General features: G+C 40.5%; 1 protein-coding gene across 2 annotated transcripts; it reads right to left on the minus strand.

Moving 5' to 3' along the window:
- Positions 1 to 3516: 3516 nt before the first annotated feature.
- Positions 3517 to 60296, minus strand: MBOAT1 (membrane bound O-acyltransferase domain containing 1). 2 transcript variants are annotated; one of them, XM_032707369.1, is made up of 14 exons: positions 60177 to 60271; positions 37402 to 37547; positions 36784 to 36861; positions 33001 to 33096; positions 29858 to 29869; positions 22669 to 22724; positions 20586 to 20640; positions 17825 to 18008; positions 15884 to 16076; positions 12675 to 12778; positions 9876 to 9940; positions 8402 to 8534; positions 7101 to 7252; positions 3517 to 5371 (listed from the first exon to the last, which is right to left on the minus strand). In XM_032707369.1, the coding sequence occupies exons 1-14, from the start codon at positions 60264 to 60266 to the stop codon at positions 5239 to 5241; spliced, it is 1497 nt and encodes a 498-aa protein (XP_032563260.1). In that variant the 5' UTR covers positions 60267 to 60271; the 3' UTR covers positions 3517 to 5238. The 2 variants fall into 2 exon arrangements, with proteins under 2 accessions (XP_032563260.1, XP_032563269.1); XM_032707378.1 differs by lacking the exon at positions 29858 to 29869 and having other exon boundaries at positions 60177 to 60296.
- Between the last annotated feature and the right edge of the window lie 11793 nt (positions 60297 to 72089).

Genomic DNA, 72089 nt, shown 5'->3' on the forward strand with positions numbered 1-72089 from the left:
CATAGCACCATCTTTCTCAAACACAAGTAAAACAATTAAACAGCAAAACTACGGTGCACTAATACAGAAGCCCTAAAGGCAAGAATAAGTATGAATAAAGAGAAATCCAAGTGTCTCAGAGCAGTGACAATGTCACCATCTGAAGATTTTTCTGATGAAAAGGGGTACCAGTTTCCATCCCTGGACAAGGCAAGCGTTGCATAGCATGTCTGGGCTGTGGCAGCATTTCTCTTCATCCTGTCCCACTGTGACTGGTTCAGCCTTGATATGCTCCACACTTTTTCCAGTACTGCTGGGCACAGTATTTACCTGTACAGCATCTGGCAGAGGGATCAGAAAAACTCACTGTGAGCATGGCATGCTCCTGGATCAGCTGCCTGCCGTTCATGCCAGAGATTCAGAGGCCAGCTGCACAGCCTCTCATTCGGGTGCACAGAGAGCCACATTGCATTAGAACAGCCTCCAGGCAAACTTGGGGTCTCACTTTCCGAGCTGCTTTATGGATGGACAATAAATCAGGTCCCAAGGGGCACTTCTCAGAACTGATTTTCCCCCACCTTGTGGTTCCCTTACAAAGACCATATTCGAGCCAGGTGAACGAAAGTGTAGCCCAACTTCTTAAGGCATATAAACACCATCTTTTCTACCAGCCAACAGCATTTCCTCCTATAATAATACTTTTTTTTCCCAGTCTGTCTAGGCGTTTTAATTTCTCCCGTTCTCCTCCCCCAAAGCAGAACACCTTTGTTATCACAAATGTGAAACCCAAGGCTGCCCAGCAATTAGGGCGGCTTTGCTGCGCAAAACCCTTTGCCTTTGCAGCATCCCTGACTCAGCACACAAGAATCTTCTTTCGTTCACCCACAGAGGGCACCACTCGTAAATGTATCCGAGCAAACGCGCTGCCGCTTCCTGTCTCACCAGGACAAACCCAAACCCTTGATGCATATTACTGCTGTCATCTCTAGGAAGAAAGGAAGCAGCAGGCTGACGGCACACAAAAGAATATGTTTTTAAAGCGCACACCGTGCATTCATGCTCATGCTGAGATGTCAGGCAAGGCTTCCCACTTTGTATTGCTGTGGAACGTCTCTAGGCCCCGAGAGCTGAACTACATCAGTTCAATGACATAAGGAAAGAGAATGGTACTCAAAGGATATTCGATATTTCCATATATGCAACCAAGCATGTCATTTCATCCTGGGCAAGGATGAGGACACATATGCTCCTCCTCTGTCCACAGTAGGTGGACTATAGGGATTCCACTCTTAAATGCTAAGGACAAGTTTTTATTTACTACCGCAGCCAGTAGATCATTTTTCTAAAGTCTTCAGTTCAGGGATAAGGAGATAAAGGCTTTAAATATCAGTCACTAACCTCAGTGACAGGAATTTTACCCTTAGACTTCCTTGGGTGTTGGGATTTCAACCTGTATTTCAATGAAAGGACCCAGATCTAGTTTGCCAAGCCTGCTTTTACATGTGCAGAGAGGTAAGTGCAGGTTTATGCAAACACTTACGAATGGAGTAAAAATCTGCAGCCTTCTCACACACCTATCTCATTTTAAGTGATACGAAAATCCCAGCTATGTGCAATGTATGGACATAGAACAGAGCAGCCAAACAGGGAGGAAAAATATCTGCCCACCTTATATCCCACTTCAGTGCTGCCCCCATTGCTTGGCAAGCTTCAAGAGGACATGCAGGAATGTACTTAAGGATGGGACAGCTTATAGGACAGTAAAAATGCACATTGTGCATTCAGTTCACTAAGGAAATTGCTGAGCTGTTGCTTCTTTAAATATCAGACCCATAGTTGAGTTGAAATGAAGTTTTACTCTTCATTCATTGCTCTCTTCCAAGTTCATCTCAACTTCTAGATTAGAAAAATCAAAATATGCTGAAAAATAGCAGCTAGAATTTGCCTTCAATCCAAGGGTGTAATGGTGTCGGTGTCTTTATTGTGTTCGCATATTTAAAATCAACCTTTGCCCATTAAGTACAATCCACCTTTCTTATTTCTGTCTAATAGTCCTGTATTTCTCCCTTACAGACCATCAAGATTGTTTTTGTCTTCAGAATCTCTCTAGAAGCTTCAGCTCTTGAGCTTTTTGCAGCACAAAGAACCCAGAAAGGGACTAGAAACATGTTGGTAATCACCATCGTCTATTTTAATCACTGAAGCGCACTCTCAAATTACACTAGAATTAGAATTACCAGAATTCAAGTTCCTGACATCCCCATTTTATAAGAGTATAACCTGAATTTCTACTTTGGCTCTTTGAGTTATATTCTCCTGTGCAAAGTAGATGCACATTACTAGCACAAGTGTCCTTTCAATAGTAGTGGCTATTTGCAGTCTTTCTATAAAACCAAAGTTTCTTCCCTGAGAAGAACAAAAGGAGAGAAAGACTCAGTACACTGGGTTGATCAGGTTAGCCCCATAGCTAACAGCCTCTTTTCAAAGTAATGTTTTACAGCTATTAAAATCCACTCTGTATTAGCTTTGCAGGGCCACCACATTTGGCTAGGTAAGATGCCTAGTCCACAGTAACATGGTAGAGCAAAGATTTTAGATAATTTCCCCTTCAGCTTTAAGACTAATTCAACCAGCAAGCTTCCCTGCAAATACAAGGTTTCAAAAAGGCAGTTTCAATTTTAATTCATTAACATATCCTATTAAATCCACATGACCAGTTCTCATTGTCACCCAGGGTGCTCGGTTTTAGGGAGAGGTTCAGGCTGAGGAGACAATGTGACAGGAGAATATGAGTTTGCTCATCAGCCTTGACTAATTCATCACATTGTAGGAGCTGAAACTACAACAGAAGTTGATGGTAAGTTCCACTTAGGTGAAACTGTAGAAAAGAAACCCCACTGATAATATCTGGCCTCTTGAACATACAGCTCAGGAAGGGTCGCAGACCAGAGCACGGGCTGTGCAGACAGATCTCAGGGCACAGAGCAGCAGGCACAGACCTGCAACCACCTTCGAGTTAAGCATTTATTTTCCAAAGCAGGTGCTGAAGCCAACCTGCTGGGAACATCAGTCTTCTGCAGCCTTGCTGTGCATTATGCTGGCTCTGCCAGAGCTCACAGCAATTCATTCCAGTCTGTGGGAGGTAAATGCAGGCTCAGCACCCAGGATTCCACAGCCAGCAGCATCCAAGTCCCCATCCCTTCCTGGGGAGGCACTCTGGTTCCCTCCCACGAGAAACAGGGATGGCACAGCTAGACCTCAAGGGAAACATTAGATGCTCAAGGTGCAACTGAGGCCGGTGTCACAAGGAGAATACACACACGAGGACCAAAAAAAGACTTGCCAAGTTAAGGACAAAGCTGCCACAAAAACGAACGGCGGTCATCTTTTCTCCATTTCAGCGGGACCTGGATGGAACACTCAGCTGCTCTGCAAAATCCAGCAGACCTGAACATCCCCCTTCACAGGTGTGAGGGATCTCATCCACCCACTCACCCATTTTCACATTAGATGTTTGTGATTAATAACGCCAGGCGGTGACACAAAGCAAATGGTTTATTCAGATCAATCTTTTAATCCCATCTCACCCTTTAAAATAAATTACCAAATAAACTCTTCCATGAACTATGCTCTAAATTGTGAGGTGGTCATAGGACAAGAACTTCCCACAGAGGAAAAAAAAATCACTTATTTTGGAACTTGTTTTGGTTTCCCTGATTTTTTTCTTCTCAAAACATTAGGATTCTGTAAAATTTTAATCTGACACAAAAATCAGAATGCAGTAAATAGCAGATTCTCTGCTCAATCACACATTGATTAAATGTTCATAAAGCAATACCAATACTTTAGCAAGGGAACTGCTTCTACAAAATCCTGATAAAAGCATTCCTGGAAAACATTTAAAAACATGGTTTAGTTGATTCTGATGTGCAGTACCAGCCTATTTTATTGGGGTAAGTGGATTTAAGAAAAAAAAAAAAAAAACAAAAACAAAAAACTGACACAAGTATTTTGCAGTAGGTTATCTCAATGCACAACAAGCTCTGAGAAATTAAGCCTCAAAACATCCCTATAAGTCAAAGGACCTTACAAGCAGGGAAACTTGCATCAACAGTTAAGTCAGATGTCAAGATCATACAAGGACTCAGTCTTGACACTTGTGGTCATCCTATCATATCACATCACAATATTTTTCAGAGAATGATTTATTATGACTATGATAATTACTGCTCAGGTTTCTTATTAGTGTTATCTGCTGGAATGTAACCACACCATAAGATGGGATGTTTTTCAGTAGAACAGTCTGATCCACTGCAAAGCTTCTTCAGATTTAACCCACAACTGCAAGCTTTAAAATACTAACCCTGCATGGTTCCTCACTTATTTTGATATCAAAAAGGAAGTGCTGCATCACTCTAAAACTGCAAATTAAGGCTGATGTAGCAATGAGCTCCAGCTGCATCATTAGAGAAGCACAACTCTGCACACCATAGGGTGTATGTCCCTTCTTTTACTCTAGCTTGAGTTCCCCCTTCTGCCTTTGTTTTTCCTTTACTTGGCTTTAGATTCTGGCTTAGCCAGTTATCAGTGCTCCCAGACATCTATTCCCAAGGGACTTGTCTTGCCCTCATTACCAGCACGTGTCACATTGAAGGATGTGAAGTACCCTTGCTGCCGAGCTCAGGCTGCAGTCCCTGCTCTGGGGATTGCTGGGGAAAGCCCCATTCCCCCCTCCCCCTGCTGGGGCAGAAGTCAGTGCCAGCACCTTGAGCAACCCCATGTCTGTAGTCTTCTACTTGCACCATCTCTCTCCATTACCAAGAGATGAAAAGTTTCCCCTCCCAGCTGCCCACAGCACCAGGCTATCAGGCAGCTGGCCTAACTCTTTACTAGTTGCTTTCTGTCCCTCTCCCTAATCACAGGATTATTTGTTGATTAATAATTATGTATTTCTGTAAAAGAGAAAAAAATGCCTCTCTGTGAAAAAGTTTAAATATATAAAAACATTTCATAAAAATATTTATTATAAAAATCAAAATGCCCCATGAGCCTGTAAACGTTGCCTGTAAAATCTCCACTAACTGGAATAAATTGAAATACAGTCATTCAGGCTCTTCTCTGCCCTCTCCAGTAAGATTTTAAGATAGCCAACAGAAATCCACTTGTCTTCCACTTCAACTCTCATGCCACCCATTTTTCGTCTTCGGTTGTTTACAATACGACAGTTCGGTTACACAATGGTAATTTTCTTTGGAGGCATCATTTGTCTTTGCTTTTAACAGAGTTCATCATGGCCTGATTCTCAGCCCTTCTTACGGAGTGGGTTTGAGGTCTGATTGGTAACAGGAGCAACACCAGGATGCTTAGAATGTGCATGTGAAAATACACAGACCTGGGAACAAAAGCAGAAGAAGAATATTATATTTTTGTTGGCAATAACATGAATTGTGCAATATCAGTAAGCAGAATTAAGTGCTAAGGGATGAATGCAGAATGTACGAAACCTAGAAAGCACAAAAATGCACCCTTGAATTTCACACAGTCACACATTTCACACAGATCCACATTTGATATCTGCTGGCATGGATGAAAACGTTGCTGTGAATGTTAACGAGGCAAGGAAACAATCAGCAAACTTTGGAATCCAAAGTCTGACAGCTCAGATAAACCCATCTAATTCAACCCCAGACTTATTCAGCCCATCTCTCTTTTAATGTTACAGTATACAAGGCCATGTTTTGAAGAAATATTCTTCATGCTTAAAAAAAATTTAAAAGTGACAGACAGAAAAAAATTCATTCAAAGTTCTGACATCTGAAATAAATCAAAGCACTCAAGCTTTAACTGGGGAAGGTCAGGTAATGATGTTTACAGAAGGCTTGTGTTTTTGAAGGTAACTACTCAGAGATATCTTTATTTGGTATCTTACTAAACATCAAATATTTTTATTTCAAATAATTCAGTATACATAAGATTGAAGAGAAATAAAAAATACTTAAAGCAAATATGTGAGGCTCTGGCAGCTTGGTAAGGATGACGTTTGGGAGCAGTACAGTCCAACTCTTAACCACAGAAATGCATCTTTCCATTGTCTCATTTATGCTCCTTACCACAGTTCTTAATATCCTTGTAAGGTGCTTAAGACCAGTGCTAGGTGAGCAGTGATCAAAAAATTCATGCCCTAGTCCAAAGGTGTATAATTTCCTTGCTTAACAGTCTCTAAGTTTAAATGTTAACTATGCTCAAAATCACCAGGGAAAAAAATATTAAGAAATGAAACTAAGAAATATTTGGAGTAATTTTTATATGGTAAGCTTTCTCTGTTGAAATCAAATGTTTTAAGAAACAGGAATAGAAAATGTCGAAATTCAAACCCCTCCAAACAGACTGGCAGCAGTCTATCTTGACTACCAGTTTCGTGTCTTTTATGTTAGAGGAGGAAATTGTCTGTCTTCTGAACCAAAACCTGTTACTCTATGTTGACAGTTCACTGTAGAATGAAAGAAAAGCAAAGCAATGTACTCCAGTCCCCTTTTTCTAATTATTTTCTCAATTTCCCTATTTCAATTTGGTTTTATTAGAGTACATTTGACATACTCTGCAACAGCAGTGTTTTCTTATTTTAAGGAACCTAGGGAAGTACTCATTTCCTAAGAAAAGAAGCATACTTTAATAAAAAAAAGCATACTCATTTCAAAAAGTAATGGGCTGCCAGAACCCTCCATATCTCCCGATCGATCACATCTCTTGTACCCATTTAGCAGCTGGAAACCTGGTCTTTGCTCAACAAGTCCTTCCTACTGCCAACTCACATTATTTTTAACCTCTTCAGCCTTGGCTATGGCTAATGGTTGAGACTCAGCTGTTTTGAAAATGGGAACTGAGTGTATGAAAAGTCGCATTAGGACACAGAGAACTACAAGCAAAGTGCTCTGCCTTGGCGTTATGATTACCTCACTATGTCACCGAAGAGCAAAAATCACCCCTTATACATTATGCAGCATCCTGTTTGAACTCCTTTCAAATTTGATGAAATGCCAACTGTCTTTCAGTGCAGTTTGGGTTATTTAACGAAAGTCTATGCCGGTGTGGAGAACAACAGTCACGAGGAGAAAACTTACTTGTAAAACTTAATTGTGGGCTCAACAGCCAGCATAACAAACGGTGCAACAGTATAGCACACAGCCAGTTGAGTGACAACCCAGGTAACAATGTCGTAGGCTATCTTAAGAGGCACTGATGAGAGGAAGTAATGTCTGCAATTGTTTCTTATCTGCAGATTAGGGAAAAGTAAACAGAAAATTATATACATCCATTTCTTAGGCAAAGCCACGTGGACACATTGCAGTGCATATAACTCTCCACTTACCATCAGCATCAGTATCACAGAAAGGTTTATACACACATTAGAAAGCACTGAGTAGAACACAGAAGTGTATTGACTGGCATATCCAAGATCCCACAGTCAGTGGCAAACAGAGAAGTGTGGCCCCCAATTTCCTCTCTCATAATCACAGAAGCAGACTCTCATTATGGGTGTCTGGCACAGTATCTTTGGGGAGGGGAGCTGTTATGATGTGATCTTCCTCCCTCCTTGTTTTCATTTACTACTGGTTATCAACAGTAAAACAAAGTTACTTTAAATGGACAAATAAGTGTTTATACCTGCAAGTATGTGCTGTTCCGTAGAGATTTTGGGTTAGTTTCACATTTATGAAATCCTCATAAATGAGAGGCAAAGTACACGTTAAGAGAGCGTGTTCAGCAACCTCCTTTAGCCATAGTGGTTAATACTGATTACTAGTTTAATTCACCTTTTAAATTGATCTGACTATTTATCCATGGTCAAACTCTAAAAGACAAGAGTGGTGCTTCCTAGCCCTGCACAACTGGCTGGTTCAGCCTGAAAGATCAGCAGTGATAAATTTATCAACAGTGAGACATGAAACCTGCTCTGACCAGTTTACTGCATCAATTGAATCCACATAAATTGTTCAAGTTTGGGCTAATGCTCAGCCCATAGCAGCTTCTTGTGTAAGACTGGGCCCGGAGCCAATTACACACCAGCATATAGGCAACGTGACCCAGCAAAAGTCTGCAATCCAACATGATCTTGAATTCTGAGCTAATTTGACTGCATGGACATAGTTGGTGGCTCTACTAACTGTATATCCTCGAACAACATTTCCTCTGACAGTCAGGGACAGCAGTGCATCACATGCAGAATCAGTGCTGGTTCTAACTGCTGGGGGTACTTTGCAATTAGCATCAATACAGAACAAAGTTTCAATGAACATCAAGCCTGCAAAGACACGCAAGAGGGCTCACATCAGGGACAAGCTGCTTGACCATGTGATGGTGCAGTTGGCAACTGGATAGTATCTAGCATTGGCCTTAGAAGAGAACAATGAATGGTACATACTGCTCTGGCTGCAAGTGTGATAAGGATTCCAGTGAGAAACGTAAAATAATATCCAGGATAGATACCATGCCACAGGGCCGACAGGATAAATGTTAAAGCCGTAGGGTACCAGGGAGCTCTGTCATAGCAGACACTGCAAAAATGAAAACAAAAGAGAAGAGGCTGAATATAACTGAACAATGGACACTGCATTTCAAATACTTCTCTGTTTCTAAGGTCTTAATCTGTTTCCTTAATGGTCTTATCTTGCCTCTCTTACAGACTAGGGCATGAGGCACTCTCCCTTCATTTAAATGGAGGTTTAGATGGAATGAGGAAGCATGCTTTTTTGCACTGAATATCCAAAGAGTGCCTGTACTCATTCCTGGCACTCAAAGCATTTAAGTAAATAATGGAATAAAGGACAGGCAAGACTTCATTCACCTTTACATCACTATCTGGAATCATACACTACCCTTCAAAACTCTGATGACAGATCAAGAGCAAGTTGAAAGACAAAGAGATGTGACCCCACCCTTCAGTGGTGAACAGAGATATTTTTAGGCACAGTTATCTGGCAGATGCTGGGAACAACAGGGAGTGCCGTAAGCTATTGCAAAACAGGGGATTCCTGCTAACTTTAGCAGCCTGAAAATCTTATTCCTAAGATGCAAGTGAAGGATAACAGTTAAGAACACAACAACAGGTCTAATTGGCTATCCAAAGTTTAACTGAAACACTGTGCTCCAAAGAAACGAGTCAAGATAAATGCTTTTCTTATCAGGAACATAATTTGAATAATGAAAAATAGTAGACATTGACTTTTAAGATGTATGTATTTAACACCATTATAGTTATGATAGCTACAATAGATGCCTTCATTTCAGACACCATGCTGACTGTACACTGAGCTTTAATCATGCCACAAAGTGTAATGAATAACAAGACATAGCCCAATCTACAAAATTTGTACTTGTGCTAGTATTTATAACATGTGTCTTAACAGTCAGAGGTTAAAATCAAGTCATCTCAGTGCCATATCCTAAACAAGGGACTCCTTGGCAAGCATCTTCTGGTAACTCCAAACCAGACTACACTTGGACTTTGAAGATTTTGACTTGTCTCCACTTCTTACTGAACTGGATCCCAGTGACACAGCAAGGCTCACTTCTGCATGGGAAATGTAGCACAGTAAAGCAAAACAGTACAGGAAGAATAATGGAGGGAAACAAGAAAATGCTATTACTTCCTATTATGAGGGATTCGAACAGTTCATTTATTACTTCGCTGCTCATATATAAAATATGAACATTTTACATTTGCAGCAATAAAACTTTACAGCACCAAATACCCTTGTATACCACCAACTGTTTAAGACACCGAAACAAACAAAGAACAAGAGGCTATGCATTTATGAGATCCACCAGTCAGCATTTTTCCAGGCCATGTAGTGGTTTTGGGTCTCACATGCATGTTACTGTTTGATTACTCTTACCGTTTTAGCCAGGCAGCTGTCTGAATGTTCCAGTTTTCAATGTACATTTTAAAACTTGTTGCAGTCTAAGAAAGAAGTTCATGTGAAATGTTAGCACTGAAGCCTGTAAAATACTACTTGCATTTTAAATTCATGAGGAGGTACATGGAAAATATTAATTCTAGCTGCTAACTTTTGTGAAGACCGTGCCACAATCCATCATTACATTAATATGATTTGGGAGGGACATTAACTAGGTTGATGGCTCACTGCCAACTTGGCACTTGCTCTAAAGTCTCACTTTGTTACATAAAATTAAATACATTTGGTTATTTTTCAAATAATGGCAAATCTGAAAAGCTTTCTTGTTTTATATGGTTGGTCTTCCCTTCAGTTCATAAACAGCTTCATTTTTGGAAGAGATACCTTGCCACCCAATTATGCAGTCTGGACTTCCCTAGAGTACAATTAAAACAATGTGTTAAAAAAATCAAAAGAAATGCATTATTATTTGGAGAAGGAAGGGGGGAAGACTGAAAAACATGGATAAAAAATTTTAGGACTAAATTTAGAAGCCAGCTGTCAGTGCACTGCCAAGCTTGAGAAACCAGAGTAGACTCCAGGGTCCTGAGAGAACCACCCATACTTCCTCTGAGTTCTCCCAGCTTTAGGAGACTGCTGGACTCTGTTGTTCAGCATCAGTTCCCTAATCCTGATCAAATTCACATCTGGTGGTTCTCCATCCCTGCTCCCTGCCTTGGTTCCATACCTGCTGACAAAAACCTTCAAGGGCCCCCTCACCGAGCAGGGACATGATTCAGTGACACTGCATTATTTTGCCATATCAGCTGTAGGCAAGTGCACACTGAAAAGATGTATTAAGGGCAATGATTTCCAAAGGGAATATGCAGATATCTTTGCACTTCCACAAAGAATCCCAAGGCTAGCAATTCATCCTCTGAATTTAGAGTTAAAACGATTAGCAATTCCCAGGGCAGCACTGCCACATTTTAATTGCTTTACTGCACCAAGAGAAGCCAAGAAAAATACAGTTTCTCATCCAACTAATATTGTCACTCTCTTTTGGCCTCCTTTAATTTCCCCAGTTACATTACCAAGAGTGAAAATAGTCACTGGCTGTCAAAACAAGCATGTTGCCAAGGCTTTCATGTCCCCAACATGTGTTTAGCCCCTGTCTACATTTTAATGCTTGTACCACTCCTGCCATGTGCTTATCTTACTACAGATCAGATAGTCCCATTTAGCACTCAAGTTCCCAACTCTTAAGCAATTTTACATATGTTGAATATACAGACTACACCTGTACATACTGCACAATCACACTTCAATTTCCAGCATTGTTGTTGGCACATAAAGTGATGGTTCAACGCTTACCCGAAGTCATGGTCTCTGTAGCTCCTTTTTTTTCTCATTGCACACATGATCAGATCAGAGAGCACTCTGCTTTATGCTCTTGGAAACAATTTCTGATCTCTGTTGTCCATGCGACCAATAAAGGAAGTAAGTTTTGAGAGGCCTACAGTTCAGTGGCTAGAGAGGAGCAAAAGCTCCTGTTTCCTTAATTTGGCTCGACTAAAGAGCATTGCTTGCTCTTCACTTTCCTACTTACAAACAAAAGTTTCCTCAGCTCATCAAAGTAGGAATCATCTCCTGCCGAAGACTGAATCAGATATTTATTCAAGATCTCAGAGTGGCACCTAGGGCGCCGCTGTCATTGAGGAGCGTAAAGCATTTCTGGGCTCTGTATTCTGTACTGCTCAAGGAGAGATGTACACTGAGAATTAATTAATATTAAAAAAAAAAAGAAAGAGTGTTGAAAAAGAGGGAGTGTATCATGATACTTCCAATTTTGGCATCTTCAATGAAGAATTACAGGAGTTCTTTCATTTTTGAGCAGAGCTATTACAGCACGTTTGCTTAATCACAGATCATTCTGCAATAAAGCATTCAACTTATTTTCCTCCATGATTATGTTTAAAATCATAACTACAAAACTACAGAGGGAAGCTCCTCCTATTTCTAAAAAAGAAGCTTTTAGAAAGCAGTCTCAGACACATAAATATTTCCCTATCTTACTGGCATTCACAAAATATTTTTCAGGGCAAACAATTGGCCACCTTTTGCATTAGAGATACAAGCATAAATAGCTTACAAAAGACTAATGGATTTTAAAAGTACACTGCAGTCACAAGAAATGTGTGACAGATGTTTTGAGAAACAGTGTGGCTTGCTGGATGGTGCTCTAGACCAGTAGCCATCTAAGCTCTATGTGGCTCTGTCAGTTCCCATTCAGGTTGCTTGATTTGTACCTGTTATGCCTCCTACCCTTGCTTTTCTCCATTTACAAGAGGCACTCCAGCCCTTCCAAGTGTTTGTGCAATGACTGCTTGTGCCTCTTTCACTACCACCACTTATCTCAACTAGGCTACAAAAGTGAAAGTGTTAGAAGTAAATAAACAGACATTTCACAGATGGTGAAGAATCATAGCTGTGAGCAATTTACTGACCCACTGAGCTCAGCCACAATCTACAGCACTTGACTGCTCATTTATTAAATATCTGATGTAATTATTCATTAGCATTCAGGAAAATATTTAGAAATACAACCTGAATGAAGACCATGAGGAAGCCTGTGAGACAGATGCTTTTTATCTGCCCAACAGATAAAATACAAAACCTCTTCACGCTAAAGAGGAGCAGTCTGGTGGCATGGACTTATTTTCCTTTCAACAAAGCCTCTCCCCATTATCATGCCCATTTCTCTACAATTATGCCAATGCAGCCACTCCTTTATCTCACCTCAATGTTCCAGATATTCAAATTGGACAACAGGTCCCAGCGGAAAGTGCCTCTCTCATCAACTCCACTGAATCCATAACCAGCTGCATTGTTGACTGCATCTGCTGCAATGTCAAAGCAAAACAGGTCAAAATCAGACTGCTGGAAAAGCCATATTTTCTTACAAGTCAGTATGACACTAAACACACATTCAAACCAGCTTCATAGCAATTAGCAATCTCTCTTTCCAAGAAAAGCTTTTTCTTTGCAAAGGGGCACTACAATTAGGCTACATAAGAGTCATTTCCTGAAGAGGAAAGACTAGCTATCCCTTAGGCAAAAGAAATAACAATGAACAGAAATCACTTTTCCTATTATTTTGCCTTTATTATTCAGCTGAGATAGATATACAAGTGTGGCCGTAAAATGAATATTTTCTTCAAAAGGGCAACTGGATGTCACAGTATTTTCCAGAATTCTGAAAAGCTGTAATGTCTCAAAGACATGCTTACCATTTCTATTAAGAGTTCCAAAATGATTGTTCTAATTAAGACTGGCATTCAGACTTCCACAGACAAAGCCTTTTGCTAATCCTGCTGCTCAGTGCCTCACTAAAGTGTCTCACCATCTCTACAAATCAAATATTGAGTAACTTCAATTACAGACTTAGCTACTTTAAGCACAAGTAAAAGCCTGGATAACAGTAGGCATTACACATTGCTACATTCTTGCTCTTGCCCAGGGTGCTGGTCAACTATCTCCCCCCTCAGACTTGCCTGGAAGTCACCTCATCACTGGATCTCGAGATTCTGCTTTCAGTGTGCCCCTGCTAGAAATACCTTCTTGCAGGACTAAGAAAACAGAAGGGAGGATTCATTATCACTTCTGAATCACTAGTTGCAGCCAAAACTGAGGATCATTGGAAGAAAAAGTGAAGTGCAAATACAGGTAAGGCTTTTCCTTCTAGATCCTTTACAAAATAAAAGCCTGGTTATGCTTTAAAAAGGTCAGTATTTCTTTTCCAATAAAGAAAATTGATTTTGCTTTGTAAATGCTATGAGTACAGGCACAAGCTCACGGAGAAGCCCTAATGCACAAAACTAGGGAGAGAATCTAACTAAAAGCAACATGACTAACAACAAATAAATAAACAAGCAGCCCTGTCTAACCTGAAACTTTCCATTTTATTTTCCACTTTACTAAATGAGCCAGATTTTATTGATGGAAAGAAAGGCTTCCATGTTTTTAATTATCTCCCTGTTCAAAAAAACCCAAATGAACGACAAACAACAACCCTGCATGAAGTTGGCCCATAGGATCCTGCCCAAACTCAGAGGCTGGAGCTACATGTAACAGTCACCCCAGAGCAGGGGAACTCCTGCATTTGCTCCTTCTTGCCCTAAGGGTTCCAGGGACCAATCATTTAGTGTTTATTTGCCAAAAACAAGAAATCAGAAACCATAGGATCAGCAGTTATAATAGCAGACCCCTCAGCCTCTTGCTTCCCAAGCTGCTGTCTGCAGAGCGAGGTGTGAAGCACAGAAAGATGACAATTGTCCACACTCAAATTGCTCACAAAACCCCAATCTCCACAAAGCTCAGCAGAGGTTTGTCTCCCTGCTGACTTGAACAGCTCTGGTGTATGGCTTTCACCACTCCTTGGGTGCAGGCACTCAGATCTGAAGTGGTTTGACAGCTCAGAGTTAGATTTGCAGCCACGTTCCCATGATTATCGCTAATGCAGCAAGAAGCTGAATTTTCTTTCCGTGGATCTGGAGGAATTCAGCAGCGCAGCTCTCACACAATAGTGTGCCTGTCCTTTTCTGAGGACAGGAAGCGTTTATCAGCCCATTTCAGCAGGCACTTTTGTAATGCCCTGGGCCACACCACCAGGAGCAAAACTGCAAAAGGATAAAGTGTCTGCTGTTCTGCTGCCTGGATTTGCAGTATGAATAACAGAGGCCTCACCCTCCAGTATGCAATGCATGCTTTCCACCCGCCCCCCCCTCATTTGTAAGATATTTCTACAGCCTCTATGGCTTAGTCATGCCACAAATCCAAGTTCAATAATGGACTTTCAGTTAACTATAATGCTGGAAAAAATGGAGGCAACAATTTGACATTGGATCCCACAAAAATAAGTTTGTGAGCAAGCCATTCTTAATCTTAAAGCCTTTCCCATCCCACACATGCCAGTCCTGGCTGCCTTCCCTCAATCTGACAGTTTTATTCCCAGCAGTTTAATCACAGTCTCGCAATGAATCTCCCTGACTATTTCCATCCCATCTCAGTGACATCCTTCTCAGCTTCAGGTATATGCATTGCTGGCTAGGCTTTTAAGATCTCCCCTACACACAGTGTCTTGTAATACCAGCAAAAAAATTCAGTAGATTTTCAGGCTGGCCTAAAGGATCTGACTCCTCACACACAGATGTGAAACGTGACTTCTAAAAGAAAGAAGGCAGAATGCAAAAAGATTATTTTGACCACCAGTCTAGCTGGTTCCTAAAAAAAATTTGCTTCTCTTTCTAATGAGCTGTCTTACTTCTCCTTTTCCTTGCAGAGATTTTTGGGTCCTTCCCAACACCTCTCCTTTGTTCCCCGTGGTTCTCCAGTCCTTTCTCTGGACTGCTCAAAGCCAAGGTGCATACAGGACCCCACAGTGCCCTAGAGGCACAGCCTAACTTCAGCCCCACAACATGCACCACAGCTTTCTAATGAGAGACATGTGCTAAAGAGGGCCCTAAAGAAAGAGAGGGGTCTGTTTGCACTGTAACATGCAAAGCCTGAGCCAGCATGACAAATTTTAACCTCTCAACCCCTCAACCTCTCAATCAATCGATATAAGTGAAAAGCTATGAGTAAAGCATAAAAATCAATGTTAAGAGGAGGATTTCCCGTAATAATTAATTTAATATATTAACAAAGTTTTAAGTGAGAGGAAATCATTACATTGACTCTACTGTAAAGAAGCTGAAAAATAGATTTGGCTCCAGACACAGGGAATCTTCACAGACAAGCTGGAATAGATTCTATGCATGTTTTTTTCAAAACTTTTGACAGCTCCCCACTTCACCAGGGTTCACTGCCTAAGGAACACAAGTACATCTCTCAAGTGAACTACAGGCCTAGGGACCATTTTATTCTGTCCCCATCCGCAGTGTTTCACCTCTCTCCCATTTATGAACTTATTTGTTACACACAAAAATACATGATGTAGCCACACTTACCCAACGTCCATGCAAAATAATACTTTGGTTTTGCTGCCTGTGTTACAACATACAGGTAACCAAGTCTTGACAAGAAGGGTGTTTTATCAAGAAATTCGTTATCAATAATATATGCCATAGGAAAGTTCTTGGTAAGTGTCAGGAATAAAATGAGAGATACTAGTGTGATACAAAGCTTGTACATCACTGCTCCCTAAAAAGACAAAACAATGAAACATTCATTAGAAACATTTGATTAAGGGGAAAACAAGGCAGTGTTCATGACATACAAAAACAGTGTGCTTCAAGAACCAATAAAGTTAGAAATCACAAAGTTGATACTGACTAATTCAGAAGAGGTGATGGAGAAAAGGCCAGAGTCAAAGCTTTAGTTTCATTTGGTTTACTGAACTATCTATAGATATGTACAAAGGACAATCAGTCACAAGTCAGTTGTGATTGGTGATGAACTTCATGAAAGACTCCTACACTAGTTAGTGGAGGTCCTAAAATGAGAAAGAAACCAAACAAAACCCTACAATGGAAAGCAGAAATCCTCTCTATATGTACTATCATCACCTGGAACTGAAGACTGGGTTCCTCCTCAAAGCCAAAAGCATTGATATTCAGTATAGGAGTAGGTCTTACTGCCCAGCTACCACCCAGAGCTCTTGCTAAAAATCACTTGTCCAAAAAGTGTACGTGTTGTACAGCACACTTGTACCCATGGCACAGGGTATCTGCTCTGCCACAGTGTTTTCTATTACAACTACCTACCTTCCTATATGCTACTACTGACAATCATGTCAGTAGTTTGAAGCTTGTTTTCACAGAATCACAGAATATTCTGAGCTGGAAGGGAGTCACAGGGATCACTGAGTCCAGCTCTCAAGTGAATGGCCCATACCGGGATCAAACCCACAACCTTGGTGTTATTAGCACCAGGCTGCTAATCTCAGGGCCAAACACACATAATAAGTAAACCCTTCTAGATACAGTCATAATTCAAAAGTAAATCTGACACTTGGGTACCACATAAAAATTGACTCATGTTCTGAAAAGACTAATAAAAATGCAATATACTATTGAAACAACAATGTGGTTTTTGATCCAAATTACTCTTTTTATGTATTGTCCACATTCTGGAATAAATTATTGTGAAATTATTTTTTAATGTAGATTATAATATTCTCTGCTGATTTACATTTTATGCAATACAGGCCTTATTCTGACCTCAGTCAGACTAATGTAAATCAGAAGTGACACCTCTAGAGCCAGTAGAAAGACAACTGTGTGCAACAGGAATCAGCAATGTATAAGCTCATACTCAACCTCAGAGGAAACATTCTGCGCACACTCACAAAGCTACACGTTCAGTGTCACCTTAAGATAAGAGAGAGAAATCTGGTTTTCCTGTGTTATCCTGCTGCACCAGAAGGCCATTTTATAAGAAGGTCTTAAGTAATATTATAAAAATATAAAATAAAATTAATGCTAATAGTATGTGAAAAACTTACCTCTGAGTCATATTAAAGTGTGAGATTCTCTTGCAAAGCACCTGGACAGGCTACAGGTTCTGATAAGCCATGAATCATATATTTCTAACATCTCCTGCACTACAGGGGAAATTTTACTTTTTTCCTGATGTTTCCTCTTCTGTCTGGAGCTTAACTGCAACTTGTCATTGTCAGAACCTTCAGACCATTCCCACTGCTTCACAAAGGAGTGCACATTAACTAGTGACTCGTTCGGCAAGCCAAACCCATTTGGGGAATTCACTAGTCCCTTCACCCCTGACCTTGTGATAAAAACAGCAGCCACACATAGAAAAAAAACAGTGTAACATTTACTGGCAAGATAACCCAAAACTGTTTCTTATTCTTAGTTTTTAATTATGAGAATCATGTACAAAGCTGTACTCTCCTACCCTCTGCAATAAATCTTTGTCATTTTAAAACTCACAGTTGGAGAAGGATCAGGAAGCCTGTCGTAACCCTTCTGCTTCCAGTTCACTTCTAACAGTTTCATGTGCACATGCCTCCCTTCAATGAAGGCGATATAATCCTTGTAATTGCTGCAAGGCCCAGCTATGATGCTCATAAAATTGAGGAGATAACTTAAATACTCCAGTAAAGAAGGTCTTGACCTGTGAAAAATCAGCCACACACAACACAACAAAACAAAACAAAAAAACCAAGGTAAAACACAGCAAAGGCTTTCACCAATTTTTGTTTGCATGGTCTGCCTCATTTCCCCACCTCTCTCCTATCATCCTCACCCCAGCTGAAAGCTTACTAGATCTGTTTGGGGAAAGATGAAACACAGTCTGCCTTATATTCTGGTGATGTCTGGCAGATGGCAGTCAGGACAAAAGTAACATGGAAGTGCTTAAGCTACAGGTGAACTAACGCTAAGGATTTGAGAAGTTGCAATCTTACAAAGATTTTAGTTTAAAACAGTAATAAATTTAAATATCCACTTTCAAACAAACTGGCTTGTGCATTTTGACCAGGTCACCAGTACCAGGAGTGAGAAGTTGGTAATTAATTTTGGACATCTGTCCAGTACGTCAGGGACCATAGTGCCTTGTTATACAAATCACAGGGCAGGGAGCTTTTAAGACCAGGGCTCTCAATCCTGAGAGAGGCTCTCACTGACCCTTCAGTCAAGCCTTTTGAAAACTGGGAAGTGTCATGTAAGACACAAGAGGAAGAGAATGAAGAGACTCTCTCCTACTGTGCAAATAAAGGAAGTAATTGCCTATATTGCATCATGAACAGGAAAAGGAACTAAGGGAAAAAAACCCACATAAATTAAAAGACAGTTGAAGATGAAAGTCAAAGAAAGTCCATCATGTTCATTTTTTTCATTTTGCGTGTGCATATCCCACCAGTTCCTTCTGGAATTTTACATTTTATGTAAAATAAGAAGATTCACTGTCCTTGCTACAGGAAAAATAAGATGCACAGGGGCTCAGTTTTTTAATGCGGAAAAAAAATGCCAACATCAATAAAGTGCACTGAGTGTTCTCCACAAATGTGATAATAGTCGCCATTCAAGTCAACATGCAGCCCTGAGATGAGAGCACAAACTTGAGCACAGTGTTTCAGGGCTCTCCTGTTCAAGGCACAGATGGACAAGCATAAACCAAAACCCACTTAAAATTCTTTCAGACTAAAACAAATTTCTAGCAGAAAAACTAAGCAACAGTTAAACATTTTCTGTTGCCTACTTCTATTCTGAAGTGGAATTAGTTTGAATAAACAGTTAGATTAGCCAGGATTTTCTGCATTCACCCTACTGGTTATTGTAGATGTTAGTGCCTGAACAGTACGTTCTCTGGTGAAAGCATTCCACAGAAAGATGCAGCAAACAATTTGGGGTAAGTCTCATCTTTCTGTTCTACAAAACCAGGTCCATGATTTGAGCTTCTGAGGTCTACAGTAAAATTAAAAATAAAGTCATTAGTTTCAACTTAGATATTGCACATGGTTGGGTGGGGAGACATGAGCAATGCATGAAGGAATGTACAGAGGATGAGTGAGAAACAAAAACAGACCAAGAACAAGAGGGAAGACAAAAGGCTGTATTACCAAAGGGGATTTAAAACTCTTCAGTTATGAGCTCATCTACTGTAAAAGAAAAAAAAAAAAAGCCTGTTTGGTAAGAATTTGACTAGAATTAATCATATGGTCACAAGGGCCCAGTGCATTAAACATTATGCTGTGAGCCTTAAAAATAGACACAAAGCTATACAAGACTACCTACAGGATTTTTGCTTTTCAAGAAATTATCCTCCTACTTTTTGAAGCTCATAGGCAGATTTTCTGATGGCTGAATCTTCTGCCTTGGAAATGAAGGAAATAATTTCCTTGGCCTTAAACAAACACTTCATGGTGAAAAATAGTTACGGTTGTAAGACCAATTCTGTAACACAGATTCTTAAAAAAAAAAACAACAAACTGACTTGCATCCTGCACTTGTACTGAGAGACAAACTAGAAAAAAAGGCATTCAAAAGAGATGATCAGCATGCTCTCTGAAAAATGAGAAGACTGGTCACATAACGTGAAGAACCGGGAGTATTAACATTATGGAGGGAGACAGAAAAAATAAAATTCCAGCACTCAAAAATGATGGCAAAGGAAAGCAATACTTGAAGTTTCAGAGTCAAACCAAAATGAATTTTTACTATGCAGTGGTTTGCTGACAGGGTAGGAGTATTCTACTTAGAAAAATAACATATCATAGATCAGATTAAGATAACAGCCAAAAAGTCCATATAGTACAGTCTTAGCCTGAATTTAAAAGAGTTAATTCAGCAAAGACTAGTTTTGTTGCATGTGGAGTATGTATTTAAGTCAATAAGACATTGCCAAGTATTTCAGTGCTTTACTGATCAGCACAGGGATTGGATTGAAGCCCTGGATTGAAGAAATAAGGAATATAGGAGAGAAGTTATGTTTGTGTAAGGTGGGCAATAACAGCAGCATTACAAAAACACATACTCAAGCAAATAGAAAAAGCACATAGGACTTTTGGCATATCACGGACTGGATAGAAGCAGGGAACATTTTCATGGCCAAGACACGAAGTTGTTCCTAACACTGCAATGGAAAATAAAAAAACAATAAAAACGAAAAGACAACCCAAACTCTAATTTGGGTTGTTTAATTTCTTTGGGAGAAATTAAACACAAATCACTAAGGGAATTACATCCTTACTTTACAGCAAGCCGATTTTGCTCAGCAGTGAGTTCCTCGGCTTGTCGCCCTATTCCTAGAAAAAAAAAGTCACATTAGATCTTTCCAAAAGACAAACAGTGAAAGCTATTCCCAAAGTCTAATGTTTGCACCCCACATGTAACTTTCTAAAACCACAAACTTCAAAATTTCTTTGTCACAGGCAGTTGTAATACATCTCAATTCCTAACTTTTAGATCAAGTATATTCATGTTCTACCCTATCTCTTTACCCAGTTTCTTACCTCATTCCCCCTTTCTCACCCTACACTGTAAGGAAGAGCAGCCACAGCATTCCCACACACACAATGGAACTGGCAATGCCATCAACTGGCAGTGACCCCCAGCAGCCTCTACAAACAGTCCTGGGCTTGAAAAACCTCAGTTGCCAGAAGCCGCTGGCTCATTTAAGCACAAGCCTCCCACTGGCTCCTTGGTGAGAAATGGAGCATTTCACAGCAGGAGGAGTGGGCAGTGGAAGGGAAGCAGGCTCTCAGGGAACAGAAGCTCCACTGGTGTGAAAGAGCAGCCCAGCTGCCTGCTGCTGGAGCAAGCCTAAACATACACATCAGTAATAATCTGGAATTGTACGAGGTCCAGACTGGAAGGGTGACCTCCTGTTGAGTGCACAAGACCTTTGGGGCCAGAGGTAGAGCACAGCCTCAACATCCCAGGAAAACTAAGGAAAAATCTTGTGTGATGCCCAGTGGTAAACCGATGTTGCTTATAGCAAATAGCTCCAGATCTTCACTCTGAAGCTTTAACTGCTCATACTGTGAGGAATCCCACTGGCTTCAGCAGAACTCACCAGGGGATGATTCACAGCACTGATCCAAGCATGCATGTGGATGAGGGGCTTGGCATCAACTTACACTACTGTTTTAAACCTACTGGCCATAATTACCAATACACACACAGAGGACCCATTTCCTAAAACGACTGCTGATAAGCTGCTCATTTCCATTCTCTCTCTACTGTTTCAGTTTGTAAATATTAAGAGAGCCTGAGTTTCAGAGAAACAATTAAGCACTTAATTACTTAAAGGGCTGGGTATTTTGTTTGTCTGTTTCCATTTATGGACAGCTGCATTAAACTTTTACAAACAGAAATTTGTCACCGATGCTTGAACTGCAAGCTGCCTCCGTTTGATCAACTGCTCCATATATGGGTGTTTACAATATAATGAGCCTTTTCCACTGTCATTAATCTGTAGGATTTCTGATCTGTTTAAAACACTCCCGCCTCTGCTGTTAGCTTTTTCCTTTCTGTCTGTTTATTTACCTTCCATATTCTAGGTGTGTACCTGCAGTCTGTGATGTGGCCATCACCTAAATCCTAGATCATAACAACTCTATAGCAGGTTACTTATTTAGTTGCCCACATCTTATAATGCAATGGGCCTCAGACCATCAGAAATTCACACTGCAACATCAGTAGGTGTAAGCAATAGTGCTACTGATGACAACTGACATTTGTAGCCTTTGCACTGTACACTGTACTACACGCAGGCGTTTTACTGGGAAATAATAGTGTTCTTTGTCACAGCACAGCACAAGACTGAAGACAATGCTATTTTGCTTGCAACTGTGCTTCTCTCTGCACTGGGAAAAAGCTATTGAATTCTATCTCTCACAACTCATGGAGTATATTACCACTGAATATATCAGCGCTAGCATATTTTTTGCTAAATTAATGTTAATGACTGAAACCATGCACCAAACACAACTCTTGACTTCTGAGAACCAATAATAGCTTCAGAGAGCTTCATGGAGATGCACTGTAGCATCTAAACAGGAGATACCAGTACTAGCTAAAATCCAAATTGGGCCCAAAGGAACTAGAGTACCCAAAGGGAAAAATACAGTTGTCTTTGATACTGCAAAGACAATTTGATCCTAGAGAACCAATCACAATTTGAAGTTTCTCATTTTCCTCCACAAAGCACTTTTCTTCTTCATTTGAAACAACTCATTGAACTACATTCATTCACTCCATATCTCAGCCATAGAATGCACTGGAATAAAAAGGTCGTCATCAGGACGCAGGAAGAGATTCCTTTTTCTTACCATCATGTAACTGGCATGCAAGTGTTGTGATCTTCTGTGTAATTATCATCAGCGGACTATAACAAAGACAGAAACAACAGTTACATGTCTTGTAGTACAAATTATTCCCAACTTCCTTACTGAATGTCTTTATTCCTTTAAAAGGCATAACTGTATTAGCAACAAGTGGAAAACATCCAATTAAAACTGAAGGAGGCACTCAGGCATAAGACAATTGCCTGGGTTCAAAACAACCCCACAGTAACTTGCACTGGAATTTTTAATTGCTAAGTACACACAAAGCCTTATTTTATGTCTCCCTATCGTGCAGCAGTGCAAATTGTAGTTCAGAAGAAATCACACCACTAGGAAATACCAGCTTCTGCAGTCCACTGAGCTTCCTTTCAGGCAAAAATCAAATTCAATGCAACACTAGAATACAGCAACGCTTCTGTAACATAACTCTGGCTCTTCTTACTGTTACTCTCCTATTGTCTGTCTCCTCAGTGCCCTAAAAAAATGTTGATTCTGCAGATACAGATGCTTATTTCCCCACATGAATAGCTCTATCAATTAGGACTGTGTGCAAATACCAGAATAGCTGTCAGCACAGCAGTTTCCCACTTGCTTCTTGGCCATGCAACTGCCTTGTGAACAGCCTGTGCAAGATACACTGTCCAACTGGGAGTGTACAGGCATGTGGGATCTGGAACCTCTGAAAACATGAGCTAGCTGTACCTGAGCCAGGCTTACAACCACCCAGAAGCTTTGGTGCCAACTAAACATGCAGCATAGAAATAACCAGTATACCCAATAAAGCCACTTATAGTTCCCATTTCCAACTTGACAGAGCTTCTTGGCACTGAAGGCAAATGTGAGCTGCTGCAGCTAAGGACTAGGAAAAAAGACAAAACTCAGCATGGGGGCATCAGGAGCTGCTTCCTATGAGGGTAAAGGACACAGCCAAGAGCATTTAGAGGTAGGTTAGAAGAAAGATGGGGGGAACACCATGGGGACAACTGACCACTTCCTCACTGGCAGAGGCTCCAGGGGTAACTGTAGTCCATATACAGCTTCTAAGGGCTCTGGAGCTCTGAACACAAAACCTGGCACTGAACAACTGCAATCTGGAGGGACCCATGGCTGGCAAAGCAAGGGATGAGCACCTGCTCACACTGCTTTTCCCCACCTCTCTGCCCCCGGGGACACCAGCACAGGGTGCCCAGATCTCACACTACCTATGAGACCTTCACAACCACAATAGCCAAGAGGTGGAAATGGGTGATGAGGATTCACCATTATTTTTAAAGCATTAATTGTGATGACTGCATGTAAAACCAGTTCCACATGAGAGACCTGTCTTCACTGAGGATTTATAAAATGGATTGTTTCTCAATTTGAGGATAAATTAACATTAACCATATAGAAGTTTCTGTTTGAACACAACTGATGTCTTCAACCTGGAAATTAAAACTCGAGTTTGTATACATGCTATTTACACAGTTTGACCAGTATATGGAACCTTTTTAAGAGATGTAGATGATTAATCCAAATATTACAGCTACTCATTTTAACTATTGCAATATATTTTCTGGAACGCAATTAAAGAAAAAAAAGTTGAAGGCTTTTTTTAGTTCAAGAACTGTATTTTCCCCAGAAAATTCTCAAGGTAAAGAAAGAAGAAAAGTGCAAAAGTTACATTCAATGATGTCTCTATCTAAAATAACATTAAAATACTCATGTTCTGCAGAGATTTTCAAGAGATTTTGGATCATCCTTGGCTAAACTGACCTACTAGTTACAATCCCAGTGGCTAAGATAAAGTGTTTGCAACCAGGCTATCCCCCTAAGATAAATCAAACTGATTTTCAAGATAATTCATATGCGGACCATGGTAAATGCACGAATTCTGGCAAAAGACTGATCTTTTTCCAGAGTCCACAAGTAATTCTGTGTGGGCAATTTGCATTTTCTACCCAAAACCAGAACTCACAATATCAACCAACTTCATAATCAGAAATTATTTCTATTGTTTCAGCAGTCCCTGCTTGAAATGTAAGCAAAAAAAGTTTGCACATAAAATTCAGAATAGACTTAAATATGCACAGAACTTGAATACAAATGTAACACAAGGGCTTGTACATCAGCTCTCTTTGGGTCACCTAAACCAGCTAAGGAATGGACAAATTCAACAATGACTTTTCACCTTCCAGACAACTTCAATATTGTAAAATAGTCATTCTAAATTTTATTCCAATTAATCTTTCAAGAAAAATTATTTATAAGCTGTTTTCACCATTATCTTCAACATCCTGTTTCTCAAAGTAGATTTTCCCAGACAAAATTTAGTTTTGCTTTCAAAGATACATAAATCCTAATCCTCTAAGCATATGAAAAGGCAGATTTTTTTAATCCTTAAGAGAGACAGAGGCTGTCAGCGAACCAGCAGTTCTACTGCAATAAACAGAGATTTTTATTTTGTCAGTGCTTGATCTTTTAGCTTTATGGAGGAACATTAACACTTGATTCAAATTGGTTCAATTTGTTGCACATGTTCCTTATGGCAAGCGCTTCATGCCAATAAGTGAAATGAGTAACTTTAAAACTCAGGGTCTGAGCCATAACCGTATGACTTTAAGTGCCTAAATTTAGACACTTGACTTAGAAAATTGGGCCCCCATGGTAAGCCAGAGAGAACCAAAATGCAAACAATCCTGACGTGTTGATTAACTGAGGGAAGCCAGAGTACAGCCTGCACTGAAGTCATACAACATATAAACACAGAGGAGAGATGTTCTCTTCATCTATATTAGGAATTCATTGCCTCATTGATGGCACATTGCAACCCAGCAGAAAAAGTCAGCCTTTCCTGCACTTTAATCAGAAAAGACAGACAGTCTGTCTCCCTCAAATCCCACCTCCAAAGGAGACAAGCAAGCACAAAAGTGATGCTTCTGACATCGTGGGTGGGAAGGAGAGCTATAAAGTACATTAGATACCTTCCATTCTCCCTCCTGACATCATCGTATTACATGTCATACATATTTTCCAGAGTGGTTGGAAAGCAGCCCAGCGGAAAAGGACCTGGGGGTGTTGGCCAGCAGCCAGTTGAACATGAGCCATCAGTGTGCCCAGGCAGCCAAGAAGGCCAGTGGCATCCTGGCCTATATCAGGAATAGTGTGACCAGCAGGGTTAGGGTAGTGACTGTCCCCATGTACTCAGCACTGCTGAGGCCACACCTCAAGTATTGTGTTCAGTTCTGGGTCCCTCACTTAAGGAAGGACATTGAGGTGCTGGATTGAGTCCAAAGAAGGGCAACAAAGCTGGGGAAGGGTCTGGAGTGCAAGTCCTATGAGGAGCTGCTGAGGGAATCGGAGAAGAGGAGGCTCAAAGGTGACATTATCACTCTCTACAGCTAGGAAAGGAGGTTGCATCCAGGTGCTCCCAGGCAACCAGTGACAGGACAAGTGGAAATGGCCTCAAGCTGCACCAGGAGAGATTTAGGTCAGACATTAAAAACAAATTCTTCACAGAAAGAGTGATTAGATATTGGAACAGGCTGCCCAGGGAGGTGGTGGTGGAGTCACCAATCCCTGGATGTGTTTAAGGAAAGACTGGACATGGCACTTAGTGCCATGGTCTAGTTGACATGGTGGTGTTAGGTCATAGGTTGGACTCAGTGATCCCAGAGGTCTTTTCCAACTTAATCAATTCTGTGATCTCTTCTATACCCTACTTGGGAAGGTGAAAACCTGCTGTACAGTGGCACTGGGATGACACACACTAAATCTTTCACAAGAGCAGTGTCAGATAACACTTCACAGCAAGGGTAAGCAAGGTTTCAGGTGAACAAGGAGCATCTTCCTCCTCTCTCACCCATCTACCATTCTTGATCTCATGGGATAACCATGCCTTCACTGCAGGAATAGGCAGAGAACAACAAAATAATGACACTACTGGAGCTCTCCCTTAATTTTAGGGGGGGGAAACAGTATCGTAAATTCCTAAGCATGTGAATTTTGAGTATTAAAACTTTGCAATACCAGAGTATTGAATTGTCATTTCTATTCAGCCTTTCAGGCAAGCTCTAGTTTTAAAGAGCAATAAAACATTGAGTAAGTTAATACATAAAATACAGCACCGTATCATATGTAGTCAACTGTTTCCAACATGGTAATATTTTAATGCTTAGATTCTACTGGAAAAGTCAGTAGTGCTAAAAACAAGAAGGGGAGTTAACAAAATTATAAAACTTCCAATTACCTTTCTTACTCCCGAATTTTGAGACACAGAGGTTATTGGAGAGGGGCAAATTATTAGGTTGAATTTAAAATCTACCTACCACATGTGCATTTACAGATGAAGCATATTTATCTCTAGTAAGGAAGCATTTGAAATAAAACAAATTTAGAAGCCTAAACAACTTGAAATCCATTGTATTTGAACACCTACAAATCGCTTTGCAGCCACGTGCTGAGTGGGGATTCCACACCCTCTCCTCTTCACCTGTCCTATTAAGCACTGTGGTTACAAACTAGCACAGAAACACAGAATTTGATTTACAGGAGGTATGACTTCCCTATATATATTGGGAATATATATTGGCTATGAATTTAATCTCAGGTTGTAACTGCATTGTACCTGCTATACATAAACCATAGCAGGCAACTTTTAATTTAAAAAAAAAAAATCAAGAAATTGTCCCAGGGACAATTTAATTTTTCAAGGCATCTAACATAGGATAAAGATAGCTTTGGGGTTTTGTTTGCCTCACATTAGATGCCCTGAAAAATAACACAAGACTAAAATGCAACAGTTTACAGAATGCTCAGTAGAGGGGTTTACCCCCTAATTAAACCTTCCAAATGAAAACATACCAGTTAATGTAATTTTTAAACACAGTTTTCCCCAGTGCAATAAATTTGCCAGGCCAGTGGAACTAAAGATGTCAGCATTGTTAGTAGACTGTTATGGGGATCTTCCCCACATTACAGGTTGCCTTTTGCACTGAGCAAGCTTCGATGCTTACAAGAGAAAAGACATTTACCAAGCACAGTCTGCTTGACCTGAGGTAATCCCGTGGAGAAGTCTGGCACATGCTTGCTAGAAATAGTTTCCACTGACCTGATTTCACTAAGAGAGGAGGTGGAGTCAAAAGGCTCATAGCAGAAAAGACTCCAAAACAGCAATCGTTTATTTCAGGGTTACCTTTTTAGCCCTGAAGCCACGCTGAGAAGCTCACACAGTCACATTCTACTATGACGTTAACCATGCTGATGAGGGGATGGCCAAGCCAGAGACATCACAACAGCTTCACTGGCAGTGGGCTCTTACTTTTACTTTCGACAGTAAAATGAAGTACTGAAGCACACAGAGGAAAAACACTTCACTAAACACACTTGCACTTACAAAGCAACTTCCAATTTGCTTCATGCTGATGTGCTGACATTTTTTTTCCTCTTTTTTTTTTTTCTGTGAGAGCTCCCAAACAGTGCTTCTTAAGCCTTCACTATAGAAGCATTTCACTTAAAAGAGTGTTTACTTCTGGAGAAGTGTTCTGGTGCCCTGGGATGCACAATCTGCGTGGAGCTCTCTAGTAGTGACTGCCTGCTTGAATTTTGCCTAGTTCCCACACTGCAGTTCTTGCAGGGATCCTGTGTACCCAATGGTAAATGATCTCAGTGCAGTTGCAAGTGGACAAACCCCCATCTGAGCAGTAAAGCAGCAAACGGGCACAGAAACAGACTGATCCCCCCTTACTCACTCTGCACCTGCACTGCTGTACTGCCACAACTGCAGACCAAAGTTACCCAGAGCTGCTGGGACGGACAGTGCAACAACTCACTGCATGTCATAGATTTAGAAGACAAGAAAATAAAAATAACCAGCTGAATTCGCAGGATCAGTTAGCATCTCTGCACTGTGTTTTAACATGGTAACAGAGCACAGCTATCTTTGCTCTCATCAGCAAATGTATTTCCTTTGTGAAAAACAGCCGTTGTACCTTTATTCCTTCCTTTTGTGGTTGATACTAAGCCACCGAGAGGGAAAAAAACAGCAACAAAGCACTAACAACCCAGCAAAAATTCACTGCCTGAAGTGACACTTGTTACTAAAGTATCTGCTTATATGGCTTTTCGAGAGGGCTCTTTCAACCATCATCCCTTTCTAAGCAGTTTGCTGAGAATGCTGCTGCTGCTGTTCTGCATTTGGGATAGGGCGAACACAAAGATGTCCATGACATCTGAGGAGTGATGTCCACCAAAACACTCATGTAAGAGGTACAGATTTGACATGTGTGGGGAGGAAAACTGCTCGAGTCTCCCTGATAATTCAGCTATGGTCTCTCTAAGACCAACAGAAGATTGAAAGCAGTGTCAGTGTGTGTGGTGATTTTCACAAAGTGAGTATCTCTGCCGTAAAGAATGGCAGCAAGAATCTTAGAATAATTAAGGTTGGAAAAGACCTTTAAGATCATCAAGTCCAACTGCTAACCCAGGACTATCATCTTCACCACTAAACCATGTTCCCAAGCATCATGTCACCACTTCCCTTGGCAGCCTGTTCCAGTGCTTGAAAACACTTTTCATGAAGAAATTTTTCCTATATCCAAACTAAACCTCCCCTGACACAACCTGAGGCCATTTCCTCTTCTCCTGTCACTTGTTACCTGGGAGAAGTGACTGACCCCCACCTTGCTTCGACCTCCTTTCAAGTAGTTGTAAAGTGCTACAAGGTCCCTCCTTTTTTCCAGGCTAAACAACCCCAGCTCTCTCAGCCGCTCCTCATATGTGAAAGAAACATCTGCACAATCACTCTGACATTTCACTGAATGACCTGCAATATTAGGAAATTTTGGTCAGACACTGCAAGAATTCAAAGAGGAAACTAAAAAGCTCTATGAGCTTAATCAAGCAAAGGATTAAAAAGACACAAGTTCCATATGGATGCAGACATCCTCTGAATTCCATCCAGATGATCATATGTATATGGCATTTGTTCATGTAGCTTGCTAGATTGAAACCATATCTATTACTAGTTTCCAAAAATCACAATCAAGATTCCTTACTTTAAACTAATTTTTCCTTAAAGCCATAATATTACTATACTCAATCTGAGCCTGTGATACAAATGGAAAAAACACAAAGTGTATGATATTGCTACTGGTTATATAGAGTTATAAAGTTATATAGAAAGCAGGCAACTTACCAGCATAATCCTCTTAGCATAAAGAAGAAATAAGAGAGAGAAAGAGTTAGGATTTAGTTTTTCCAGGTATTATGTATAAATGTCAAGCAAAATAAAACATGCATGTTTCTCTCAAAGATTGATTTGAATTAAGGGTGAAGTACAGTATTCAGTTATTGTTTAAATAGTGTTAAAAAATGAATAGTTTTTTTCAAGAAAGTAGTAAACAAAGTTCCTACATTATGTCACCACTCATTTGAGAAATCATATAAATGAAAGAGATTTGATAGAATATATATATTTGATAGAATATATATATTTTTAAAAAAGAAATTAAAATTCAAGTGCAGCAAGCTGGAACTGGTTTTCCTTAAAACCTGGTAGTAGTTTAAAAAAAAATTAGTTTTTCCTTAAGTACTATGCAATACATGAAAAACTGTTAAATCAAGAAATTGTTGCAAACAGCTTGAGTACAGTTCTGACTGTGGGACTCAGTGACTAAACCTACTGTTTGCATGAGTTAGAAAAATTAAGTAGTAACCAGTAGGGAACAAGTCGCTTATTTCATATTTTTTAACCCTGAAGCGATGCACTGAAGTTTGATCTTCCATTTTCCAATTTTCTTATGATATAACTCAAAAGTTATTTTGTTCTCTCCATCTCTACCTGCATTTTAGGAGCTGTGTTCACAAAATATGGGGGCTCCAAACAAATAGCACAACCAATTATCACTAAAAAAAAAAAAAAAATGTATTTGCAAGCACACATCAAAAGGGTTATGCATGCAAGTTGTTAGGTGCACAAAGCAGGTCAAGACAGAAAATGAAGGATGCTGGCTTTCAGCACTGATGCTGGGAAACACTCATTTAACATCTGGCTTGTCGTTTTGGGGAACTGATATTAGAAAGGGGATGGCACTAGATCTGGTTAAGTGCCTATTTGATGCAGATTAAAACTCCTCCTTGCAACCAGATATCACCAGAGACTTACAGGATATTGAGACCTCAAACACAAGTCTGAGGTTGATGGGCTTTTTTTTCCAACATAAAGATTTCCCTAAATTTAGTGTCTTGCCTTCTCCATGTATATCCCCAACCACATTCACCTAAAAGGGTGGGAGGCTGGAGAGAGACGGGCACAGCTCCACAGATTCTGTCTCGGTTGTTTATGAAGTCCTAAGTGAGAAATTTAAGACCATCCTTCCAGCTAGGAACCTGCCCGAATGCTTCCCTATTATCAGTTATCAACTATCTATTATGCAATAGATGAGGAACCATCAAATATGGCAGGACAAGCAAGAGGAGGTTCAGTTGCTGCTTATACATGATAAAACTGTGGCCAGAGTTGTCTCTCTGGGTCATCGCATCTGTTCAGGTATGTGCATAAAGCCTCAGTGGGCACATATTATTTACAGCTGTTTTAAGGCAGATTTATGAGGCAGACCTGAGTTTCACCACTTTGGACTGCAAGTTTTTATTGATACCACTACAGTATTTTTATTTATGTTAGCTTTTAAAATATACCATGAAGATGCAGTTCATATCCATACTATATTTTCCATTTGTTTACTATTTGGCAGTTTTATGTTTGACTCAAGTTTATAAATTAGTGTGTATCTTGAAGCACCAGGACAAAATCAAATAACACAGTAAGTTCGGGTATTATTCGTTCACTGCTGTTATTATTCTTGAACTCATCATTAAATAAGAGTAGTTCTTTTTTCATCAAGAGAGAAGAAAATGTTACCTGGTTTATAAAATAAATCCCCAGTCTCAGCTGGATCTTTATTAAAATATCTTCAGAGAGAGAGCACTAATATGCCTCACAGTGCATTTCTGAATGCACTATTCACAAAAGTATGATCTCTTGCATTTCTCTCTCTGCCTCTGTCTCATACACACACAGAGCTATAGCATTCTAATCTCATTTACAGGCTTCTTGGTATACCACATTCTTTCAAGACATGCTTTTTTGTATTAAAAGAACCACAGAAAAATTATAGAACTAAATTTCTCTAAATGCGTGAGTTCCCATTTCTGCACCCTTCTCTAATAAAAAAAACCAGAATTCACAGAGCAACTTCCCCTCCACCCCCTAAAATTTAATTAAATGCTTAAACCCACTGCCTCAGAGAGAAACACGTGCACACAGACAGCAAAAACCTTCAATCTCCTACTCTATGCCTGTAAGATGACAGAATAAGAAGAGTCATGTCACAACTTACTGTGCCAGTTTACAGAATTTTTTCATAGTATGTTACTAATTAGTTTGTATTCAGACATTCGATTAAACAAGTGGAATGCAGATGAGTACACTGTTTTTAAAGCATGCAAAAGCATACCTTCCTTTCATAAAACATGTAGGGTTAGCTGTCTCTATTTTTGCAAAGCATCCTCTGCTTCAGTAAAATCAGAGACTACAGCATATATGAAAAACACTGTTTCATGGAAATGCATGGCATATAAAAACTTGTGCTAATTAAACAGCAGCCACAACCTGCCCCCATGAGAGAACCCATAAAACTGGTGCCAACAACCAAAGCTGATCTCTTATGTCTGTTTGGTTTACTCAGCCAGCTTCCAGCTCCCCTAGCAACTCACCCCCTGCCCAAGCCCTCCCCTCATGCCCGCTGAAGTGCCTGGGATGGGTGAAAAACACCTTCCTAACTGGGGTGGGAAATACCTTCCCAGTTGGAGCTTCAAGACAAATCAGAATGGGGGAAAGGATGACACAGAGCCAACAGGTGTGCCTAGGAAGCTGGAAGGAGAGCAGCCCACCTCACCTCTCAGGGCAGACCACCAGGGACCAGAGCACCAGCCGTGCCACTCACCAGGGCCATAGTAGTCCTCCAGCTCCAGTAAGAGGTTGTACAGACTTACCCTCCCAGGCTGCTCTAGGTGGAAGCCTAGTTAACCAAGCTCTAGTTTCCTAACTAGACAGTGCCTCACAAAAAAAACAGTAGAAACAATGAGTCAGTGCAAAAATCATACAGTGTTTGTTCCTTCCTTAAAAAAAGCTAAAAAAACCCCACAACAAAACTCTTGGGAAAAGCTTAAGGGAAAAAAATTGCAGGTGCTCCAAAGGTAACATACAAATTATTCTTAAAACGTACCAAAATTAACTAATAGTAATTGAAACAGGAACCAGCTTGCAGACTCACTCACCCGGAAAAATCTGTAGTGAGAATACCATAATGAAATATGTATATTCGGCTTATGTGGCACAGTGTGAGGTATCCCATAGCTACGACAAAGGAGTACCTAAAAACACAACATACAGAACACATAGTTACCAACACAAGTACCAGCGAGAACTAGATTGGCTTTGGGCTACTTTTGATTTTTGCAAATTAGATTGTTAACAAGTCTGAAGCTATGCTACAAGACCTGGAAGAAATTTTCAAAGAGGACTGATAGTTTTGTGTACCCAGCTGAAACATTATGGAGATGTCTCTTCACTCTGGGGGTGAGGAAAAAACAAAAGAAGAAATAGGATCAATTCAAGTTGCATATTTCAATTTCAGAGTGCCCACCTTCACATATTATTTTGAAATTTCTGCCCAACTAAAGTATTTGAAACCAGATGATACTGTATGTGCATCACTGAAGTTATTCACTGACTTTTTTATCTGTAAATGCTCTTTATTTACAACTTTCCCTCAGATCTAGCAGAGACTAAAATATTTCAAGGTTCAGGTATTTTCTCTCCTCTGATTTTCTATAAAGGCATATAATGACATATAGCCTATTCTTTTCAGCTCTGCATGCTGAAACATGCCATCTTCCAGAAGAATCATAGAATCATTTAGTCTGGAAGGACCTTTAAGATCACTGTGTCCAACCAAAGAAGCATTCCTTAAGTAGAGTGTGACAAATTCATTCTCTGTTTTTCAAGATGATAGCAAACTTATGTTAGGCAGGGCAGTAGCATGACTCTTTCTATCTTAAGAGCTGAACAGTCTGAAGACTGCAAGTGTTGCAGTGCCTGCGTGGGCAGATGCAGCCTTTCATATAAGTAACTTCTCCCTGTATCTATGAGAGCAAGAAAGAGGATACTGGGGAGGTAAGAAGCAGATGGATGTTTGGAAACAGATTGACACATGAAGCAATCTACACAGTGCAATGGAGAGCTGGGGCACCAGAATGAAAGGCTTGTATCACATGTACGTGACAGGACCAGGTCTACTGCTGTCCTCTGTAGCAGAAGTTATCCATGTGGAGGAGAAGGTGCAAAGACCAACAGACTACAGAATAAGATGGTACATCCGCTATGCCAGGAAGAGCCGAGCCATAGGAGGCTGGTAAGCACATATTGCCAAGCAGGATTCCCCCCCAGACTCATAAGAGGATCAATCACAGGGGAGAACTAAAGGTGAAATCAGACAATAGGATCACTCAGCACACAACTGAAAAAGAGCCAGACCTTTGTAAAATTATGGCTGGTTTTAAAAGACATGAGTTTTTCCTCCCTGGGGTCTAATAAACTGCGGTGTGAACAACAGTGATGGATTGCAAGTCATCCTGCAGGTCACATGGCCCATAGCAAACAGCTGGATGAAAGGCAGACTGAGGGGACACGACAGATTCTTCAGGAGATTCAGCGTAGAATTTATCTTATTTTATCTGGGTCAGGCATCCCAGGTATCATGCCTCAGCAAGGTCTTTGGACTCCTCTCTCATCTAGGGAGAGCAGCAAACATCCCTCTAAAGGCAAGTCACCCATCTCAGACACGAAACAGTAAGAGACAGACTGAAGGATCTAAAATAAGCCTCAACACTTAAGTGTAAAGCACTTAGATTGAAATGGGGGCAAGCAGGGAGAGATATGCTGAACTGCTCCTGCAGCTGGGAGCACTTCTGTTGCTGGATTAAATTGTCCATTTATAGGTCTTGAAGGCTCGCAACCTCACCAGAGAGCAAGCTATCAGAAAATAACCAGGGAAAGGAGCATGAAGGTTAAATTATGTAGTTTATTTCATAAAATACATAATTCCACTGTATTTTTTGGAGGGAAAAAAAAGCCAAGTCTTGAAGCCCCACTACAAAGGATTCTGTGCTTTTACAGACCCCCTCTAATGAACAGCTCCAGACCTTAAAGCAACATTGGTCAAGCTTACTCTCAAGCAGTCTGAATACATTGTTATTTTGCCAAAATTCATAATGTTGATGCACTTTGAGTCACATTGCCATGGCTAGTGGAATACAGTGGAAAAGTCCTAACCCAATCCTCCCAGACCTCCTGAGGTTTTTCAGCATGTTGGATTGACATTTCACATTGAATCAAATAAACTCATTACTATCTTGCAGCAGTGGGTGACATTATATGAACCAGTTTATTTTGTGTTGCAGTATACAGCTATTTTTCCCAGCTGTGTCCATTTCCCTATCATCACCTCAACTTACCTAGGAAGATGTAAATAACTGTTGGATGATTCCCTGTGTAGACTTGGTTCCCCTGATCTACAATCACTAACTCCTTTATTTCCCTCAAGTGACTGGCAGGGACAATGCCCAGGAAACAAGTAATACGCATTTTTAACACCTTTTTGTTTTGGTCTCTGGATGGCATTTCTTTAACAAATATTATCCAATTACTTTTTTTTTCTGAAGTTATTAATAATTTCTGGACTTCTGGGATTTGCACTCTGTGAGGGGGTGGAAAAAACCTCCTTAACACCTATCTTGCTGGTGCAAAATGCTAGTGACTGCTGTAGACAGGCTTGTTGTTTATACTTCACATTTCTAAATAATCTTAAATGGGGATCCCACTTAGATATTAGAGAGAGTTCTCCTCAGGAAGTGACTAAAAAGAAGGCGAGATGATTATCTGAACATCAGATCCTCAGACAGCCCTGGCCCTGAGGATAAGTGAAGAAAAGCTTTCCATTCACCAGCCCAGACTGTTGTGGATTATGAGCATTCAGTAGCAGCTACAGAAACAGCCACACAGAGCAGGGACAGAAATCACCTGTAACACACCCAAACCACGGTATTAACCACATGCTGTTAGGTAGACCAACACAAAAGTACGGAAGTGGGAAGAACCACCAGCTATAAAGTAGTAGCTTTACAAATAAAAATTCCTATTTATGCAAACTGATGGGAAGCAAACAACTCCACCTAAACAATTTTAAAAACTCGCTGGTGCTGAACTCTCTCTCAAGAGAGTATGGTACCCACATGAGAAGGCTTAGTGACTGAACAGAGAAGTTCTTCCACACAAATTTCCTCTCAGTCAGTGAAAGAAGAAAACATAACTATCCTGTAGTTTTCATTTTCACACGAAAGCACTTTTTGTCTTTTGGCCAGGAGGGCACTCATTTGATAAAGCTCTTCAGGAGTCTTACGTGCCTTCCTTCCTCTAAGGCATTTGTATAGGGAAAAGATCAATACCATGGTGGAAAACTTCTCATGATCATAACATAAGCTTCTACTAAGCAGCAATGACAGTTCTGGTACTTTCTACTTTTTCCGGCTCAAAGCCCAGTACCAAATGCAAGACTTCATTTTGTGGATCACTGAGTTATGCTGCCACAGTAACCTTATTTGAACTACCTAACTCAAGAATAAGTGGAAAATACCTAAAGGCCAAAGAGCAAGGGGGAAAACACATTAAAAAGGATTATCGAATGCAATCCTCAAGAATACAAGACCAAGGAGAACATGACTTCATTATGTTTAAGAAACCAGAGGTTTAGTCATAAATTATTAAGCCTGGAAAAGTCAACTTTTGAGGGCAGCAATTTTGTAGGAAAATACATCAATGCAAGAAACCACAAATTGAGATTACAGCTGCTTCTGTAACTGGATGAACAAAGCTCCTGCAAGTAACTGGGAAAGAAAAGCAGGAAAGAAGAGAAGGTGCTTCTAAAAACCCCTCATGCTTCTCCCTGAAAGCAGAGAAGGTGTCAGAGGGGCAGCTCCACACTTGCAGCCACATCAGCTCACCTGTGGATGTTGGGAATACTCGCCATATTCATAATGCCATAGTTCATCATCACCAGGACAAAAAGATGAATGGAATACCTTAAAGACAAGAAAGGGAGTATTTAGATAATTTCTATGTTACCTGGAAGTGCTGGCAGTTCAGAGCAAGGGAATATTTTTCCATGCAAATTACATAAATGAGATGTCATATCAGAGTACCGGTAAACATGGATTACCCCAATTAGATCTTTATAGCCTGAATATCCAACATAGACTGATACTTACTGACAAGATGTTATTCATGTGTTTCACTGAGAGAAAGAGCAGCCTGGATCAAAGTGCACACTCAATTTCGATATATCTTTTCCAAAAGAGGCATCTTAACAGCAGACTGGCATGGTTTTAACTTCCAGAATAAACATCACAAATTAAATTAAATACTCCACTTAAAAATACTTTCATGCCTCATTTTACTTTGAGGATTTGGAATAGATTATGCACGTTAAGATTTTTTTTAATTTATTTTTTTAGGATAACCTTAAGTGCCTTAAGGCTAAAAAGATGTGATCCAGAAAAGCTGATATGAAGTTTGAAAATATTTTTACCCAGGCTTTGTCTACATGGTGACTAAATACTCACCACCCAAAGCAGAAGACAGCAAAGTATATTCCAAAGAGGGTTGCAAACGCATGGCGAACAGCGGAGCTGGCATGACTGGGACTCAAGTAAATACGAAACCAAAATGCAGCCAAAAGTGCAAACAGTTGACATGCTACAAAATTGATCTGCAGAAGACAAACAAAACAGAAAGCTGTTGTTATTCTTAGAGGAGAAGGGGAAGAAGTCTCTCCATTCTCAGAACAATTAAGAGTAGAGGCGGGAAAAGGGGCAAAAAAGTGAGCTATGAATCTTCTGTTTCTTAGCATTCTCACTTGTGAGCCCATATGGTAACTTCTCTTGGCCAGTGACAGAAGGGATTAAACAAGCCTGTAGGCACCCAAAAACTCACGCAAGAGGAAGAGCAGGCTCCAGCTACCCCAGGGTACAGAAGGGCTCTGGTGTTCCTCACTCTCCCTGGAGCAGGGCTCTACTCTCTTGCCATCCTGACGCAGGTGACCAAGCTGCCAGCCTGACCCCTTCTCAGTCCTCTTGGTGGAAGGCAGAGGCCAGGAAGCAGACTGGGATTTTGAAGCATCACCCCAGTGCCTGACTTTCTCCAACCCCAGCACAAGGGCAAAATCAACAATCTTGATGTGACACTGTTTCACAAGCAGCAGTAACTGGACAGCTGCCTTAGTTGAATTCCTTCACTCCACAGCATCTTCCACACAGATCTCCCAACTCACCATTTTTTGTCGTTCAACAGCGCAAAGAAAACAACTTTGTTCCACCACCAAGCAGACAGTTAAAGGAATATACAACTGTTCTTTGGCTACTGCATGTGGGAATCACTCTGGCTCCTCCATTGTAAGGAGGTAGCGATGGCAGTGGGAGCACAAGACACGCAGAGGGCAAACAGTACATGACTAGAGGCTACTCTTATCAGACACAAGGACAAGCAAAAGCTTCAGTGTCCTCAGAGCAAAACTGAGATCATGCTGCCTTCTTCAAGTCACCTTGTCTTTGGCAGCCTCAGCAAAAATCCCAGAAGTCAGAGAAAAAAGCAGAGCTCAGGAGCTGTCTCTAACAGAGCAAATACAGCATTAGGATACAACATCCTTAAGTCCACCCTGGACCCTAGACAGCTGGAGTTAAATTCATTTACTCAGTTGCAGTCCTTTTTTTTTTTTTTTTTTTAAATCACCCTGAGCTCTACAGTAGCAAGTCATTCCAGAATGAGCAAATCTAAATAGGCTGCAACATTTAAGCAATCACTTGGATTAGAGGATTATCCAAAGCTATCAGTCCAGGACAGGATGATATATCTCACTCAAATGCTCTGACATGCTGGCTGCCCAGAGGTGGTTGGATTCAGCCAGACTTCTTGTTGAAAACATTTACAATGTGTTTAACAAGATACTACAGCCCCAAAATGCTTTTATTCTGGTGGACCATATCCAACATGGTGCAGTTCATGCAAATCCTCTTATTAGAGGTTTGTTGGCTTCATTGCTGCCGTTGCTTTATTTCAGTCATGCAGGCACTCATGAAATAGAATAATGCAATAATTTAAATACTTAGGTATGCTGAGTTTTAGTTCTTTGGAACAGAGCCAATATCAATTGGTTTCTTGCTCATGTAAGCAACCAGCATTTATAACAGATGATATCAGAGAACTATACTGAAGTAAATAATTCTTATTTTTAGTGCAAGACTTATAAAGTAAGAGAACAAAATTGCCCTGGTCTCACAAAACACAGATGTTGCAGTAGAAATTCCAAACTCTTGTCTATTACCACAGAGTTACACTCAAAACATTAACACCTTGCTCCCATCCTTCCCCAGCCAGAGGTACAGAAGAAATCTCTGAACCCCCTGCAGGGCTGCTCTGATTGCATGCTTTCTAAGCAAATTCCCAAATCGATGTATGCCAACTCATCAATGACAATACAGTGAACCTTAATCCCACCTCAGCCCACTCCCACTTAGGGTCACACTAGCAAATCCAGTGCAGCTCAACTCTGCAGAATGCAGAGCTTCTCTGATTCAGTATAAAGGTGGAAAGTGCAAAGACTCACAGGAACTTGATGTTGCTCACAGAAGCTTTACACCAGTAAAAGCCATCAAGATAAGCAAGTGTTTGCTTTTTACTCTCATCCAGCTCTCATATGCCCAGTTCGAGATGTTAAGGATGCTAGGATTTCAGAGGTTCACACACAGCAAAAGGAAAGTGCAAGATCCCACAGCAGACACGCTTGTAATAGCATTTAAGCAGCTAAGGCAGTAGCAGCAAGCAAGCAGCAGAGACATCACATCACATTATACCCATTACATCACATCACGCAGTGAAGGACAGCTGATCAGCCCTGCATACATATGCTGCTGCTTGCCTACACCATCAATTCTTTTGAGCAATGTGTCACCTGTGCTACTTGGATTAAAGTCAGGATGGGCACACCAACCACGCCACTATCACATCTTCATTTTGTTGTGCAAATTAACCAACACGGTTTCTTATCTGTGCTCTTTTTGCAGGAGTTGGGGTAAACCTTTGAATTGGGATAAAAGCAAAGTACACATCACCCTTATGTTTCAATTAGTTTTCAGTTTATGAGGACTGTTTCTGCAGAGCAGCCAAACATCAGACTCAATGTACATAGCAAGCAATAATTTGGTAATAGAACAGATTTGGTCTGTTTTCCACAGAGTAATAGAGGGACATGATAGTTTTTCATGTAACTACCACCTCTGTTTAGTTATTTATATGTACCATTTTAAACACATACAGCATTCACATGTGTACACACAAAGGCTGCCAGTTCATCTGACACTGACTTTACTGCATTCCGTTTAACATTAATTTTATTCTTTATTCTACATATTTAAGGCACCTAAGTAAACAGATCCTTAAGAATTTAGGAAATGTTGTGCTGCATCACAAGTGAACTATGTCACCCTTTTCTCCCTTTCTTTTCCCAAAAAGAAAAGGGTTCATACTATTCCCTTCTGGTTATTTCCACTGTTGCTAAAAACACCTTATAAACAGTTTACTGAGGGCTTCTGAGCATTGACGAGTTGTGTCCACATAAAAATAACACGGAAATAAAAACTATATGCGAATTAACCCTTCTCATTCAGATCCCCCATCTCAAGTCATTTAACCTATTTTTTTAGCCAGTCACATCTATTCAATATTACCATAAAAATTTTGCTCATCTGCTCTCCACTTTGCTAGCAGAAAAGAAACACCTTTGCTTTTTACAGTCATTTTCTTCCATGCTCTAGAGAGTAAGATGTAATAAAATTAGGAATCAGAGCACATGACAGGTCGCCAAAAGAAGACACTGTCTTCCTTTCATTTTCCATGATTACACTCTGGAAGACAGAAAGGCAGTTTCATCACAGTATCCTGCAATGACATCTGGAAGACTTGTATCTGAGTCGCAGCCAGCTGAAGACAGCCTTGCAATCCAGAAACAAGATATCTGCACTTTTGGAGAGAGAGAAAATCTGGAACAGCTCCAGCTCAACTGGCTTGATCATTATTGTTGTCTAGTTAATGAATCCTTTTATTCTCTATTAGTCCCAACTTTAAAAAGCTGGATGGATCCAGAGCATACAAACATCAGGTGTGAGCAACGATAAAAAAAATAAACTGTAGTTCCTCCCCTTATTCCTTCAGATTCTGTAGCAGCAATAACTCAAAGTGATATTTAGATTGCAAATCTGAGTTTTATACAAAGCAAGCAATCAGGTCAAACCAACTGACCAAGCATCCATGATGGTGATGCAAGAATAACCAAACATAACAGTTTCAAAATCCCCTTATACTATATCCCAAGCCCTCAAAGTACATAAAAGGTTAGTTCTATCTGCCTTGAGCCTTTGCATTTTCTACCATTTTTAACAGGGTGAAACCAGCTTGGCAAACATTGGACTGGTACTGTAGGGAGGGGACACACAAACTCCTAGGGATTTCGAACCACCCTTCCAGTCATCTCCATCAACAGGCAGGGTATATTACATAGAAAAGTCATCTCCTCAACTTCCTAACTACTCTCAGAGGACAACTGTAAAACTTTTTGCTCAGTATTTTATTGGGTCCCACTAACCATTTGCAGGTAGGCACTTTAAAGGGCAAATACCAGCTGGCAAATCACAAAATAAAGGTTCTAAATACCTGGCATTAAATGCATGGATCTAAAAATCTCACCATTTGGAGGACATGAGCCCAGTGGAAATAACACTGAGTAGGAAGAATTATCACCTTTTGTTCTTGAAGCAAAGTGGCTCCATGGTGAAGGCTGGAGGAAAAAAAAAAGAAAAAAAAAAAGAAAACAAAAGTAGTAACTTGCCAAATCCCTCTAACAGGAAAGCCATGGAGCCATAGAGGATTCCCAAAAAGAGACAGGTAAATATGTTGCTTGGTGCAATGAAAAATTACTAGGAAAAAAACCCACAAAAATCTTAAAAGAAGAAAATGGAAAGTGGTTTTCCTAGCTAGGAGTTCTGGAGATAGGAAACAGAAAATATAAGAGAAGACAAAACCTGGATTTATACACTTCCACCAAATCATCACAAAGAATCTTGATCACTGCTTGCCGTAGTTCAAAGTAGGCTGCTAATCACCCACTTCAGGAAGCTTCCTTTTTCCTCATCCCATAAGCCTTGCATCTGCAAATCTCCCCATTTAAAAAAGTGGTAATATAAATTTGAGAGTTACTAGATCACACTCTAGGAAGACATAGTATAAGTACAAGCACATAGTCTCTTATTTTAGTGCTTTAAACCTTTTCCTTATAGTTAAGCATCAGAAAGAAATATCCTGCATTCTGTTTTCACCACAGAAATACTTTGTTCTTCCTTTAGTACTTTTTTCCTCCCTTACACTATCAGAAAGACTGACTCACTTTCCAAAAATCTAGGAGGACACAACAAATTGACCGTGCAGTTCTCTCCAAACTCCAAATGGCAATTAAGTCCATTACGCAAACCAGACAGTCCTCTGTAAGCAAAATTCCTAATAATGCCGGAATTCACTCACCATGAAAATCACTATGAGCAGTCACACGGCTAACTTGTCCCTTGCTGGATGACAAGGTGCCAGTGTGTCCCCAACAGCACACAGTCTTTGGACAAAAACCCGACATGTTGCAGATTTACACATATTCACAGAGGTATAAGTGTGTTACAGCACAGCCAGGCTGCCAGAATCCAGCTAGCATCCAGGTCCATGTCCACTTCAGTGTGCAGCAGATAATCCTGTCTGTCCTCAGATTATAGATATCACAGAAGATATCTCTATTCCAGGCTTTGCAATTACCAGACAAATGAGAGAATAAGGCTTTAAATCTGCATTTCATCTGCTGAACAAAAGAAAGTATAAGAACAGAGGCCTCTCATAGTGGCTCAGTATAAAGTTGTAATTCATAGTCAAGACATTTTGTGTTTGCTGCTATCTACTAATGAGCTACTGAGCATTAGTTTAGGAGGTTGTTACAAGGTTTTTATATGGAAAATTAGAATTTCTCCTCTATTAACCAACTTAACACAGATCACCAAACAACTGTTTTCAGTATTTGTAAAAGCATAAAAAATCTTGTTAACAGAAACTACCGACAGCAGTAGTAACTCCTCAAGTCAAACCACTGTCTGTGGAGTCCAACAGTCCTTGGGTAGTATTTTGGAAAGGGGGTGCCATAATAAAGGATTCCGTTTTGCCAGAGATCAGCCCCATCTTCCAGGATGGTGTCTTTCTTGCAAAGAATAAAGCAAGAACTACAAAAGTGCAATAATTTGTTTTCCATGTTTAAAGGATTCTTTTGTGCATATAACCAAAAGACACCTGGCAAACAACATGTTTAAGTTCACTTTGCAGAAGATATTTCTACTTCGATGTTGAAAAATAGATCTGCTGTTATGATAACATTTCATAACATCCAAATTGTGATATTTAAAATGGGTGTGTTAAGAATGAGAGATGGAAAAGTCTTTAATCAGATGTCAAAGATATCTGATACTTACTGAAATTTTTCAAAATATTTTGATCTTCCAGACTATTTTTGTGAACTATAAGGACAAATAGTCTCTGCAGAGATCACTTAGCTCTACACAGGGAGGGGACAAACACCCCCAAAAAGGAGGGCAATATCATAGAAAGTTTCCCACTGCTAGAATTTTGACTTAGGTTTCCACAGAGAAAAAGGATTTGTGTAACATCATCTGTGTAGCTCCCCTTATTGCCCACAGTGGTATCGCTTTGCACAGAACTTGGTGCACCAAGAGCCAGTACAAACAGGTATTTGTAAAGAAAGCAGAACTGACTGCCACTTGCAGGATGCTTGTATTTATTTATTTTTTTTTTTTTATAGCCAGGCACTGTGGACTGCAAATGGCATGGATTAGAGAGGAGACAAATTAATATACATTGGGGAAATACTGATTTGACTGCTGAAACATCACAGCTCCAATACTATACAAAACCAACTCATTTCTCTGGCTTTGTGTTGTAGGAGCCCTATGGAAGATTTTGAGGGGACAGAAGCAAAGGTTTGAATATAGAATTTCTCTTATGGGAGAGAGATAAAATGCAAATATGCATGACTAATTTAAGATTATTGTGCTCTTTGGAAACAGCACTAAGTTGTCATAGCCTTGGCTTTCTTTGTGCAGTTGCATGCAGAAAACGGAGCTGGTAAAGTAGAATATACCAAACTGACAGTATTTTGGCCTGTTGTGCTGTTTTCCTGGGTAAATTCTGCTGTTTCCGTACTTGCGGGGTCAAATATCCTTCCATGATTTAGACTATAAACTTGAAACAGATGTTCTTTCTGGATTGCTTCTGGGAAGCCTCTAGCAGAATAATCACTAGCAGGACACACAAATATAGCTATAGAACACATTAAACCCTCAGTCTTCAAAAATTTTAAAAGAAAAACATTTGAGTCAAAAGTAAACTTGAGAAGTCAAATCTACATCATAATGCTAAGTCACACACCCATACATTTACCTTTGATGTCTGATAAATTTAACATCTGGACCCGATCCAAAACTAGCTTTAGTTTGCTGTCAACAGCTCTCACATTGAGCTGTAATGACTCTGTATGTTGAACAGATGTTTAAGCACTGATTATTTATGTACAGCAATGTTCTGCCACTACTTATATCTCACTAATTACTCCTCTCTCAGCGAGTAATGCCAAATGATGAAATTCCCTTGTACCTGAGATAGCCAGCACTAATTCCTACCTGTAATAGAAACAGTAGTAAAATCAAATAATCTGGAGCCTTTACTCATTCAGGTGGTTCTTTTAAACCAGAATGCCTTTAGGTTATTAGGAGAGATGCATCATTTTTTCAGCCTACTCAGCAATGAGCAATGAGGTAGCACACTAATTACAGTAACCTTAAATCCAAAAAAAGTACTTTAAAAAGAATAATTTGACCTATCACTGTGCAGGTAGAGTATCGCACAGATACATCTAAAAGCAGAACTACAGATAGCAGGTCAGAGTATAGAGGATATTTTAATCTAAAAAGGAAAAAGAGTAGTAAAATGTTGTTATCCAAACAAATCAAAAAAATCAATACCAGCCTTGCTTTTCCAAAAGCTTCCCAAGGAAATAAGGGTCAAGCACTTGGATCAAGCACTTCCCATAAGAAAGATGTGATTTTGTGCCATCTACCCTCCTTGCTTATGCAAAGTTTCATACTGATGCAGAGGGTACAGACTAACCTTATCATCACATTACTCCATCAGCTCTTCTCACAGGGTGCGCTCAAAAGACACCATTTAAGCGTATGTGAAGTTAGAAGACACATGCTGAAGTGAAAATTAGCAGAAACATGGAAGACTTCAACTCTGGGAGAGTAAAATACAACAAAGCAGAGACTTGAGTGCCTGCAAAGCCTCCTCTGAAAGCCTTCCCACAGTGGGGACACCAAGCACTTCTTCCCCCCACCTGCAGGGCTCATGCAGCTATCTGGAGCTTGGTTCCTTAGTTTTCATAATCATTAAATACACCACTTACCCATCTTTTTCTCACAAACGAATTCTTGGATAATAGGTATTGTTCCCAACTGGTCTTTTCAGACGTGATGAGTGCTCCCAAATCCCAAACAACTAATTTCACATCACCTCTCAAGAGCACTGCCAAGCCCCTGCTCTACAACACTGTCAACTCATCCACCACAGACAAAGGGTCAGCAACAAAAAGGAAGCAGGACCAAGACAGGTCTCATTAGACATGATCCAGATTGACCTCACCAACCTCAAGCACTAACTGCTCTAGAGATTTCAGTCAAATTTCTACATTTGTATTCTTCAGGAAACAACTTCAAAGTAGCAGCACTAAGAACAGCGTCAACACAGACCTGATTTTTTTCCCCCCAGATTTAAAGGTTTAGTTTTTAAAAACTTACAGCACAGCAAGTCAAGCACCTTTTCACTTTGTCTGCATAACTGATCAGTATCTAGATGATTTATTCAAAAAGAAAGAAGACAATACAGACAAGTGTTTGTAAACCCAGCAACCCTGCTGGCATATCTTTCTGTGGTTTCAATGCCAATTATCTTCCCCAAATACCGATGGGAATTGCATGAATGTAGGAATGGCAGGATCCTTGTAGCAATGTTTCTAAAAACCCAATTCAGAAACACGCTTAACTTTCAGGTCAGATGAAAGCCTTGTACATGCACATATTCATCAATCTAAAAATAAAACAGTAGGCTTGAAGTGCAATCCTTCACTAGAATGGGAAGTGGCACATCTAAAATAACTTGCCCCATTCTTGCTGTTGCAATGTCTGTGCAATTCTATTTTCAGTTCCTTTTCTATAGAAAAATGTAAGTGGTCTTTAAAAATACAAACCAACACAAACATACCAGTTTCATTCACATTATCCCAGTTATATCCCAGTAAGTGGACATAACAGAAAGAAACAAATATCAGTAAGGGGAAAAAAGTGCCAACTTCACAAGTTATTCTAAGCCAAAAGAAAGCTGGCTTTTTTTTCCCCACTATAGAAACTGTCAGCACTCTGCTAAATTTAGGCACATTATCCTTGGAATTAGTGGCTTGATCAAAGACTAAACTTTTCAGATATCACAATGGTATTCTGTAATACTTTATTAGGCCTTTACACACAAAAAAATCTGGAACATCCTGTATTTAAATGCTCAGTCATGCTCATAGTAACTTAAAAAAAGGGCACTGTAAACGTTAGTGTATTAGGACATGCTTAAAAAATTTATGCAAGGACTTTGCTAGAGGAAGGGTAGAATTTATCTGTCCTGACATTCATTTTGATACCTGAGGCAGTTCATCTAAATTTCTTTTGATTTCAATGGGGAAAAAAGGCAATTTTATGTTGCAATTCAACAAATCCTAAAACACAAGTCTAAAAGAGGTACTTCTACTATAAAAGTAATCTAGATGAGTATGTTTAAATGTAGAAATGTACACTGAAGACTTACAAAGATGAACAGTATTTCTACTACATGCATTAACTTTACCAGAAGCAAAAAGAAATCTCTGGATTGTGAAACTGGACTTCATTTAGTTATAAGAAATGAGGTTTCCAAAAATGACCCACAGTTTCCCATGCTCCAGTTTTTGGCTTAACACTTAAAGACACCATAAAATGGTATCCTATTACAGAAGCTGGTATTCTGCAATAAAATAAGCCCACTTCAAGTGCCTGAAATAAAACTGAGGGGAAAAAAAACCCAAAACAAAACCAAAACAAACCCAACCAAACCGAAAAAAGTGCCAATCAGGAGAAAAGCAAACTAGCATATCTACTCCTAGATATGTGTGGAAGAGTTTTAGAGCAACAATGCTCCTACATGATGGGTGTAGTCAACACACTTGGTTTCCTGCTTCCCCAAGCAGGTGCTACAAACCTCAGTTCTTCCTGTCCTCTTCCTTGCCTGAGCAGTCTTGTATCTCCAAAACACAGAGTGACAGTATTTGCAGATGGAGTGAAGAACAAAAAAGATGCTTTCAGATGAGCTTAAAAATATAATTTTAGGGTACATCAACATGGAAAGGTGAGGATCCCTGTTGTACTCCCATGCTCCAACCTAGCAAAATAAGGGGCCACCCTACCCTTTCCAACAATGCAGAGTCACAGAATTTGTTGAAAGAGGTACAGAAAATATTCCCAGCTACCTTTCACAGGCAGAAGAGGATACACAAAGTTTTTGGGAAGCCATCAGTAAGGGCCAGGGAAAATCTGCAGTGAATCTGCTGAGAATTTTTTTTTGGTTTTAGAGTTAATTTTCAGTCATCTCAACCTGTGCAGATGCACAATTGACAGGTTTTTCACACGAGAAGAAAAAGAAGCATTGCAAAAGAGGAGGAAATATATGCACAAGCACTGTTTTTAGTAGTAAACTTTAGTCAGAACCATTTATTTGATTGGAAAAGCCAGTTTATATTTTGGCAATTATATTTGCAAACATAAGAGTTAGTAAAATTCACTCTTTTTGCTTCCACAAACAATGAAAACTTTATATTCTTCAGTTGCTTGCAGAGTCACCCATTTTCACCAAGGTCCTTGATTCTGCTGGCCGGCAGATTTTCTGGATAGCTATTTTCTTCATTTTTAGCCTTTTTTCCAAAGAGATGTGTGTGGGTTTGCTGTTTTGTTGTGGGTTTTTTTTTTTCAATTCAAGTAAAATTATCTTTCTTTCATTCCTTTGCAATAACAGTGGCCATGTGGAATCAGGAGAACTGCCAACTCCGGACACTCACTTTCAGTCCCCTGAGATTTCACAGCCATAAAATACTGCTCTTTCCTATTGTTCTGCAGTTTAAAAGTAAAATTATTGCTCTATGCTTTTTAATATATGCCACATTTATCTAACCTTCATTCACGTGGGTTGCAGACTTACTTTTACTCCCTTCAGAACGGTGGCAGGAAGAGAAGCCACCAATAAAACGTGTACAGTGACAATATCCTGTTGTGGGTTTTTTTCCTTCCTTATTTCTGCTCAGAATTTGCAGCATACTTGCTTCATGCTCATTTATTCTGGATCCTAAACCATGCAAAAAGACAAGAATGTAGCCCCAGCTGTTTAGTTATGCCTGTTACAAGCACCTTACATCTACAGCAAATATCTCTGGAAGCTGAACTTTGGAGCATGTCTAATTTTAGGCGCTTAACTTCAGACATTATTGAAAACAAGTAACTTGGAGATGACAAGTACTCAGGACTTGGCACAAGTCAAACATCTCAACTGAAATAACATCTCTGGAAATCATCAGTACCTTTCCAAAAAAGTCATGCTCTGAAGGAATTTCAGGGTTGACCCCTCAAATTAAAAACAAACAAACAAACAAACGAAACCCCCAAAACATTTCCTAGTTTTCAAACCTAGCAACCAAATCAAAACAAAAACTAACAGGAAAACACACGGCATCAGTAAGCGTCAGTTGCTGAATAAACAAATATAAACAACAACAAAAAAAGAAGAGATATGTGGATTTTGCTATAAATTAATTTTATTTGCAATATACTATATTTGAGGAAAAAAGACTTAATTTCCTTGTCACATTAAAGCCTTCTTTACGCATCCCTCCACTAGAGCTGCACAGTTCTATTTGCATGCAGTAGTACAACAGAACTTTTCGTTATAACAGTAATACTTTCCAAAGATAACTGCAATATCAGGAGGAAAAAACTCACGTTTATATTGCTTAATCACAGTATTATATTTTTGTATTCTTGCCATGCTTATGAGTCAGCAATAGCAGAAACATAACCTGATTTTGTTAGGCAACAGGAATAAGTCTCATTTTTTCCTCTTCAACAGTTTGGGAAAAAAAAGAGAAGAATGCTCTTAAAATTTAAAATTATTACAGTGATGCTCCTACTATGTAGTGACAGGCAACTCATTATCCAAGAAACAAAGTACAACAACAAAATTCCAAAAACTCCAAGTGAACTGTTCTTGAAATACCCTTAGAATTTGAACATAGCCAGGGAAAAGAAATTCAACAATCCTTTAAGTTGCATAAACAATTATAACTTCCCTTTCAAACAAGCCCTTTACACATAAAGCCTAAAAAAACATGCTTTAAGAGAACTAGAACACTGCAGGATCTGCACAGCTGGCTTTCCATCTCTCTTTCTATCGCAAGGCTTTATGCCACTAAAATCTGGATGTCTCAGAAGCACGATGAGAAAGCATTTCAGGGTTGATTTTTAGCAAACTTAGCTATCTCAAAACACACATGGAGTTTTCCCCCACTGTTACTATAGCACTAAAGTGCAGATTCAGATTCAGGTAGCATTTCAGTTTCTCTGATGCTGGAAGGCACGCAAGCAATGAGCAGCACATACTTTAGACTTTATAGAGGACAAGGGAGAGGAGCCTCAGAAACAGATGACCAGGGTTCCCAATGACTGCCTGAAGACTCTCCAGGGCAAAAGATGGTAGTTTCACCTGTCAGCAAATAAATGAGACCACTGTCTCGTAGACAGAAAGAGACAAAGCAACTGCAAAGACATGATCCTCGAATCATGTGCCTGGAAACAGGCACATTTGCCATTTAGGGTCTTCTAAACTGGACTGCTACATCACCCTTACATCTATGTTCAAAAACTGAAGTGTCAGAGGAAAAGGAGAAGAGAAGGCAGATTCAGAATCCATTTTCCCCTAATAATCATTTAAACTCTGACTCAACTTTATCCAGGCCAAAAAAAACCCAGGAAGCCTAACTGAGATATCTAGGCAACTGAGATAATGGTGCACAAAAAAGGTATGATTGATAAACAGATAGATAGCAGAATACTGATCAGGATGTCAGAACCCTATCAAATGATGAAGGCAGACTTTACTAGACACCTGCTGGCAGAGTCTCTTCAGAGAGAATACACAGATCATGAAACTACCAAATACAGCATTGAAGACATGCAGCATGAACTGAACAGAGGGGAAGTGTTCAGCACAGGGACAAAAATTCCCCAACAGTTAAAAATCAGAACAGAAAAATAAGAGGATAACCAACAGGGAAATACATTGTAAATCATACAAGGAGTCAGTTACTTTTTATATAAACTAATAAATAGAAGAACAGGTGCAGCCAGGGCTGCTTGAAAGGGGGATGTTGGAGAAGTGACCTCTCCTGGGCATTGGCTGATCTTCCCTACAGAGATCTGGTGCTTCCTGCAGTATCACCATGTGAAGAAACATGAGTAATAAATCCAGCACTGAGTCAAGCTCTGGGAGAGGTTGACGACTTTAGCAGACCCACTCACCCATAATGGAAGAGGCCATGCTTGGGACTGCCAGCAGTGACTTGAGATCCTAAAAGCATCAGCAACACCAGCAGCAGAGCTGGCAGAAACCAGTGCATGCAGAGGGGACAGGCCCTGAAAGGAGCCAGAAAAAGAACAGGTACTTCCAAAAGCTTTTTCTTTTAAGCTAACATTACTCTAGAAACTCATGTTTTTCAGATAACCATCCAGGTCCACACTGGCTCTGGCCAAGTTAGTACCTCCTGTTGAAAGGGGTTTCACAGCCACGTCTGGACTGCATGCAAAAGACCTTAATTTTAATCACTGATGAATCTGCAGCCTTTCAGTGTTATCACATTTTTCTCTGCACATGAAGAAACACAGGGAGACAGAAGGAAAGGAGTCCCTTCTTCCTGTGACCAGAAAGATTGTGAACTCCCCATCCCTGGAGGTGATCAAGACCACCCGGGGCTCTGAGTAACCTGGTCTACTGGAAGGTTCCCTGGCACAAGGGGTTGATGTTAGATGATCTTCAAAGTCCCTTTCAACTCAAGATGAATTCTAAGTTCATTAATTCCATGTAATGAACTAGTTCTCATTCAGTTTAGTTCTAGTTCATTCTAAATTCCAAGAATTCTATGTTTCCATGTCCTGGATCTATTTCTTTTATGTTGCTCACATATACTTTCACCATGACCCCTCTTAAAAGTCACATTTCTAATGCAAACCCTTTAGTTCCCTCATTTTGCTTTTGCATGTTTAAGAAAATAAGCTTACCCTGTAATTTTTTTCTCTTTTACCTAGTTCATATTTTCATTCTATTTTCATGACAAAGAACAGTAGTCATCTTTTGATTGACAAGAGCAACTACAACGGGACAGAAACATTTCCCTCTGCCCTGGACCATTCTTTGTTCTAATCCTCATTTTATTTACTGATTATCACCAACGGAACATCTCTGAAACCTTCTTTTTCCAAACTGCTGAGCCCATTTTCCTCTCTGCAATGTTATATTTGAAAATTGGGAACCAGAACCCTACCACAGAAGTGGTAATAAAGGTAACACAAAATTAAAATCACATTCTCTGAATAGAAAACAAACAAATGTTTCCTCTCTCAAGAGTCTATCATATTTCACAGTGTATCACAGCAACATGCCCACACTTTTGACATACTTGTATAAAATAGGGAAAACCCACCCATACCCATACCAGTGCAGTGTTATTGTTGCTGTGGCAACTACAGATCACAATTTTTTGCCTCAAGAGAATTAGCACGAACACAAACACACACACACAAAGGTATAAAAGTTGTGAGTGCTAAAAGTGCCCACAACTCACTGTGGATACATAATGCTGCCATCAAAAACTATATTTAATTCAGAAAAGTCCTTTAACTTCTCAGTCACTGTCTCCAAATCGTTTGTCTACACTTTGTTTTCACCTTCAATACAGCATAGTTGGCAAAACATCCTGAAAAAACATTACACATAAGAAGTGTAAATGTCAGACTACTAAAACTTCGCTTCTGAGTGAACAAAGTAATTCTAAAACTCTCTCTAAAATAGATAAATTATTGATCCATAAGCTGGAATTTGCTGGTATAAAAACTTAATGCAAACCATAGGAGTCAGGGATTTGAACCTGCCCTCTGTGTGTGCACACGTAAGATAAACAAAGTCAATAATGTACTCTCTTTAACATTCCCTCTCACTGATAACAGGAAAAAACCTACTTTCACCAGTTTATAATGTCATTTAAGCTAGATGTAAGAGTTAATAATTAAAACTATTCTACTCAGTGGTCCAATAATAAAAAAAGTTTACTTAAAACCAATACATGAGCACAAAAACATTCAAGAAATGTTGGGAGTGGGGGGTCCTCAAATGTCTTGGGTTTCGCCTTGTTATTTTACCTTCCCCATTCCTGTCCTATCTGCATACCAGTGCCAAACTGCACTTGAATAAGAAACCACAAACGAAGAAAATGTTCAAATCCAATTAGAGCTTTTGTCACAAGACTGGGGCCTGTAGAAGCAGCAAACACTCACCCAGCGCATGACAGCCTGCAGTTGAAGTTTCTTCCTTGGCCTGAAATTGTTATTAAGTTTTTCTAGTATTCTGCATGCAATCCAAAGAAATTATCCAAAAGAGTATTTTCTTGCCTCCTCTTCCCACCCCAGATATGCCCAGCCTGACACACTCACTGAACTCAAAGACCACAGAATATAATCTCACACTGATCAAAAATTTTAAACTTGCTATTCCATAAGATTGCCAGTTTTTTGTCTGGGACTTACCAGACAGATACATACACTCAAATCTATTTGCCTTTTGCATAAGTCATCTAGGTAGGCAGCTCAGATGCTTTGACACAGCATCCGACCCACTACACTGCAGAGTGTCACATGAGGGCACAGGTAAAAGTCCCATTATCCAGCCACTCAATTGTCCAGGAACACCAGGTAAATGTTCAGGGTGCTCAAATCCCACCTGGACAAGGCATCCAGAAAGAGGGAAGTTAAGAACTGTTCTAATATCATTTTGCCTGAGACCAGACAGCATGGTAACACCCATGTTACAGACTGATTGACTAACTTCCTTAAGTTTTCAGAGTAATACTACCATTTCCTGTTAAAGAAAAAAATAAAAATAATTCCAGGGCTAATACCTTGAATTTTGGTTTTAAAAATTATTTTCTATTTGGATATTTTCCTAACAGTTAGAGGAATCACTGAGAACAAATTCTTTGGGAACCTTTAAATGTTCCAACATATTTGATTCAGAAATATGTTTACAAGATTTTTTCCTCACATTACTAAGATTTTTTTTTTTAAAGCCTGGACTTTTCTTACCATGAGGGAAGCCCACAATGAGCAGAAAAGAAATTTCCACTCAACTCCATTAAGAATGCAACATACTGCAAGTAGATGCCCTCCAAAAAACTTCTAAAAAACCATTTACGTCAGAAACTATTGCTTGTGCTTTTGTTTTTGCACTCACCTACAATTTTGCAAAACCTGTTTAAAGTGCTTTGAGCCAGGAATAAAAAGGACTAGCGAAAATGAACATTTCCAGTCGAGATCATACGAAGGGAGAATGATGCAATCTTGATCTGGGGAAGGACCACCCAAAGGGTTTCCCAGAGCTGTTTTTCTCCTCGTGCTGTTCTCTCCCTTGGCAGAGGCAGGACTGGCTGACCCAGCTGATCCCCGTGCAGAACGGGCTGGATTCCACCTATTCAGAAGTGACCAAACAAGCCTGACCAGTGCTATGCTCTGAAGAAACCGCCAAATGAAGGTCAGAGAATTCCACTACGTTCATCTTACCAAGTGCTATGGTGCAGCAAAACGGGTTTGAAGAGCAAAACAACTGAGGGCGAGGGCCCCTCATTCGAGGGACTAATTGCTGGAAGGGTCTCAATTCAGAGGAGCTGAACTCTAGTGCTGTGTGCGCCTTAACAGATGAAATACTGCAAGTTTCTGGGCCACATCCTCTGGCTTCACATTCACAGACAGCAACCCTGTGTAGATGCTCTGGGGCCACTTTGTGTACAAAGTGTGCCAAGTGGGGACAGTCAAGAAATTCCTTCCTGAAGCCCACTCCTGATCCAAACTACATGTTAACATAAAGACTCCCACCACTATTAATAAAGGACAGTAGAATTTTTTGCATCAGACTGTACTTTTAAGAGCCAGCCTGAGTTTCTGGAAGGTCTCCCTAATCACCCTCACTAGACTACCCAAGCATCCAGGAGGCAAGGCTTGGTACCCTCAAGGTTACCTGTAACTACTAGGTGACAGAGAGCGATTTTTTTCATTCCAAAGAGAAACATGGCCCATTGACATCAGACTTTTTACATGGTTTTAGACAAGTACAAAAGGTTAGATTCACCTCTGCAGTAATGCCAAGCCCAGTGCTGCAGCCACCCCTGCCCAGGGATTAGCAGCACCACTTGCAGTTTGGCAATTCTGCCTCAAGCGCTGCCTACTCTTGTGAACTGTAACAGGAGCCAAGGAACAGCCAGGGCATTAAATACTGTGCCAGGCTGGCCAACGCTCAGTAAATCCTAAGCATCAGGGGCTCCCCTGAAAGCACAGAGCCAGCTCTGTGCTCGGTGCCTAGAACCCTAGGCTGGAGCCCAAGAGTATTCATCAGTACTCTATATTTTCTGAAAATAGCTGCAGAGCACCACTAAATCAGTTCTGGCATGATTAATGTGCAGAGAAGGTTTCAGGAAACTTTATGCAGCCCTTCAACGTTTATTTTTCCAGATCTTGTTTAATACAGATGAAGAAGGAAAGTGCTTAAAAGGGGGAAAATTGTAAGCAGCTGATTCCAGTTGCACTTTTGTCCCCTGCCAAATTAAAAACTTAATAGGACAGACTTTGTTTTCAAGGCATAAGAGATGTGGAAATATTTACACTCATAGTATCAAGACATCAGCCATGAATTTCAAGACTGCAGTGCCAAACTGAGTGAGAACACGTTGAAAAAGGCAGCACATGTTTCCAAAGCAGAGGAAAATGCGTATTATTGCAATTGTTAGTAATAGGTGAACTGAACAGGAAAAAATGCTTTGGAGACAGCCTTATTCTGCGGAATGTACTATACTTCTGTCCCAGTACTGTCTCCAGAAGATACAGAATTTGCTCTAAATGCACTATGAACTGCCCTGCTCGCAGGCACCTCTTTAACTGGGGACCAAAGTGTTATGTCCTTCATGGCATTATAGTAAACCACTAATGGTTTCTTTTAAAGACAACAGTTTTACGAAATCTGGGTACTCAAAAGTCAAAAAATATCAAAATTAAAGATGGTTTTGGCAACGTAAGTAATATTTCTCTATAAATGTGTTTTAAGATGTTGATTTCAAATTTAATTTTTCCTTACTGTTTCTCAAATAAGTAAAATTTACACAGCTTTATTTTTTGCAGTTGAGGGTGTCAGGGAGGTATTAAATGACAAGTACTGCTGCACTTTAAAATGAAAATGTAGAATTTTCAGTTGTAAAATGAGTAGCATTAGGAAATTGAAATGTAGCACAGTTGAACATGGACAGTTGTTGCCATTGCTTCAGAGCAGCTTTTTTTAGTTAAAAATCTGATACTAACCCCTCTTAAGTCTTTAATGAACTTCCACCTTCAGTTATCCCACTTCAGTCTGTAACAAATTACCTTTCTTCCTCAGCATTACATCTTCTAATGACTCAACTGACAACCATTAAAGGATCCTCGAAGTTCACAGCCTAAAGTTTGTTGAGTTCCTTGAAAGCTACTTTTTTATTTGGTTTTACACTGCCCAAAAACTGGATTAGAAAAGTCACACAAAGAGGCTTGAAACTAACAGAACTGCTGACTAGCTAAATCAGAAAGCATAGAAGTAAAACTGAAGGCGGACAGCAAAAGAGTTGAAAAATGTGAAAGTCAACAAAACCATCCCTTATTTTGGGATCAGAATACATGTTTTTTTTGTAAAAGGAAAAAAAAAGACACATGTACTTTTTTCTTCTTTCTCTTTTTTTAAACCAGCATGCTTTGCGCAGAGAGTTATTCAAACTCAAGGAATGGTGGGAGGACATCTTTAATACTTGAACTATCCCAAGACTCAGAGGCATGTCCCACACATGTCCCTCCACAGTTAGTGTTTTATTTAAACTTCTGCCAAAACATAAGTATGCAGATGACCTACAATGAAAGAATTAAAATGAAAAATTTAAGGCCTACAATCAGCAGCCAAAGTATTCAAAATTAAGTTTAAATGAACATTTTTTTCCCCTTTAGGGAAACATGGCTAGTCTCATCAATGAAAACACTGAAGTTAAAAGCCCTCTGATATAAACATGAGAAGACATTCATACAGTTTTTGAGAGAGTCTCCCTGAACAGAGAACACATTTCCTTGAAAGTCCACAAACTTGGTACTGTCCAACATAGGTCAGGGTAAGGCCTGTTAAAATGTAAGGTTTATTGTACAGCAGTTGACCACTTGCACTAGAGTTGCTACTTCTAAGACAGTAGGAAACCTGGGATATAAAGAGTACTACAAAATAACCTTGAGAAGTGAAACTTTTTAATCACATCTTAACCCTTTGAACCTAAATTACTTCCAGAGATGCCTAGACCTTAGGAAGGTGTGGTAAAAATACATATAGATAAACAATTCCATTAAATTTACTTTTAATATAGCTTTGAATAATATATTTATTTATTCACTGTATTTATACACACTCACACACTTTGTTTACATAAATTACACTATTAAAAGTTTAATGTTTAACTTCCCGTATCTCACTGATTTATGGTAGAGGACTATATCCCAAAATTGATTATTTGGGGCATATATAACAAAAAATTGTATATTTCGCCAAAAGTCACTCTATAAGTGTACTGGGAGGGACGACATTCCAGCACCACTGATTTGGAGCATATGTGATAAGGAAATAAAAAACACCCCAAAACTCTTTTCCAAATGCTGCTGAAGGTATGTCGTTGACATAGCCAGATATTTTTAGAACACAAGTCAACTAAACTTCAAAGTCTGCTTTCCTGGGATATGAGAATGAATTGAACACACAGAGTCTTTTCATCCTCTTTTAAACTCATTAATCTTATTACCAAATATAGCACTTCTTAAAAAATAATATTTCAATGCTAAATTCAAAGATAAATCATCCATTAAAGAGACATGCAAATACACACTGAGAAATCAGGATTATTTTAGCATCTAAAGCAGAAAACTCCACTATGTTTTCATGCAGTAAACTGCTAAACAAAATGTGAACAGTCTGCCAAGGTACACAGCGCAGACAGGAACTGCACCCTCTGTAATTCTGTGCTGCTTTTAAACCTAAGTTGTAATTTTTTAAAATTAAGAAAACAACCAATGTGAAAAATTAAATTTTCATATTCATCCATGCTTCCCATAACAAGTGATCCAACAGCTGCTTCTTAGATGACAAAACATTTTCCACCTACCATTACTACAGCTTTTCTGCCCCTGCTATGAAAGGGCAACAATGACAACTTTCATTTTTCAGACCTTCAGCTCAATTTTTTTCTGGCCTTTTTCATAGACTGAAATCTCCCTCATAGCACAGTCCTCATGGAAAACCTATAAAAGAAAGGACAAGTCCTCTGTGCACTTAACACAGAGGTGGACACGGATGGCTTTCACATACCACAGTGACACAGAGGGTCTAAGCTCCACCTCTGCACCTTTGCCTCTTGCTCTCTTGGCATTTTTGAAGGTTCAGGGCCAGCCATGGGGAACTGCCAGCCACAAGGACCAGAGGGAGATCTGGACTGTCACCACCCAACAGGCTGAGCACAACAGTGCGAACACAGAGTGACAAACCAGAGATACCTCCCCTGTTGCAGCCCAGCCACTGAGCAGAAGGCACAGAGCCTGTCAGCGTTACAACAAACCTGCCCCTGCTCCACGTGGGATTCATATCTAGTAAAACAGTCTTTCATATGCGGAGTGCCATTCTGCTTAGAGGAGCAAGTGAATTTTTCCCCCACAACAGAAATCCCTCTCTCATTCTAATGAGGAAGGTAACCCACCCACCTGGCAGAAGAGCTGTGTGAAAATGTTTTTATTTTGCTTCCGAGGGCATTAGCACTGCAGGTCAGAGTTGAGACTCATGATTTGAGGGGACAGTGGCAGCACAATGCTTCCATGCAGTGATCTGGGTATTTCCTATTCCAGGGCAGCAGAAATCTCTGATGCTTTTCATCGTGCAACACATTGCAGTAGGGCAAGAGGAGACGTTTTAAAATGATTGATAGCTATTAAGTAGGGTGGATTTTCAGGTAAGGGAAGCTGTTATTTAATCACGGCTGTGCTGCAGTTCTGTGATAAACCCCAGCAAGGTGGGGCTCCTCCTGACGCATCACTGCTCCATGCTGCTGGAGCCAACAGGGTCGTTCGCAGGGACGGCACCTACACCTGCACCTACACCTGCACACACGCTCTCATAGCCCAGCCACACTGCTGACCCCAGAGCACATCCCCCTCCGCTTACCGGTGTGGGCTCAAGGTGCAAATCACCAGATACAGAAGTGCCCACCATCAGCACCCATGAGACCGGGGCTCTGGGACAAACACAGCATGTAACCAGACGTAGTGAAGCATCCTCAGACCCGGAAGAGTGCAAGGAGAATTTTCCCCATGGACAACATCATCTTTGTATCACCTTGGCTGAATGGAAGGGCAAGTTTTTGAAAGCTTAGAAAGAAAAACTGCAGTCTGTCAAGACTTCATTGTTCGGTAACTGAGTCATCCTAATACTATATGTATGCTGTGGCACCACAAACAAGCTGCAACAGTAAGCGTTTGCTATTTCTGGGTTTTTTTGGTGTTCTCCTATTCATCAATCATGGCATGGAACACCTCACAAAAGAAGCTATCGCTACTCATTCTTCTTCTCCTAAATTAATAGCCTACAGATAATTACAGGTCTTTGTTGTTTAACTGTTTTAGCGTTGAGCAACAGATCTCTTTTCTTGCACCAAAACCTGTTTTCTGTCAAAAAAAGGGGAAACTGGCATGGTTAGATGAAGGGTTATAATCTGTAGAATTCCTTACTCAACTTGGAAAAAAAAACAGTAATAAAAAATGACACCTAGCACCAGTCACTCTGCAAACAGAAGAAAGCAAATAAATTTCAATCTTCTGTTTGTTTTTTACCAAGCACACCTCTGCTGCCCTTGTTTCTTAGAGCACAGTTTAACCTCCTAGCAATTTGGTGGAGACTTGTTCTGGTTATCACAAACTTTCAGACCTAACTTCCTCATCAGTGAAAGAATGCAGGAAGGCAGCAGGTGCATGCAGGCTTGAGGGACAATAAAAGGTGTTGGTGGGGGAGGGCAACGTTTTCTGCCTGTTAGGGGTCAGTTTAACCAGGAGACTATAAACAATTAGAAAACATCACCACAGCCAAAAATCTATTGTGCTGTTAGGGATTTAGTGCAAACTTGCTCACCCGTAAGACTGCTTGTGTGTGTGTCTGTGTGTTTTGCCTATCTCCCACACATTTTGCAATTCCATCAGGCACTTGGACTAGGCTGGAAGTGACTTCAGAGCCTGCCTTCCACAGTCCCATTAGCCACAAAAACAGCGCCTGAACGTAAGGATTCCTTACAGGCCACCGCGGCCCGGCGGTTCCCAGAGGTGGGCCAGCACCCGAGCTCCTGAAGCATTCCAGACTGCCGCAGTCAGCCCAGCGCCGTGACTGACAGCATCCAGCAGCATCCAGCAGCGAATTCTTGCGAGAGTAGGAAAAGCGCCAGGCACTGCCGGGAAAAATGAAGGGCTTCCCCGGTGACAGCAGCCCGCCCGCCCGGCAGAGCGGCACGGCTCGACCCGACCCCCGCCCAAACCCGCTCCCACCGCGGGGGACGGTGTCTCCGCGCTGCTCCCGAGGCCCTTAGGCAGACGCGCGGCGTGACAGCGACGGCAGCGACGGACCTCCCTCCTCTGCCAGACAGGATCCCCCGTTTCAAGACGGCCGTGGGATTCCCCCCCCCCGGTCCCGCCGCTCGCCGGCGCGGCGCGGCTCGCAGGCTCACCTGGTCCAGCGGGATGCCCAGAAGCGTGCTCAGCGGGTGCAGCAAGGTGGAGCCGGTGGTGCGGTGCGGAGCGCCGGGCTGCTCGGCCATGCCGCATCCCCGCACGGCCCCGGCCCCCGCGCCCACCTGCGCGCCCCTCCCGTCCCGCCGCACCCGCTCCGCGCAGCCCCGGCCGACACCGCCCCGCCGCGCCCGCTCCGCGCCGCGCCGGGGCCAAGGGGCGCTCCGCGGGGCGGGGCCGTCGCCGACGGCCGGGGCGGGCCGGGGCGGGCTCCGTGGGCGGGGAGCGGGGAACCCTCGCCGTCCCCGGAGCTCCATCTGTCGCCTCCCGTCGCCCGTGGCACGGAAGGGTATCCACGCGCGGCGGCGCTGGGACTGCCGTGGGCCCCGCGGGCTCGGCTCGGCAGGGTGCGCACCGACAGCCGCTGCCGCGGAGGATTTTCCCCGGTCCCAGATTCTTGCCAAAAGCACAAACTTGTCCGGCACCCGCAGGGCCAAGGCGCCGCTACACAGCTGCCCCAAGCAGAGGAGAGCTGGGGTGTCACAGCCAAACCAGTCCTAAAAAGAAGGGGTTTTGCCTTTTTTTTTTAATAATAATTATTATTTTTGTTTTATTTTTTAATGTATTTATTTAACAGTGAGACTTTTTTTTTTTTTTCAGTCATTGCTCTTAGAAACACTAACATTTTAAGTGAAGAACTACCGAGCATCCGGACACAGCGATTTGCATTTGCTGGAGACTAAGATGCCTGTGATTTGGGGAAATAGTGACTTTTCCTTCACAAGGCGAAAAAAATGGGAAAAGGACTAGTGAGCTTTTAAGTTATATGTTTATCTTTTAAGTGAATTATGGCCATTAAATAGGTGCTTCTGCCAAGTTCATCTTCTCTGCAGAAGCAGCGTTCTTGCGCCTGCCCCGGACAATGTAGTATTGTGTTGCAAGGAGAGCTCAGACACGCTGCACAGCTTTCTGTTCAGCTCACCCTGCTGGCATGCTCAGAACCTGAAATACACCAAAGGGTCCTTGCGGGCTCAGTTACAGGCTCTTCAATAGGCTCTGTCATTTTCTCTTCTTCAACTAATTGCCAACTGTGGTAGCTGAAACTGTAGTAGTGGCTTAAAATGGTATCATACCATGCTCATAGTGCCCCGTTTACACTGTACAGCAGAGTGCTGTGCTGGAAAACCCAGACAAAAACAGTTCAGTAGGGAAGGAGATTTACAGAAGCAACATTCTCTCAATAGTATCATTTCAGTGGTACCAGTTTGAATATATGTGAAAATATATACGTACACACAAGCACACACATACTTTAAGTAGGAAAAGTAAGTGGTTTGGAAGAACTGGATAGCCATGCATAAGAGTTGTTAACTATTTCCATTATAAGTCGCTCTTTCCAGTTGTTTAAAATTTGCCAGCCTGAAATTATCTGGATGGAACTTTCCATGGTCTGTGTCCGCCACAAGCAAGTTGCTTGTTGAGCTTTGGCTAAAAATGTTGACCTGGTTTTGGGAACAGAATAAAATATTACACAGACCACACTACAGATATTCGCAAAGCTCTTTTCACTGTGGAAATCTAGTACCTCTAGGATGGTGACTTCAAGTTTAGACACGGTAGTTTTTCTGAAATCAAGGAAATGCCTTTCCTTGTCTTAGTGAAACTACTCAAGAGTCATCAACCGCCAAAGTTGCAGGGAATAAGCCACGTGGAGACTCAAGGGATCAGCACGTAACATTTCTAAAGACTAAAAGCGTTCTTCTGCCTTTTACATTTCCTCCATGTGACTGGACTATATCTGCCACTGCAAGAGGAGAGTTCCAGGCATAGGAACTGAGAAGAGCATGCCTGACTCTCTATATTCAGTACTCGGCCATCTGGGCTTTGTGTGGTGGTGAAAACAGCTGCTCCGGAAAACAGCTGGAAGGAGAAAAAGACAGATGGAGAAAGCCGGGCGCAAGAGCACAAGAAGGAGGAAGATGACAACTCTGAAGTGGGTTGGAACAAGAAGCTCGGTGAAGGGAACTAGGGGGAAGTTGGCTGCAGATGCAGAGGAACAGAGCAATCCTTTTACTTTGTACTCTACTAGCTTCTAGCTATCAGGACTTCCAAGATGGAAATTTCGTCTGGAATATCATGTTTAATAGCCTTTCATAAGCCTATCTTACCTTTCTAATATTTTTTAAATTACCTTATATTTTTGACCTCCGCAGTATCCCATGGGTTCTGCTGTTTAATTATGTGCTGTATGAAAAAGTACTTCCTTTGGTTTGTTTTAAAGCAGCTGCCTTGTAATTTCATTGAGTTCTTGTGCTGTGAGAAATAAGTGAGTAATCATTGCTTAATCGCCACCCCCATTCTATTCATAATTTCATATACCCTGAGTTGCCTCTTGTCCTCACTGAGGAGTCTAGTTAATCTCTCATTGTATGAAAGTCATGGGTATCTTTGTTCTTCCTTTTCACATTTTCCTGTTTCTATTTTTTGAAAGGAAGAGACTATAGTTTTGTGGTAACATAATGTGTTGTTCTGTATTCCTTTACCAAGAATTGCTAACATCATCCTCGTGACTTCAAAGACTATTTTCTCAAAAGTAGTAAGTAATTTGCAGCCTAATGTGTATGTATAATCAAGATTTGCTTTTTCCTGTTTACATTTATGAGTATTAAATTTTAACAGTCTTTAAATTGCACCACATATAACACTGTAAAATCTCTTCCAACTCTATAATGAAGTTTCGATTATACTGAATTATTTCATATCCATGCTAACTTGGTCTTCTTATGTTCTTTCCAAAAACTTAATGGGTTCAATAAGACAGATTTCTTTGGATCAGTTTTCAATGAGACACTTATTCTCATCCTGTATTTATTTCTTTTTAACAGCTAGCAGTCCAGGAGGGAGTATTTCCTATGATCCTGTGATTATTGTATTTCCTTGGGTGAGAAACCTTAGCCTTTCTTGTATCTGTAAATACAAATATACTTTCTTGACAGGATCACCCTTAGTGTTTAGAGAAATCTAATAGATCAAGGATGTATCACTTCTGTGCAATGGCTATAGTTTCCCCATTATATAATAGTTTCCTGTGAAGACAATAGTCTTCAATGCTTAAAAGACTTACAGATATCAATAAGAGTAATTAAAAAGCTTAAACTAAATTCTAGTACAGTCTAATATTATCATTTTCTTTCATGGGAACATGAAATCCCTATGAGTGTTTTTCAGCTTTTAAAAAGTTTCCCCCTCTGTTTTCTTGTAAGAAAGACAAGATATATTTCTTCAGAAGAGCAAATTAGACTTTGTGGAAAGAGAGATATAACCATTTTATCGTTCACCTTACAACACTGACAACATGAATTTTGTATCAGGCTCTTTTATTAAGGCAAACTAGTTTACACCTAACAAATAATTCTGGTGTTAAAGTAGAAATTAAATAACAAACATAGGTGGTCTTGCTAACAGTTTTTCTGTCTGGATCTGCAGTGTGTGATGGCTTAGTTCAGTTCTAATTGAGAAATACATTATTTTGCTAAGCTTATATAATGTTATTTTATAAGCTTGTATGTAACACTTCTGTGGGCTTTTTAATACTTATTTTCTTGTTTTGGTTTTATTTTTTATAATAACTTGCTAACAAAGAGAACTAGCATACAGATATTCCTGTGTTTTCCTTCATATCAAGACCTGTTTGATGTTAAATTTATGTTTGGGTGACGGACATTATAAACATGGTAGTTTTGCAGCTGATAGGATTCTCCCATAACTAAAACTTTGAAAAAAACCAAAAAGACTTGGTAGGTTTTGTGTTGCAACTGTGAAAGAAAATACGCTGACTATGTAGCTGTTACACACTTATAAATCTAAGACTTAATGGCACAGTTAAACTTGCCATGGGTTTTTATGTCATCATTCAGTTTAGGACTGGGTTATTGGTATGTATGTACTGTTCAGGTGATACTCATAAAATAACATGAGTTTTATCTGTTTACTGGCAATTCTTGAGAAAAGTGTTTCCCTGCTGAAATTCCTAATTTCATCAAAGCATTAAAACACATGCTTAAATCCCATAGGACCGCAGTTGTCATTAAATTTTATCTAATGCTTTGGTGCCTTGACAAATCAGAGTGAAAATAAGCTCAGTTTATGGAAAAAAATGGATGAAAATATGGAAAATATAATCCTTGCTCAGTCTTAAAGTAAAGTGAAATAAAACTGTGTGCAGAAGAATAAAAAAGTAAGTGTGAATATTCTGATTACTTGAAAATACAGGGAAAGTATTGTTGCCTGGGTATTTTGATTCATTACCCTGAAGGTACATTAAAACAACTGCTGGATAATAAATGTAAGTACAAAATGAAGTACCTTGAGGAAGGGTGTATTTATTAAGTCGTTCCAATCAGAATTGTTGAATGAGATGCACTCAAGGATGTTTTGTTTTGAGTGATTGACATCCTTCAATCCAAGTTTTAATGAAAAGAAGTGTTGTGGACATGGCAATAGGCATTGAAGCTGTCTGCTATCTATAGATTATTGTGCCTGTGCATATTTATATGCATAAACTTACAGACATGTGTGAATGCTGTAATTGAAAGCTTTTGCTGTGTGCTCACACGTACTGCACACATAAATCATGTACATATTAATAATTTAATCTTCTTGTATTGTTAGTGACGGAGAAAATGCTATTGGTTGTTGCTGAAATTTGCTATAATTATACAAGAAAATATATCTAAATGTGATAATAACCTCATAAAAAGGGTGACATATCTTCTTATGCTATGGGTACAATTTGGTACTTTGCTGAACCAAACTCAGACTTCTTGAAGCCCTGAAGTAAAATGAAAATAGCAGCTTAAAATTCACTGGGAGTTACAGGGGCCATAAGGAAGTGGACAGGATTTGGAAAATTCGAGAAAATCTTTGCTACAACAAGTCTTTACCACAAGTCTTTACTACAACACATGATACCAAAACATTGAAAGGTCTTTAGTGTTAACTACAGCACAGGGAACATCTGATCTAAACAAAGGGGTATTTTGAAAAAGTAGGCAGACTTCCAACATCTCTGTGGTTACAAGGAATGCCCTTAAATGTTCATATTTTTCTTGCAGTCACCTACATCTGTGCTCTAATATTTGCAATTTTATAAATTAATCCCTACTTCCATTCAACTTTTCCCTTCTCCTCAGTGGGACAGAAATTTAATTAAAAATGCACATGTTCTTAGTTGAGAACTTCTACTCTTTATTCTTAAAGAGGTTTCAGAAATCTCTTCTTTGGAATAAACTAACAGTAAACTAATTTTCTATAAAACAATTAACAGTTCTATATCAAGAACATGTAGTTTCATTATTAAGGTTCATAGATTTTCAAAGGCACAAGTTTTGTGCATACTATTTATACTGTGAACTCTCTGAGTAGTGTCAACAATCTAGATCCTGGCTTTTGTACCAGCACTGATATGCATGTGCAGCAGGGCAAGCTCCTAATCGAAAACTCCTCTGTAGAATAATTTTTGAACTCATTTACTTTTTCCAAACTCCAAAATAAAATATGAAAAATTTTTTTGAGGCTAAATTCCTCTCCTGAACACCCAAGTTACAGCATCAACACTGGTGATTTCCAGGAAAGTGGTTCTGCTATGTTCCAGGCTTCCAGGTGTGCAAAAAAAGCACCAGCTAGGTGCATTTACAGTACACCCAGTTGCTTGTGCTATGCTTTGGAAGATGGATAATTCCTCTCTGATGCAGAACTCTCCACCTACCACCAAAACTGTGGTGAAGATTTCCTCCCTTTTAACTACTCTCTGACAACTCTTTCCCAGGGAAAGCCTTTCCTCTGTCACTGGGGGGCGGAGTTTGTTGTGAGTATCTTATCAATATGTATCTTTCTATAAACCTCAACTGAAAACTAAAGTATATGTCTCTCTCCAAATGTGCTGGGGGGAGATGAAGATGAGGGAGCCAGGCTCTTCTCCAGAGTGCCCACTGAGAGCACCAGAGGCAACAGGCACAAATTAGAAAACAGGGAGAGAAAGTAAAACACAAAGAGAGAAAAACCCTTTCTTTTTGGTGGACATCAGGCACAGAAGCCCAGGGGTTGCAGGGCCTCAGCCATTGACAGGAAATCAGCACCTACAACAACAGACCCAGAAAGCACTGATAAACCCCCAAAGGCAGGAACAAGCATGACTTGGTTCCTCTTTCTCTGGGAAACATGGTTGACAAGGAATCTTTTGACAAGGAATGGCCCAGAAGAGAGAGCTAGCACTGGCATTGGTGACAGGCTGGCTCTGACGTCTCATGTCCATGAGGAATAACGCCCCTAGGGACCCATGCACATGCAGACATACACCACAACCCAGAGCCACAGCATGGGGCTCAGTGGGGGGTCCCTGGGGAGCTGCTGTGGAGTTCTTTCCAAACCCTGTGCAGCACTATCCCTGGCCATCCCTTGCCAGCAAGCTGAACTGACTTAGAGCAGTGTTGAGAGCTGGGAAAGGTGGGCAGCAGAGCCTGGTATGCACCTGGGCTCCTTCGTCTTCTGGATCTTCCTGCTTTTTTTTTATCCCTTTCTTCACTCTTCCTCCTTTTCTTTGCTGGATGCCATTCCCTCTCCACTGCCCAGTACTCACTTCTCTTTCTTTTTCTTGGCTTTTTTTTGTCTTGTGAGGAGCCTGCAAAACTTTCCACCCCACAGCGGGATTAGATAGGGGAATCCAGGATCAACTGCAGTCAGCTCTTGATTTAACCAAAGCTGCCTCCCTTTACCTTCCTTCCTCTGACAGGCTCTTTAGTTTTCCTGCGCATTCCAGGTAGCCTAGCCGTGTTCTCTGGGCTGGCTGGAGACCAATTAAGTAAGGTACCTACAGCAGAAGTTGTCAGAGTCAGCAGGTGGCAAGGGACAGCTTGGAACAGGAAAAAATTGTTTAGCCAACAGCTGCCTTCACTCTGCAGAGGAGATCCCTTAGGCTGATTTGCGTCAGCCCTTTCTTCCAGGACCTCCCTTGGGAACACAATGTTCACACATTGGGAGTGTGACCCTTGGTTCATTGGGGGGGGCATGGGTAAGGGAGGCCGTGGTCCCCTTCAGGCCAAGAAAAGGCTTGCCTGCTTCATTCTGCCGGGGTTTCCTCTGCCCTCCCAAGACAGAGCTCTGCAGAGAGCCCTTTGGTGCCATACCACCTTCTGTGGTGGGAGACTTTGCTTTGGAAAGCTGTCTTTCTGGAGGGATTCTGCAGGCATTCCCTTGGATTAAGCAGATGCCTAAGGCATTTGAGAAACCACCTTCTGAGTTTGACTTACAATGTCTCATCCCATGGGAAAAAAAGAACAACCACCCACCCTCCACAAAGCCCCTGCAGTAGAGCAAATGCCAGGAAGAGGGATGACAGCTCCTTGGACTCCTCAGGAACCATCCTCCTGCCCAAGACACATTGTCCCAGTGTTCATGGAGCTGCCATACTTCTGTTCTGATCCCATTTCCATCTCTCCCCCAAAGATGTCACAGCAGTTGTCCGTCAGAAACCTCACCAGCCCCTTCATCTGCACACATCAAAACCCACGTCTCAGCTGCCAGAAAAGAAGGTGTCAAGCATCCTTTGCCATCCCTCCTGAGCCTTGTCTCTTTGCAGAAGGCTGTGGTCATGGAGCTGCTCTTCCTGACAGCCATCCCACCAATATTTGGTGGGGAGAGGGGGCCACCAGGGACCTCTAAGCAGCCAAGCTCCGATGAGACAGGAAGGCTGCAGCCAGCTGCTCAATCCAGCCTACCTTCTCGGTCACCTCCAGCCTGGCCTCCAGCAGGAGCAGGTTTGGCTGGGCTTAGCAGGTTTGGCCCCAGGCAGATGGCCAGGTTGTTGGAGCTCATCCTGCTGGTGGAGGTGCTGTGACCAATGTCCTGAAGGAGGATCAGCAGCTGCTTCAGGAGGAGGTTGACTGCCAGCAACTTCTTGGCCACCCTGAGGGAACAGCAACACAAGATTCATCAAGTCATCCCCAGAGCTGGTCTGAGGCACAGGGCAGCCAGCAGCTGTGCTGCACAGCACAGCCATCAGGGCTCCTGTCCTTGAGGAAGGAAAGGAGCCGAGCATTGCTTCCCAGCACCTGATTCCAGCCAAGCCCACTTGAGGGAAGGCTCCCTGTCCCTGCCTTTTCCCCTGAGATGCCAGCCCACTCCAGCAAAAGCAAGCTGCCAGAAGGAGTCAGTCCCATGGCAGGTGATTGCCAGGCCCCTCCCAGTCCCTACTCACCTGGCAGGCTGCAGTCCATGCCTACGCTTTCAGCTCCTCTACCTGTGCCTACCTGCTGCTCCTCTGCATGGCTCCCATCCATTCCTCATGGAGCTCAATGACAAGGAGCTTGCTGGGAATGCTCTGCCGCAGCAAGTCCTGACAAGCCAAGGACTCATGGTGAGCCTTTGAAGACTCCAGGCCAGACACAAGCTCATCCAATGGCAGGTCAAAAGGGCTCACCTTGAGGAGGAAGGCCAGCAGCAGGAGGATTCTTTTTCCATTTGCTAGTGAATTGAAAAGAAGATGATTTGTATTGGATCTTTTTGTGAGCTCTACTACTCTTCATTTAGGAACATTTTGAGCTGTAGAAGACTGTGTAATACAGCTTGAAACTAAAAACGTGGAAGGGCATTTTGTGATGTACAGAGTGAGAAATTGCAAAAATTGAAGTTTAATAAGAATTTCTCATAGATAATATGAAAAAATAAAGGTTCATGCAAATATTTCAGAATCCAGACAGTAACTATCAGCCACTTGGAGATTTCAGTTCAACTACATTTCATGAAATCAAGAGAGAGGTTTTATAAAGAAAATAGAAGATGTCTAGGAGTGTTAAAATAACAATGTTTGTACTCTTAAGAAAGGGTTTGCATAACAGTTGTATAAATGCAAATCACAGTGCATTAAGATTTTTGATAATAACATTCCTTCAAAATTCCAGGTTTAAGTTTACTAGGCACCACCAGTGTATCTAGTATAACTCTTCTTATCTGTGTCAAATGAAAAGAGAACACGAGGATAATTTAATATAGAGTGACTTTTCAGCTTCTTTAAATTGTAGTTCACTGGCAGCATTGTTTTTTAGTATCATCCCAGTCTTCACAGTGATAGAGTTTGTTCTCTGCTACCATCTAGAGGGATAACTGTGCAGCACAGAGAAAAACAACTTTCTAGAAAGTTAGATAAATAGTTCCAATTTCTCATACCATTTTTTCCCCACAAATCCTGTTTGCAATAAATACAATAGGTGTGGAAAAAAGATGATGAAACCAGTTAGGACTTACAGTTAGCAGAAAATTATTGCTTTGAAAGCTGTAGGTGTATTACTACAATTTTATATAAAAAAAATTAACCTGGTATAAGGAAACAAACCCTTTGCACTGTAGTTAAAAGTCTCATGAAAAGATTCAGTTAGGTTGCAGCAATCATTCAGTACCAGAGAAGGGATTTAGAGAGCCAAGATCTACAAAGTTTTTTGTCCACTGCTGCTATCAAGTAACACTGTTAGATAAATCCACTGCTCAGCAACATGTATAGCCTGAATAAAATATCTAGTAACACTAGTGCTAACTGAACACTTTGTCCCTCAGTAGACTGTTAAAGAGGTCTAACTGTGTACACTACTCTTATACGTGAGGATAATCACAGCTTTTTCAAATAATATCCAAAGGAAAAAATGAAATTAGGGATAAGTATGGTTTGAAGCTGATGAGTGTCATTTAAGGTGACAATATATTAATTATCTAACTACAAGAAATCCTGGATTGTAAAGATTTTCTAATATTTTTTTTCATAGAAATTACAGTTTTCTACTTGAAATTGGTACTTCATTACTCTGTTTAACTGAACACCTGTAGAGACATGGTTAACACATGCTCAACTAAAATCTCATCCACTCTCTCGTTGTCTCTTGTTGTAATTACTGAAACTTTTTTTCCTGCAGCATTAGCAAATTTACATTTTTCTGATCAGAGTGTGACTGCAAAGTCTATTTCCCAACTTCTCCTTTTTGAACATGTCACTCTTATTTTTGCCTATTCTGTTTTGCTCTGCCTTGTGTCACTCTTCCTTTTCTAGGTTCCCATTGTCTATTCATCCATCCTAAGACAAGCGTTAGCCCTTATGTTAGATTTTCAAACGAGCACTCTTGGGTTTTCTTCTGAACTTGCTGGTTTACAATTAGGAGTTGACCCTAATAACCATGCAAGATTAATATACTATACTCTTTTTAATTACTTCTTAAAACTTTTTTTTTCTTATTGTTTCAAGGGGGAGGGGGAAATGCTTTCCTAATGAAAGCTTGTCAACAGAGAGTTGTTATGCTGAGATCACAGCACAGTCACTGATTAGTGCTGTCTTATTGTTTCCTTGGCCTTCTATGCCAGCTGGTCTATATCCAGCTTTGAATCCTGCCTCCTACTTAGATCATTAGCCCCTTCAGCCGGAGCCGCCTGCTTTATTCTGGGCTTGTGTAACATCCAGCAAAATAGGGTCTTCCTCCACGAATGCAGCTGCTTGGCACAGTGATAATAAATGTAATAAACATATTGGTGCTATGAGTATTATTATGTATGTAATATTTATATACGTGGAGGAAAGGACTGGATTCAACACCCAGTAAACTCCTTCCAGAAAGAACATGACCCAATTAAAAATGAAACCCTTAGGTGTATTTTCATCACTGGCAAAGGCAGGACCCCTGCTGACCGATCAGTAAAACATTGATGATGTTTGTTTTAAAGGCAGGCACTTAACAGACCCTCTTGGATGGATCAGTCTGTGTTGCTGCCTCAAGCCAGGATCATCAAAGAAAAATTGTAGATACTGTAAAGAAGAGAAACTGAGATCTTCAAAGTCTCCTGACATCAATCACATCCAACAGTAGATATTTTATAAACTTACCATGGATGTTGGAACACCTTCTTGGCTGTCACAAGACCCGGTTAAGGAAAGAGACCTGCTGAGACTTGATTAAGGAAAACAATTTAGATGAAGTTGACCGTTGTCTTCTTTAGCAATTGCTCAGAGAGAGCATCATGTCTACAGTATTAAGTGACCGTACGTGAAAAAATTACAGGTTTCTTAGCAGTGCCAGAAAATAAAAAGTAATCATCTGCCCTACTATAAAGCTGAGCATCCAAATAAGTGTTTAGCTTTATTAGTGGTCCAACTGGACCAATCTCATAGCACAGCATGTATTTGCTACAAGACTAAGATGATGCATAGAAAAACTGGGCCTCCAAAAGCCATTGGAATGGTGCAACAGAAGAGTACATAAAGATCATGTGCACTGAGGAGCTTGACGTTATATGGATAATGTGATTGCTTCTGTTGTAAAGATGTTTGAATATTACCCTGTCTACCTCAATCGTACTACTCAGCTCCTCTTTCAAAAGTCAGCTCCCTTACCACTAGCAACAAGCCTTTTGCCCAAGCTGGCAGGAATGTCAGGAGCTTGTCTTTGCTCAGTGTATTTCACTGCATATTTTACAGGCTCATCTAAGAAATGAATTGATTGGCAGTGAAGCAATCTGCTAGATTAAGTCAAATGTTACTGAGTTTCAGCAACTGCTATCTTGTTCAAGTGATGATTCTGTTAAATACTTTCGGGGGGTTAAAAGTCCAGTGTGAAAGAAGGGATGGAAATGACTAATGTAGCTGAAAGCTTCACTCATATATTGCTGCTAGAGATTCACCGGCTATACGGCCAGAAGTGATCCTGTGATGGTCACAAAGTCTGAACAAGCTTCATTTTAGAAGGATTCAGCTTTCCTTTTGTCTTCCTACTTTAGCTTTCTTTCCACTAAATCAGTTTTGGACTTCATTTGGAGAATATGTACTATATGTAGAAACTGAGGACCAAAATTATAGCTGTAAGATGCTTCCCTTACTTTTG

The sequence above is a fragment of the Chiroxiphia lanceolata genome, chromosome 1 (genome assembly GCF_009829145.1).
Source record: "Chiroxiphia lanceolata isolate bChiLan1 chromosome 1, bChiLan1.pri, whole genome shotgun sequence".
Lineage (NCBI taxonomy): Eukaryota > Metazoa > Chordata > Aves > Passeriformes > Pipridae > Chiroxiphia > Chiroxiphia lanceolata.

Coding starts and splice junctions, on each gene's coding strand:
- MBOAT1 (XM_032707369.1), bottom strand. CDS start 60,266: ATGGCCGAGCAGCCCGGCGCTCCGCACCGCACCACCGGCTCCACCTTG. Junction 37,548..60,176: donor TGGGCATCCCGCTGGACCAG/GTGAGCCTGCGA, acceptor TGTCTTCTGCAG/ATCAATTTTGTAGCATGTCA. Junction 5,372..7,100: donor CCCACAATTAAGTTTTACAA/GTAAGTTTTCTC, acceptor TTTTGTTCCCAG/GTCTGTGTATTTTCACATGC.